Source organism: Ascidia mentula, chromosome 3 (genome assembly GCF_947561715.1).
Source record: "Ascidia mentula chromosome 3, kaAscMent1.1, whole genome shotgun sequence".
In the NCBI taxonomy this organism is placed as follows: domain Eukaryota; kingdom Metazoa; phylum Chordata; class Ascidiacea; order Phlebobranchia; family Ascidiidae; genus Ascidia; species Ascidia mentula.
In genome coordinates, this window is record NC_138568.1 from 7,675,581 (window position 1) to 7,744,689 (window position 69,109).

The 69,109-nt window shown below is 39.3% G+C and overlaps 8 protein-coding genes and 1 long non-coding RNA gene across 15 annotated transcripts; 6 read left to right on the plus strand and 3 right to left on the minus strand.

The window, feature by feature from the left end:
* Positions 1–790: 790 nt before the first annotated feature.
* LOC145895487 (CD63 antigen-like) lies at positions 791–3,541 on the plus strand. The gene is made up of 6 exons (XM_082984294.1): positions 791–1,056; positions 1,891–2,030; positions 2,170–2,300; positions 2,376–2,484; positions 2,727–2,868; positions 3,147–3,541. The coding sequence occupies exons 1-6, from the start codon at positions 791–793 to the stop codon at positions 3,403–3,405; spliced, it is 1,047 nt and encodes a 348-aa protein (XP_082840420.1). The 3' UTR covers positions 3,406–3,541.
* Positions 3,542–5,234: 1,693 nt separating this feature from the next.
* Positions 5,235–14,627, plus strand: LOC145894861 (uncharacterized). Its single transcript, XM_082983525.1, has 9 exons — positions 5,235–5,806; positions 6,325–6,474; positions 6,704–6,847; positions 7,340–7,859; positions 8,677–8,810; positions 10,059–10,139; positions 11,356–11,513; positions 13,401–13,542; positions 14,355–14,627. Exons 1-9 carry the CDS (start codon positions 5,297–5,299, stop codon positions 14,439–14,441), a joined length of 1,926 nt encoding a protein of 641 aa, XP_082839651.1. The 5' UTR covers positions 5,235–5,296; the 3' UTR covers positions 14,442–14,627.
* Positions 14,628–15,670: 1,043 nt separating this feature from the next.
* Positions 15,671–17,865, plus strand: LOC145894144 (small ribosomal subunit protein eS8-like). The gene is made up of 3 exons (XM_082982615.1): positions 15,671–16,048; positions 16,968–17,103; positions 17,675–17,865. Exons 1-3 carry the CDS (start codon positions 15,714–15,716, stop codon positions 17,828–17,830), a joined length of 627 nt encoding a protein of 208 aa, XP_082838741.1. The 5' UTR covers positions 15,671–15,713; the 3' UTR covers positions 17,831–17,865.
* A 498-nt stretch (positions 17,866–18,363) lies between these two features.
* LOC145895190 (uncharacterized) lies at positions 18,364–22,399 on the minus strand. Its single transcript, XM_082983956.1, has 9 exons — positions 22,188–22,399; positions 21,292–21,345; positions 20,946–20,990; positions 20,426–20,562; positions 20,074–20,142; positions 19,794–19,877; positions 19,608–19,680; positions 19,241–19,412; positions 18,364–18,678 (listed from the first exon to the last, which is right to left on the minus strand). The coding sequence occupies exons 1-9, from the start codon at positions 22,245–22,247 to the stop codon at positions 18,419–18,421; spliced, it is 954 nt and encodes a 317-aa protein (XP_082840082.1). The 5' UTR covers positions 22,248–22,399; the 3' UTR covers positions 18,364–18,418.
* A 534-nt stretch (positions 22,400–22,933) lies between these two features.
* LOC145893870 (KICSTOR complex protein kaptin-like) lies at positions 22,934–24,210 on the plus strand. The gene has a single exon (XM_082982243.1). The coding sequence runs from the start codon at positions 22,969–22,971 to the stop codon at positions 24,208–24,210; it is 1,242 nt and encodes a 413-aa protein (XP_082838369.1). The 5' UTR covers positions 22,934–22,968.
* Positions 24,189–27,124, minus strand: LOC145893869 (SET domain-containing protein 4-like). Of its 5 annotated transcripts, none has more exons than XM_082982239.1 (8): positions 27,007–27,124; positions 26,672–26,815; positions 26,511–26,612; positions 25,982–26,330; positions 25,380–25,569; positions 25,065–25,183; positions 24,743–24,980; positions 24,189–24,546 (listed from the first exon to the last, which is right to left on the minus strand). In XM_082982239.1, the coding sequence occupies exons 1-8, from the start codon at positions 27,122–27,124 to the stop codon at positions 24,316–24,318; spliced, it is 1,491 nt and encodes a 496-aa protein (XP_082838365.1). In that variant the 3' UTR covers positions 24,189–24,315. The 5 variants fall into 5 exon arrangements, 4 of the variants coding, with proteins under 4 accessions (XP_082838365.1, XP_082838368.1, XP_082838366.1 ...); XR_014401522.1 differs by having other exon boundaries at positions 24,414–24,546; positions 24,743–24,937; XM_082982242.1 differs by having other exon boundaries at positions 24,426–24,546; positions 24,829–24,937.
* Positions 27,125–27,133: 9 nt separating this feature from the next.
* On the minus strand, positions 27,134–28,010 carry LOC145893871 (succinate dehydrogenase cytochrome b560 subunit, mitochondrial-like). Its single transcript, XM_082982244.1, has 2 exons — positions 27,956–28,010; positions 27,134–27,822 (listed from the first exon to the last, which is right to left on the minus strand). The coding sequence occupies exon 2, from the start codon at positions 27,798–27,800 to the stop codon at positions 27,279–27,281; it is 522 nt and encodes a 173-aa protein (XP_082838370.1). The 5' UTR covers positions 27,801–27,822; positions 27,956–28,010; the 3' UTR covers positions 27,134–27,278.
* Positions 28,011–28,474: 464 nt separating this feature from the next.
* On the plus strand, positions 28,475–47,815 carry LOC145894189 (complement C3-like). Of its 3 annotated transcripts, none has more exons than XM_082982679.1 (39): positions 28,475–28,602; positions 29,311–29,433; positions 30,370–30,514; positions 30,780–31,017; positions 31,179–31,249; positions 31,932–32,074; positions 32,737–32,877; positions 33,340–33,493; positions 33,725–33,916; positions 34,290–34,403; positions 34,506–34,646; positions 34,842–34,952; positions 35,318–35,474; positions 35,632–35,750; positions 35,948–36,158; positions 36,518–36,646; positions 36,941–37,157; positions 38,338–38,475; positions 38,547–38,649; positions 38,883–39,032; positions 39,343–39,507; positions 39,906–40,130; positions 40,651–40,769; positions 40,873–41,009; positions 41,324–41,451; positions 41,661–41,815; positions 42,138–42,231; positions 42,311–42,420; positions 42,662–42,749; positions 42,891–43,052; positions 43,351–43,459; positions 43,631–43,779; positions 43,986–44,132; positions 44,560–44,704; positions 45,106–45,293; positions 45,597–45,759; positions 46,026–46,232; positions 46,572–46,791; positions 47,126–47,815. In XM_082982679.1, exons 2-39 carry the CDS (start codon positions 29,378–29,380, stop codon positions 47,265–47,267), a joined length of 5,583 nt encoding a protein of 1,860 aa, XP_082838805.1. In that variant the 5' UTR covers positions 28,475–28,602; positions 29,311–29,377; the 3' UTR covers positions 47,268–47,815. The 3 variants fall into 3 exon arrangements, with proteins under 3 accessions (XP_082838805.1, XP_082838806.1, XP_082838807.1); XM_082982680.1 differs by having other exon boundaries at positions 35,635–35,750; XM_082982681.1 differs by lacking the exon at positions 29,311–29,433 and having other exon boundaries at positions 28,476–28,602.
* A 5,697-nt stretch (positions 47,816–53,512) lies between these two features.
* LOC145895219 (uncharacterized) lies at positions 53,513–57,394 on the plus strand. Its single transcript, XR_014401603.1, has 2 exons — positions 53,513–53,800; positions 56,891–57,394. It is a non-coding gene; the product is annotated as an uncharacterized LOC145895219 (long non-coding RNA).
* The last annotated feature ends 11,715 nt before the right edge of the window (positions 57,395–69,109 follow it).

Sequence of the window (69,109 nt, forward strand, 5' to 3'; positions counted from 1 at the left end):
GCTAGCTGGTAGACTACTAGGCACACGGATTTCCACTTTGTGGTACCTTCGGGTCAATCGTCGATATGTTGGGTACCAAAAGTGTCAATAAACATAGACGAACCACGTGGAGCGTCTTGTGGCCAAACAACTGTTTTGGATCCAGCTAGCTGTCTGCAGCTGTCTCTATGGTGTTTACGTATTCTATGATTTAACATAAATTAGTGGCACATAATTAAACTGCACGTAATTAAACATCGATATAGTATAGTGACATGCCTAACATATAGTTTCTATCTTCTGAACTGTGTAAAAAGGTGTGAAGCGCCGAAACTGGTGACCCGTGTCAGTTATTATGTCATGGTTCACTAAACTTAAGGAATAACTTTTGCGTTTCGCCAAGAAAACTTTGTATGGGTTTAATTTTTATGTAGCTCAAGTCATAATGTAGTCATATGGTGTCAAAGTGGCAAAAGTAAAGATATGAAAAGTAGTTCAACTGTTTATTGTTTGAAGAATAACTTTCAGTAGTTGCTGAAAGAATGGTGATGTAATGATCCCTTTTCATGTTTAAATCCAGCTCTGTTTAACCAAAAAACTGTTTTCTTTACTTAAGCCCGGTGTTTACAGCAATTAAATGTGTATTAAACAGTCAATCATGGCCACTGTTACACACTAAAAATATGTGTAACTATTGTCAGAATATTTAATTACTCAAAACTCAATAGTAGAAAGGTTTAGGCTACACCACTTCATATAACTTGTTAATTTTCGAAGGTATTTACTATAGTTTTGAAGTGTTTGTGTAAAGATGGCCAGGAGTCTAGTAAAGTTGGTCCAGTCCTTAAACTCATCAGTGCTTGTGAAACGATCAAATTTTCCATCCTTCATCTCAACGAACATACATCGACATATTTCCACTACAGCATTGTTTAGTTCTGAAGAATCAAACAAAACATCATCACAAGGACCACCTCCGCCTGCTGCCCAGTCACCACCTGCTGTTGACCCAACAAAGTACAACACTCCAGAGTATTATGAACACTCAGAATTTTCCTATTATGATATTGCAGCACAGTGTGTCGAAAAACAATTACCACAACCAGATGCTGAATTAAAACCATAGGAAGTTTTTTTTATAGTTTGTAAAATATTTGAGCAATCAATTTGCTATTGGAACTGAAATAAAATTCTTTGACGCATAAAAGTGTTTGCATGTCTTAGAAATGATGCAACTAGAAAGCAAAGTATACATAACCTTACAGTATTGTGGTATATTTTGCTGTCAACCACCAACCTACATTGAAAGCAGGTGTAAAAATAGAAAATAATTTATTTTTTTGCTCCAGGAAGAGCATTTTAGGCAACCAATTATCATTTTTTTACTTTTTTCACCTTGCATGTGCTGGTGATGCACTCATCTCTTAAAAAAATGTCCCTTCCCTTGTATCCACAGGCCAGCTTCAAAATGAGATAAGACGATGCAATTAATTGCCTGTGAAATATTTAGGTTTGTCTGTTAGGATAAGGAGAAAGTAGTCACAGTATATCAAAAAGCTATATGACTTACTTCAACAAATTTTCTTAAGTTAAAATTCAAATCCTACCAAAGGTACCATTGCAACATTTCTTTTTGAAGTAGCGCTCAATTGCAATTATTTTTTAACCTCGTACGCATTAGTTTGAGGTATATTTTTTTGTCAATAAAAACTTTTTATTATTCGCTTTTTGATTTATGTCCACATTTCCAAAAATTAATACATATTTACGATTTTTGAAACAAAATTAATAAATTTGTGTGCGTATTATAACGTAACAATGGCGTTTCATTGCCGAGTTTGGCATTTTTCTTCGGTTTGTTTTATTTTTACTCGAGGTAAGCAAAAACGTGTTTGTTGGTTCATTTCGCAGTATGGGTTTCTGCGACGAGTTTGCAAAAAAGAGTTTGATTGGTTTGAACAGTATCGTTACCATCGCCGGTATAGCATGCATCACTGGAGGAGTGGTGGTAAAATACAATTTTGCTGACAGTTTGCAGTACTTGTCCTTTGGTAAGTAAAATTTCCTTCTATTTTGACACCCTAGTGCAAAATGATCTGTGCGTATTGTTTCCAACTTGTTTATAAATATAGATTGTTAGCAATTGGATAAATTCAATCTAGAAGTAGCTAAGGACAGTTTTTGCGCAAGGTGAAGTGAAAACTGCAGTTGATTTTCTGGGAACTGCACCATTGCTGTTTATCATTTTTGGCGCCGTTGTGGTCTTGATAGCCTTGTGCGGATGTTGTGGTGCATACCTTGAAAAGCCATGGCTGCTAAAGGTTTGTGTCACTGCAAATGTTCTCGTATACATAATATTTGTCCGCGTGGCAAACTCATATTGATTTTACTTTCAGATGTACGTTGCTTGTCTTTTGCTTATTTTAGCATCCATAGTAACAATTTCTGCGTTGACATTTACATACGGTGCATCTATTCAACTTGCACTTTCAGTTTCTGCAATAAGTAAGCCCAACGTTTTATTGTGGTGTTCTAGTTCTAATTCCAGTTTGTAAGTGGTACTCACTGTAGATAGAAACTGACCATTTTGGTAAAATACATTTAATTTTGTTCATTCGACGCTAAAAAAATGTAATATTGCTCCAAGATACAGCCCACATGAAAAAAACAGGTACGGCACGCGAAGACCTGATCGCAAATTGTTTTACCCGTAATCACTCAAAACTTTCAACGCTTAATGTGTATAGACTTGTTGCACACATACAACCAGACCGGAGAGGTGTTTGACTTGATTCAATCACATGTGTATTGCTGTGGTGTTGATTCCTACATGGATTGGGTGGACAGTGAAGCTTGGATGGACGAAGCACGCCAAAAGGCAGCGGAAGCGTACGTTTGCAAACAGTGATACGTGATACCGTAATGTTTCTATTCTGGAGTGCAAAGGCTTTTAACCATAAGTAAACAGCAAAATCTCCTAATTATCAATGTACTGGCCCATTATAGCAAAAGCGTTTTTTTCCTAACGACCATATGCCTGTGTCACTATTAAAACTGAAATGTATATTAAAAAGGAATAACCAAATTTACTTGATTAAAGTGCAACAAACCACAGAAGTTATTTGATCACAGTGTACATTGTATTTTGTCTGCTTGTGTTTGTGCAGGCATCAGCCGTTGAGTAGCTATCCCGTCCCAGACAGCTGCTGTGTGACACCTAGCGATGGATGTGGCCTGTTTACTGACGCAGTGGAGGGCACCATTTATCTTGACGGGTGCGCTGTCGTAACTTGGATGCTTCTGTCTACAAATGGAGAAGCGATTGCAGTAATTGGACTGATTTTGGCTGCTATAGTGGTTTTATGTATCGTATTTGCATGCTGTGTGATTAACTATTCCGAGCGGTTTGGTCGTTTTCGGGTATAACGGTGCCAATATTTTCACATATACTTCCAACTAATAAAGGTATTCGGGAAATAAATAGCTCATAAAACAGTACCCCTGCCCTGTAAAACATATGATTGGTTTTAACAATACCACATAATATGCGCGTTTTTGCCACATTGGAACTCTGTCACATTTGTGTTACTTGCGTCGACTGTTCGACGAAAAAACGGTTAAATATTAATACCTTTTTTATGTTGAAGTGACGTAGAAGACCGTTTGTAATGCTCAGGCGCATGGCAACCAATAATGCTTGTGGTCGAATATACATCTACTGTAATTTGCCCAACAGTGCAATGAAAGTCGGTCATGAGCATCGGACCGCCTTTCGACCCTTATTTACGGAGGTGGAAAGGAAATTAAAAGTTTCAATTTAGCGCCACAGAAATATTGTTTTGAACTCCCGGCCTGTTAGCGACCTTTTGACCTCCTACTCTGCAAGATTCTTTTCCTGTTTATTTCTATTCTGTACCTCTTCCGTTCTTTGTTAATTCGTTCCGCAGTTTCATTGTAACTAAATATATAACTGCAAAGATTTTGAGATTTTGAGAAAAAGTAACGGGAGGTTTGCGACCGACATATTGATTTGAAATTCTGAGGAAAGCGAACGTCGACCTTTTCGTCTTTGTATTAACGCGGCGAGTGCGTAGTTGCTGATGGAGGAATGATTGCGCCGGCGCCTGGCATTAAATATGCATGCCCCTTGACAAATAAGCACGCAAAAGTTGTGTTGAGTCGCCGTATCACGTTGACAAGCTATAGGTTTAATCGCGGGCTATATCGCCACGCTTGACTTAAAGTTCATAATGTTATATGCGCTTTAAAGGGATGCGGTTTCATTCCTGGATCTTATAGTTTTATTATCTGGGTTGACAGGAAGCCACTATTAGTGACTTGATCGGTTACTTTCATTCTTAAATTGACCGTTCCCCACACATTATCGATCGATTCCCACAAAGAAGAAGTTCACGACTGGTGTCTTTTTTGTTTATCCCCGCTTGCTCGCAAAAGCGACTGCATATTGATGAGCAAACATAAGGCAAAGGAGGAGAGGACGCATCGTTGGGTACGCTCCCTTTTGGTTATTTATCGCTTCAGTGATCGGTGCTTGAGTTGTTTCGATTTTTTGTAATTGAACCGGGTGCCACACACATTGTAGACATGTTTGCTTTGTTGTTGTTGTTACACAATGGATTGTGAAACCTGTTCAAAAATCGGTTTTGGCATTTACAGCCTGTCTTAATTGAAAAATGGCAGTCGGGAGCTTTGCGTTTGTCTGCCTATAAAGGAGCAATATTATGAAAGCATTGAAAATTTATGAGGCGTGAGTCAAGTGGAAGTTTGAATTAGGCCAAGGTCATTAATTTAGAATGTATGCAGCGGATTTTTTGTTTTCATCGCCATTAATTCAATGAGATGGTTGTTTGTATTAATAATTAGATCGTAACTGAATGATTCACCAAGCTTAGAAAACCTAACTATATACCATATACAAAAGACAACAACATTGCTTCAAAACATTACATGGATTACCATGACTCAGTGCCAAGATTGGAAAAACGGCAAAGCTCGTAAAAGTGAAAAGGATATATTTTTAAGCGTCAAGAAACGTCAGACATGCGTGGAAAATGCCTTCCAAAACTCTTTGCGGAATGAGACCGAACCTGACGTAACCGGGTTTTCCGCATTGGAAAGGCGATGCGAAGAAGGTGCGAACATCGTTTTTCTCGGAGCTGGAACTGCACCGGTCCCAAAATGTTCGAAAGAAGAAGGTTTCATTCGCCCGGCTGCAAATTATAGGCGGCCGCAGTCTTCACAAAGGCATGCCCGGTGCTTCGAAAGCGACCTGAAAGTGATCTTTCTTCCGCAAAATATGAGTGATCATCTCACTAATGTTCAAGAGAGAAACCTGTCCTCATTGTCTGCCAGGCCTTCCCTGTCAAAGGAAGCAATGAAAAAGAGGTCGGCTTGGACCGCAGCCACCAGTAACCGACAGCTACGTCTTAGTAACACATCGGAAGAAAGTGCAAGAACTTTGTCGTCAACAGAGTCAGGCTGCGTCCTTCGTCCCGCTCCTGGTACTTCTTTCGAGAGAGACGCAACGAGTGGACGTAGCCTTTCGCAAGACAAAGATTCCAACAATCTGTTGAAGGTGCCTTTGCCGTCCGGGAGTAAATCCCCATATTCCACATCTCCCTCAACCGACGAAGGAATTGTAACAGACGAGCATCACCCCGACGAAAAATTGTCGCCCTCAAAAACCGTCTTTGTGAGTCAGGAGATGGACTCCTCACGAACCTCCACTGTGCGCATTGTAAAAGCTCGCGAACTCCGTCCTGGGCGCAGACGTCTGCCCTCCACCAAAGATTTAAACGGCAATCAGGTAAAATGATTTACTTGCTCCAATACTTCCGACGTATAGAACGAGATTACATACAAAACTTCAGGTATATCATAGCCTCTAGGAAATCTGTCATGATGTTCGCCAAAATGTAAACAATGTACATAGATTGTTGGTGAATCTGGAATTCTATCATTGTCTTTTATACGGAAAGTTGAACATACAATTTAACAAAACAAGGGCCTGTAAGCTTCAATCTATAATACCCAGACATGCGCCGAGGTTTCATTTGGGTAAAACAGATTTTGGGTTTTCTATTACTTAAAAATAATACGCTCAATTTAACAAGTTTTTGTAAAACGTACTCCTGCAATACATGTAGCGTCATGAAACGCTCAAGAAACTTTAACAGAAAGCAAGTTACCGCTGATAGTGTTTATTTTTGTGCTGTTTGTTGACATGTATGACGTCACACAAGACATTTTGTAAGTTTAGAATGAATTTGTTTCTCCGGTTCTAATTTGTGACAAACATTATTTTTACGATCTCGATGCATGTAGCGCGAAGCTAGGAGGAGGGAAGCCGTTGGCGATGACTTCGATAGGAATAACAATTCGGGCAACAACAGTTTTGTGCCACTTCTGAAGAACTCAAGTCAGAGAGAAAACGATTTGCGGAAGGCTTTTTGTGGTCAACCGCACGACCAGCAGGTAAATGGTATCCTCAGCGGGCCGTATCATTGGCCTTTTCACGTAAACTCGACTGGAAACTAAGGGCTAATTAAAAAGCCTGCGGTATTCTTCCAGGCATTGCCTGTGACGTTAAATTGACCAAAATAGTGCCGCACATTCAATTACAACTCTCAAGCATTTTAAAACCAGGTTGTTGCGATTGCAGCTGCGCATTTGCGTTAGTAAAGGGGCGGTTTGTGGTTTTCAGGATTCCGTGACTGACAAGAGGTTAGCGTACGTTAAACGTGGTCCGAGTGTCAGTGATACAACTGGGCAGACTTCAAGAGCTGGAAGACACTTGCAAATGGGTGCCGCTCATGCTGGTTCAAGAATTCGACAACAACAACAACAAGTATGTGTATAGCTAAAAGTTTGGAAGTTGTGCGTCCTTTAGTTGTCTAGTAAACTGCCCCAAGATATATTCTGTCATATTGTACGCGAAAGCCAGTTTCTGTGGTCTCGACATTGTTTATTATATTTGGCGCTGGCTGTACCTTCAGGCAGGACTTGCCCTAAACGAAAAGTGGAGAGCCAACTTTGTAATGTGATACAAACTTGTTTACTTACAATTTGCGTGTGCATTTATGATAGAGTCTAGTGCCATAAAATTCATTGTGACACAAATATAGCATTTGGATTAGGATTATATGGAAGTTTTACTTGCAGTATAATTTTTGCCATAATAAATGTTATGCATCGTCTTGCATGGCAAAGGTTTTAACCCTAAAATAACCTCTCACAATGACAACAACGCCATTCAACAACATGCTTGGATAAACCTAAACTTTTCCCTGTAGTGGTATATGAAAGATGTGCTTCAACCTATTTCAAACATTTTTTCCAGCATCCAGTCCGCCAAGCCAGCGTCGGGTCTGCTCCAAAAAGAAAGGAAGTGCCCAACTCTTGGCGACGAACTCCTTCAACCTCATACGCCAGGTCAGGCAGCAGCGATGAAGACGACAACCCTGTGATCTTGTATTCTCGGCCCCCGGGCCATGCACGCCCTGTTGACAGTTGCACGTTCTCATTATTCGACCACAACGATCAGCCACAGCACAAAAGTGCTGTCAGTGAGAATGCAAAACGCCATGTCAAGGTAGAAACACCGTCTGAAGTCACCCACGAACAAACTCCGACACGACGTCCTCAGATTAAAGCAGGTGAATCCAGCGAGCAAGCAAAACCGACCACAGCAAGTCCGTTGAAGACCACGGCAGTTGGAGTAGAACGGCAAGTCAGTCTTACGCGCCAGATAAGCGAGCCTTCCCGCAGCGACAGCACACCTGGGATGCTTTCAAGCGGATCGGTGTCAAGAAAAGATGCCATATCACGTAGCGGATCGGTGAAGTCAGCGCTCGCAGATGGTAATATATACATATTGTCTATGTTGTGGGTATTAAAATACAAAAAGGAAAATACTGTGTGGATTTAACGAGGTCATCGGTTTCAAACCATGTCGTTACGCGTAATTCCTTTTCAGATGTGGTAAATCGAACTTCCTTTCATGACTCACAGATAACGCCTATTTATATATTATTCGTGTTCGGCGCGGGTCCTTTGGGAGTGCGTGGGTTTGTGAGATTGTGCACTCCCGCAGATTAAAAGTCATAATCTTGATCTAATTTTGGCGTTATTTATGACATGCTATCGATGCAAGCTTTTGTTTAAAAGTAGTTACAAAACTCTTTGTTGCATCGTTCAAGGATAGTTTTTAAAATTAAGTGGTTGATTCTGAACGGTGTATTTAGGCAAATAATTTATTAATAGGGACACCTTTTATGTCATAATTATATAGGTACGTTATGCCATTATGTCTAGAAATAACATAAACTGATAATTGTGTTTAGCCCAAGTTTATGTTTGTTAAGCATGAAAAGTTCAAGTGGATGTACACGATTTAAATGAAAACACATAAAGCTAAACCGATGAAACGCTTGATTTCGAAGGAAATTACATAACAAGAACATAATTTCAAAAAAATAGCGTTCCAATTACGAATACCCTGTTCTGTATTAGTTAAATTTTAGCGTTTTTCAGAAACTAACAGCATTGAACAGCACAATTTTTTGAAAAAGCGCATTTTTTATACGCTATTCTCAATATATCATTTTTCTGAACTCCGCTGTATAGTTACAGATATTATCACGACAATAAACCAAACACCGCTGTTTTTTATTTCAGCTGTATCCCACGTGGTCGGTGCCACCTCCTCGCGTAATCTTCTCCCCAGGAACAACATGACGCCCAAAGAGAAGCAACAGACTCTAAGCGAAAGGTTAATGACTGTCGGGCCCAGTGACCCACGCAGAGTGCAGGTAATCGAGTGGTTTCCTGCTGATTGCTTTTATGATCAATATCGTGGTTGACGGTTAAGGAGCATTTTTGTCACCTTCTACCCATTGACGATAAATAAGTTTGTCGGAGTGAAAAGATCTCGTAGCTTTAACGTTTGTTTTTCTTGTTGCATGTTGCAAAATATCAACTTAAAATGCCCCCAGCGCTCTTTCTACAGAAAGTATGTGAATAATTTGAATATGCTTGAGAATTGATTCTGGGAATCATTTCCCATTCTGTTGCAATTTGGCCCTGAAGATTTCCACCTTATTATATATATAACAACTGTCTAGGAAACTTTCGTTTCAGGTTAAAATCTTTCAGTCTTCTTTAATTAGACATATATATTTCGCTTCGTTAAAAGCATCATCAGTGTCTATAAAAGCAAATTAAGAATTAGGTTAAAATAAAATAAAGTAAAGGCTCTCCATTACCTCACAACACGCCCTTTACACAACTAAAAACCTGCCACATGCAACGGGTGGAAGCGTTGAGAAACCACGGAAAAGATAATATAATTTGAATATAGTTGAAACAATTCTGTTAATACATTACGTTGTTTATTATATTTTTACACACCTTATGTACAGTTTTTTGATGCCGGGGTAGCTTTGTTCAAGCATAGATCCAGCAGTATAGTTTCTATTAATCTTTTCATATGTAGTGTGAATAAAAACTCCGAAATTGTTATTTTGTTTAAATTAATTTTTTACTACGTGCCCAAACACAATTATAACCAAGCGCATCTTGCGAGAAAAAACAGTGGAAGATTTTGTGCCGAAACCCGGTTTTGGTATAAAACTTCTTAAGGGATTCAGTATCAACATGTTCGACCGACAGCATACCGTGGTTTTAGCCTGGTTCGAAAACCGCACCGTCAAAACCGCAGACTTCGATTAATACAGTCGGTAATTATTTGAGGGGAAACCCCCTCGCACTGTGGCGCGCGCGAGTTTCAAGACAAAGAGGACCGCGGAGGCCCCGCGGGAAAGCGGGTTCCATCGTTTCCCTAAATAATGAATGATAAGAAATATGGATCGCCGCTCTTCGTCCTTCCAAGTTTTGTTCGACACTAAGCGCCTTTTGGTGAGGATAAACGACCAAACGGAGAAATTCCAATTGTTGGGTTTTGTAGCAGCGTGAAACCATTTAAAATTACCTACTTCTATTTGGCGAGTGCTATAGATGTAGTATTTTTTCTATAGACGTAAATCAATGTATATTTTTAGAGCATCGTCGAGGACATTCTTTGCGAGATGGGAGAGGAACGCTTGGTGCAGTACAAGAACGCCTTCGCCAAGTTCGACAAAGTACGTTTCCGTCTAAAATGAACAGTGAGAGTTCATATAATCAAAATCTCCTGATAGCTTTATGGCCAACAGACTTGGTAGCACATAATTTTAACAGCTTTTTGTGAAACAAACCACTTAGGATTTATTACAGAAGTTGTAAAACGAGGAACACATTAGGTCCTTATTCGGACTGAAATGGAAACCCATTTTGCCCCATTAGCAATAACAACCAACCAACTCACTTTCCTTTGTCACAATTTTTCGATATAAAAGCGATGCTGGTCGTTACGAAGTGCGGGAATGTCTAATTATAGCGTGATCAACATAGAAAGCGGAGAAACAGTATATTTAATTGACTTAAATCAAGTTGTAGGATCGCGGGTGGTTGGAATTAAAAAGTGTTTAGTTTGCGAAAATCTGTAGAACGTCAATGCCTTTGTAGAAATAAATAATTAAATCGCCGCCGAAAATGACGTAAATAATTTGAATCATTGAAAAAAATCTGCATTTCTGAGGTTATTGTCAGCATATACAAACCGCATTGTTTCGGACATTTTATTGATCGAGCCCCTTATACACGAGTTCGTCCGATAACACGGAATCGCGGTCATTTTACCTCCGTCGACGCCACTTTGATTTTGCTGTCCGTCATTCAGTGCTTTTTTATGCAGCGCAAGTCACTTTCAGTTCCCAAATCAATGCATTTGGACACCTACAGGCGTTGAGTCACGTGAAAAATACCGGTTAAATGGTATAAGCAGGGTCGCGATACCGTGGTTATTTCTAAGAAAATGCAAATGTGTTTATTTCTGAGAGACGTCCAAAATATTCGATGGGCATGTTTTCTTTTAAACGTGCCTATATCATTAATTGTGGAATGCTGGTTCATGGCGCAGTGCGCGTTAGACATTTTAAGATGTATTTTGGAGCCCGCGTGCCCCAAGTCATTAATAATAGCTCTAAGGATCGGGCAATATGACTGAAACAAATCACAATTTTAATCATTTGCGTCATCAAATAGCTGCCCGTCTTTTTATCTGATGGGCTAATGGTGACCCTCAATATGACTGGTTCGGAGACTTTGCCCAAACTGTTGTTTACATTGCGTTTACACTGCATCTCCTAAAGTTTTTTAAAAAAAAACGCAACGCATATGAAGGCATTCAAAAACACAACACAAGCATGTCAAAAAACAAAAAAGTCTAGTTTTTTATTCGGCAATCCGTGTTTGCAGGATTCTAGCGGCATTATCAGCTCCAAACAATTGCGGCGTCTCCTGCGTACTTTGGGCCACAATCCGAGCGACATTGAACTGCGTGAACTCGTTAACCAGGTCGATATGGACGAAAACGGAAAAATCGATTTCAACGAGTTTATCATCATGATTGGATAGTAAGTTGTGACACGGCCGATGACGAGAGGTTTTCATTCTGTGTTAAGCAAACGGGGCGAACAACGTATGTAGTGGTAAACGTCACACTAAATGTACCGCAAATATGCCGGTACAAAGTGTTACTCTGGAGACCTATCACGAAATATTGTTTTCAGACAAAAATCTTTCGCGGTTATTATCGAAGGAAATGTTTGTTTTTATATTTTCCTATAGGTTTTTCATTTAGTTTTATTTTGAATATACCAATAATCATGACAGAAGTTATGAAATAGTGTCTACAAATTTAATACAAACTACAACAGGCATAATAAAGTTTTGGCTCGAAAAATGGGTAGATCACTTTTATTGCATGTTATAGTTCAGAAAGCCATTGCATCCTGTCATCCGAAATTCGTTTATTATTCCAATAAACTACAATTTTAGCATCGAATATTCGCAATAATCATATCAAAAAACAAATATTATTTGCTTGACAGAGGTGACAACGTGTCACAATAAATAAAACATAAATTTGCAATTGTTGTTTTGCTTAAACTTTAACTAAATTTACCTGTCGACTGTTCGATGTCATTAACTACTTTTTCATCACGTAAAAAGTCATTTTTGACGATTTTTTTTTGTTAATTTATTTTGGTATTAATTTAATCATAAAACAATATATATTTTTTTCTTTTATGCAATTATTCAAAGTATACGGTTGTAACTTCGAAATTTGGCGTAGAAAAAAGATTCGCAACGAATACGAACACTAGGCTAAATTTGTTTCGTTGGCTTTAAGAGCCCGTAAAATTAATTTTTTACAGCGCGTCGGCGGTTTCTGGTTACGAGATCTGTTTCGTATTCTTGGTTGACTATCCACGCAACCTACAGGAAATTGAAACCGATAAATAGACCAATGACGTCACATCGTGTGGCATCACTTTTTCTGGCCGCTCTATTGGCTTCAGAAAGTCTGTCGAACATACATATTACCACTAAATTTGTTAAGCAAGAACAAGGCGCCGTTGCGTGATATGAAGACTTATAAATGTGTGAATTAGTGACTAAACAGATATTGACCAGGGTCCATATGGCTTTAAATCGAAGCAAAATTGCTGCTGGGTAGACGGAAGCAAGTGACTCATATTTGGACCGACCCCAACCGCACGCTGTCACTTTGTGCATCGACAGTTATTATTGTATCAAATATTTATCAAGTTTGCGTCTTGAGCAGAGTGCCGGCCGTCAATAATTTAAAAGGTCTTTATTTGTTTGGCCCAAAAACTGATCAGCGGCAAAACGGTTTCAGCCGTGCTCCAGGTACTTGTCACGCCATTTTTACTCCGCGTGTTTGATAGAAATAGCTACTATCTGTGGTGTAATCTGCAAAACAAACGGCTTTTTAATCAAACGCGCCTTTGCAGCCAATTGCAGTCGTTTCGGTTTTAAGACATAGACTTGATGGGGAGCTTGGGATGCGTCTGCTGCATAAGCAAAACTTGTTAAGCATGCATGAGGCTGTTATGCACATTTGTAATTTTAAAGCTTGTGTTTGGTTTTGCTTATCAAAGCGCAGTTGCTTCATAACCCGAGTGGGGATTTCGACCCAAATGTGTTCTTATTAATTTGGTTTACACGATGTAGGTTATTATTTCTCAAGTGAAAGTAAAAGAATAATTAACCGACGTTAACAGAAAGTTTTTTGCCAACTCGTTAATAATTTATTAGGTCGGCATTTAATCTATATGTTGAAAAAATTTCGCCCCTTTATGGGAGAGAAAGGCGTGACCTATTCTGTGGCATTTTAATATAATTTTTTGTACAGCATCTGCAGATGGAAAAGTACAGCAAAGCATAATACAGTCGCCTTAAACACACAGGAACTCCACATTGCAATGTTTTTACAGCTTTGACAAAGCGAACAACGAGGATGAAGATTTGTGTGATATTTTTCGCGTGTTCGACCACGAAGAAAAAGGAAGTATAGACGTGAACGAACTGCGCAACATCTGGAATGATTTTCTCTCCGGGATGGCACCCATTGAGGAGGTAATTGTATTTCTTTTGGTAATTGTGTTGTGTAGGTTGCGTTTTTGTGAGAGTCTCTGTCTTTATATATATGACCAGTGTTTGTAAAAAAAGTTCCAAATTCACACTAACGTAGGGTCAAATACCGTATTCACATTTTCTCAATAGATATAGCACTCTTTTAGCGAAAGGAATTGAAATGAATGTGAAATTGCAAAGCAGCCCGCATTTGCAAAAAATTTTCAGAAACTGAATATTGAAGTGAACAGTTAAGAGTTTTAAGTATTTCCACGCAAAAATGTACTAGGCCAAACTAGACTACTTTCCACCGACGAAATATCTGTTAAACCGATATCGACATACCATATACGTGTGATAAATAAACTTTTATTTATCCGTGAGCTGCTTTAGCCTGCACAAACGATTAAACTTCTTCATAGAATCAAACGAACTCAGTGGCAATTTATGATCGGTCAAATCGTTATAATTCTGCACCTTGTTCTTCGGTTGATTGTTTTCCGGTGGTCAAAATCCGTTTTCAGTTTTCTAAACATAATGCGCCAAACAAGATTACCAATTTTCTGAATGGTAATTCCTGTAGAGTTGCCAAAATATTGCCGTGATGAATGAAAACATTTTTCCATTTCCAAAGTCAAAACTGCTTCTTGGCTATTGATTCAAAGCCAATTAAAACAGCATCAAATTCAATTCCATTCGAATGGTATCGATTTGATGGGGAAGGTTGTTTTTAATTGCGCCACATATATTCCGTGCGGCATTTTCAATCTCGCCGTCAGGTGATTTCTTTTTCTATTTTCTCATTTCCCGTGTAGTTCGAAGAAATGATCAACTTTATCGACAATGACGGCAACGGCGAGATCAACCGAGTGGAACTGCTTGAAATGCTCAGCATGAGGTAATTAACGCTCCTGGCAAAGGGCGTTGACGTCGTACAAGAAGCTGGTGACATCGGTTTTCGGAACGGGGCGGTTAGAAAACATACAGACAGTCTCGACGTTTTTTTCACTATTCGTTTCTACAACACTGCACTATTCTATATTTTTTGTTCAAATCAAAATGTTTTGTGATGCGTTGTTACTCTTACCACCGCTTTGCAGAATAAAATTGCATATACTGTGTAACACACAGCGTGTAGTAGGTATAGGGCTACCATAATGAGCACAATCCCTGACTAAAGTTATGTCAGTTACGCAAGGGTTGCCTAATGTTTTGGGTCACGGGTGCAACAGTAAAAAGAGAAAAATAAATAAAGCAACATCCTTAATTTATGATTGCAACAGCTCACGAAATGGTCAAGTTGGACTTTTTTGTCCTATCGTCACGGGACGGACTAACGTTTTCGTAACTACTTTATCGTCATCTAGCGGCTGAGGGTATTTCTATAATTTCTGAAAAGTATACGAAACGACACAGTAAATTAAAAAGTACACGTAACAACAGTAAAAAAACACAATTGAATCAAACACAATAAACATATAATGCTAGCATTGTCTTCACACAAAAACGGTGATTTGCTTTTGAAAATTTCCAAAATTACGTCGTCATACAGGTATACACATACGCTATAAATATTATTTGCAATAAGTGTGGAACGCGAGGTGATTATTCACTGCATACCAAGTGATTTTTCAAGTCATGTGGTTGGCTAAATATTTCATTTCCAAACTTTTAATGCCTGAACTTTCAAACCAATCACAAAAGATTTTTTTGCTGCAACTGGATTTAGACAAAATCGAGTTCTTAGACCTGTAGTCGGTAAAATTTTCTTTGGTTTACATGTCATTTTTGTGTATGAAAACTTTGCTGAAGGTGCTTGAAAACCAGTAAAAATACAAATAAATGATTTTTTTAAATTGTTTATTTGGTGTGATCAGTCAATGGATGGGAGATTGTTGATACAGTTTTGAGTGGAAATATAATGAAATGATGTAACATACGCAGTCAAGAATGTAAAATTTAGAAACGAAATGGACGTCTTGATTTAATGAATACCCTACAATATGTTGATTTACAAAGACAACTAAAGACAAATATCTCAACGAAAACCTGAAAAAAATATCCCAACAATCATAAAAAACACTATTCGTTATAGCGAAAAAAGTCGACTGGGTAAATGCGTGCTGCATCGAAATCCGTCTTTTCGATCTCGGTGTAAACGAGTTGTAGGCGAGATGGGTATTTCTCAGGATTCGTGGCATAAGCGACGAGCAACAGGCGGCAAAAGGCCCCAGCCCCGCAAGAAGCGAAAGTTTGAGTTGGGTAGACCAGCTGCTAACACCAAAATCGGTTCCAAGAGGATCCATTTAGTTCGAACCCGTGGCGGCAACACCAAGTTCAGAGGTCTGAGACTTGATCACGGAAATTTCTCTTGGGGTTCCGAAGCTATTTCGCGCAAAACCCGTATCATCGATGTGAATTATAATGCCAGCAACAACGAATTGCTCCGTACCAAAACCCTTGTGAAGAACTGCATCATACAAATCGACAGTACTCCCTTCAGACAGTGGTGAGGGCATTTTCCTTTTTTTTGGACCAGTGAGCGGTTTGTCCTATGCTTGTAAGACGGTATTAATTAATGTGTCTGAACTACAGAATCAGCAATTGTGCTTTTCACATAATCTGCCTAACTGAACTTAATATGTTGTTGTGAAGTATTATTTCGCTAAGGTTGTTATGTTTTTTTAACCTTTTTCACGAAATAATAATTCCAAATCTTGCTCCCACTCACTTTAGAAAATAAAACAAAAATAATGTAAAAAGTAAATTCTGCAAGATGCTATTCATGGATCAACATTGGGACTGATATCACAGCAACAATAGATATTGTCGAATAAGTACCAAGCACTAAAACTTAAAATTTATGTTTGTGTGAAGAAAATGGTCTCAAATTAACTGCAACCAACACATCTTTGCATTGATGTACACATTTGCTGTCTCCTTAGTGTTGAAAATCGAAATTATACACATGTTCTCCTTTTTCTAGGTCCATTTAGAAAAGATTTTAAAATTTAAAAATTTTTTCAAACTTACTTGTACACACCACCAGAAAACGTAACAGAGCTTTAGTCTTCATCTGCTGTCAGTTTTGATGCAATCAAGACTTTTCGCCCAGCAAAAATGAAAACAAAACCCAAGTTGCTAGTTGCCATTATTTCCAGACATTTTTCTTCGCCTAAGCGTAGAATTTCATATTTGGTGCTTGGTACTTATATTTGTCATCACTTTGTGATTTGCCTGAAGTAAAATTTTCCTTTTTTTTTAGGACTGCGCTACACACGTTTCAATAAAAATCTCCTTTCTAAACCAATGCATTTTCAGCCCATCTTTACCTGCAGCATTGTGACGTCAGGCCCATTGTTGACTCAAAGTTGGAACCATGAAAATCTTAAAGATGTCCATTATCTTTATGTTTTTTTTGTTGAAAGGTATGAAGCTCATTATGCCACCCCTCTTGGGCGCAAAAAGTCAGCCAAGCTTACAGAGGCAGAGGAAGAGGTCCTTAACAAAAAGCGTTCCAAAAAACTCCAAAGGAAGTATGATGAGCGCAAGAAGTTGCCAAAGGTATTGTTTAACTTTTTTGTATCTGCAACTTCTCTGAATTCCATAATATGGTTTTGCTAATATTGTAACATAAGGTTTCATAGCAAGAACATACATTATAGCAATGTTAGTTGATATATTTGCTATATTGAGAAATAGGCAGTGTACTAATCAAACTGTACTAGAGGTATATACAACAAAATAATTGTAGTTTAAAACTACCTGTTATTACATGTTTTGATTCATCAATCTGCTCCAATCTCCATGGCAACAATAGCACTGCCCTAATACTTTACTCATGGCCAGTTTGCTAATAATTTACGATTGGATCGGAAGGCCCGTCTAATGTTCCAGAGTGGTTGTTGCTCTCCACCAAACATGTTCCAGCTTAACTACCCATAGCCCAAAATAATTCAATGAGTGATGTGCTTTAACTAAATTTTGTGTATGAACTTTCTCAAGCGTCAAATTGTGTGTGAACTTTTCTCGAGCGTTTTTTCATATCTCTGTCCGGTCCAAGTTTTGGGGGGTTAAATGATATTATGTGGTTGTCCATCAGAGCATGATTCAATTTTACAAATTTCTTTTTCAGGTAGCACATGGGTTGGAAGAACAGTTTGTGCAGGGCCGCATCCTTGCCTGTCTTTCATCAAGACCTGGTCAAAGTGGCCGAGCCGATGGATACATTCTTGAGGGCAAAGAACTGGAGTTCTACCAGAAAAAGATCCGTGCGAGAAAGGGCAAATAAGTGTTGTGCACTTTCTCATGAATAAAAAATTGCAAAGAAAATTATTGTTTTTGTGCCAGCTGCCAGGTCAGGTGCAAAAATGCAAGGTCCAGTCCAGTTAGCATTTTACAATATTATTGCTGTGCAACAGTCACATACAGGTATAGAGAGATATGTTACTATGGCCATATTACTTGTAATGAAAACTTCTAACGGTGTCGACATGCTCGCTCTTAATGTTGCTATTGATTGTGTTTAGCATGTCGTCGCACTGTAGAACGAGTTCTCACACAAAAGTGGGTGATGCTTTCTGTGTTTCATAACAACATACTTAGTGAATAACAAGGGCACTGGGCATACTAAGCAAACATTTCAAACACACCTGTATTAAATGCTATGGTTTCTGAGCTTACCTACAACATCCATTTTTGGATAACACATTTGGTAGCAAGGTTACACAAGTGTAGGCCACCAACTAAGCCAGTTGTACAAAAATGATCTTTTTCTTGCTTCCTTTGCAATCCTATCAGGATGCAAAAAAATCAACAAACATTTGTCTTTTGTTTATTACTGAACCAATCCAATTTATCAAAATATAATTTAAATGAGTCAATCTGCTTCTCCTGGAGCGATAGATGACTGCACCAAACCAATTTGTTCAAGGACTTGTAGTTTTTCATCAAAATATGATCTAAACCAGTCAATGTGGTCATGTTTCTCCTGTAGTGACAGATGACCATTCAGCGACAGCGATAACACAACAGCGTTCATAAATAACCGCAATGGACCAGACTTTGGGCACCAGTCTTCCAGCTTTTCATCAAGGAAAACATGAGAGTAAAATGGGACTTCTTGCTCTTCTTCCATGCCTGTGAACAAATAGACTCAATTAAAATCAGTGGAGAATCCATTGGGTGGAAAATAGTAATGTTTATACATTAAGTCTTTACTTTATTATTACAAGCAGTGAGCAACAGCTTGTGAACACTATACAGAGCAATGTACCATGTACATTTTAATTGACCAGATTTTGTTTAAATTCGAACAGGGCTGGTTCTTGATACACCAAATTGGGTCAGGCACTCGAAAAGGTATGCCCAGAAGTTAAAGGGACACATTCCTGTTGTTTGATTTAGAAAATGGTGATGACGCTTTAGGTGAAGTACAGGTATTTACCAGTCCTGCATTTTTTAGAACCAGCTCTGGTTTAACGAAAAGCTGTCAAAATTTGGTAAGGTTTGTTTTTTCAGTTCATGTTGGTTTTAATGGGGTTTCCACATAAACAAATTGAAAAATAATGCATGAAAAGAAATACATTTCTTGAAGATAGCGGAGTTGTAAGATGTCCAGCCATTCAGATTAATCGGGTCTGACTCAATTTAACAAAAGTGTTGAAACAAAGAATGTTTTGAACACCGGATAAAACAATACCTTCTTCATTATTGATGGGAAAGGTAAACATTTTTCCTTGTTTTGTGAGCAATATTTGCTCTTGGAAGGAATTTGTTATAGTTTCTGTTCTCTTTACGTTGGCAAGTGTATCATTCTCATACTTGTTGTACCAATCTTGGGCAGTCCACTGAAGTTGATCTTCTGGTGGTGACTAATGAAACAAAATTATTTGAACATTTTCATGAAATCAACACACAATTAGTTGGCAAAGAAATTGTTTGGTTGCAGAAGAGTCAAGCAGCAAAGATAAACGAGATTTGCAGAAGATAAATTAAAAAATGCAATATTAATTCGCAAGTAACATTGCTTGATTTTTTATAAAATGTGAATTTATGAAATAACATACTTTGGGCTGAGGTATTTCATCCTTGTTGATGATGGGCAACACATTTAATCGTCCAGCATTTTCCAAGTCAAAACTGCATTGTAAAGGCATAGAAAATAATTCACATGTTAGAATTTAGCAAATATAAATTAGTGCTTGAAAAGTAATCGCTTTGGGAAACTATTTTCTAATTTACAATTAAATTACCAAAAATTGCCGGATTCCATTTCAATGTTGGAGTCAGCATATCTGCTGAAGAGATTTCTCGGAGGGGATTTTTGGTTACGCATTCTACAAACAAAAACAGAATTATGTTCCAGTAAGTTATGCTGCATTATGCTAGGAAACTGAAAATTTCCAGTACAAGTAAAACTGCAAGCTAGAACAGCATTACTTTTTAAACTGAAAAATAAGACCAAACAAACACACAAAGATGTCAAAGTGTTTTTCCTGACTGTTAATTTTTGCTTCTACTCAATCTATGTACCTTTCTGAAAATGGACGCTCGTACGTTTGCTTTTCCTGTGATTGTTTCGGGAGATCATCAAATATAGACCTAAGCAAAAAGTGGTTTATTCACACATTCCCTATTGCAAATATATTTGTTTGGGTCTTGAATTTTTATATCTTATATTCATAAACATAATCATTCAATTTTTCAACAAAAACTATTTGTTCTTTCTGTATACTGCTGTGAATTAATAACAATCTATGTAAGTCATGACTAGGTGTGGAACTCGACTGCATTTAAAAAACAAGTCATCATGCAGCAAAATCTATCATAAATTTGAACACAACTAAACAGTCTTCAGAACCAAACACAAGAGAAAAAGACTAACTCCATAAACTTTGTTTCATTTATGTCATTTCCTTGTTGATTGTCTTCCATTTTAAGAATTTGGTTCATTACTGTGGATTTCATTGTTTTCCTTTCAACAGATTGTTGCGTGCTCGGAAAAAATTCTTTGCTGACACCCTGTAGTTACAGACAGAACTTTTGTTACAACCTGAGCAAATTGTGGGTCATGACATAACAACTCGTGGATAATTTGCGCAAAATTGAGAAATGAAGACTACAGGTTTAAAAGGTCCTAAAAAATAAAAACTAAGTCCCAAATGCAGGTAAAATCCATCTTTGCATTATGAATTTCTTTGTATACAATGACCAAATTTAACTAATTTAACTATGTTTTTGCGAATTAGCTATTTAGCATTACCAATACTTCTATTTGAAACAGTTTCCCAGTTGCAACTAAATGTGACTTGGCTGGAAATGGGGGAAAGTTTTTGTTGTTATTATTTTGACATTTTCAGTCAAAAACAAACAATGGGTGTGTCAAGACAGTATTAACAACTTACATCAATCAATGTATCGAAGTCTTCAACTTTTTCTTTCACTTTTACCTAAAGAATATTATACCTTAATACGCCTGGTATATACATCATTAGGTTTACCGGCTTCGCAGCCCAGGCATTGCATCCTAGCTAGATCAGCTACTTTTTCCAAAGAAAAATCATGGATGAAACATTACTGTATGCCTAGTACATTCATAATTATGTATTATAAATAGTTCGTTTGGTTTATAGCAGCTAATAATATATATTTCAAATAAGGATTGCTTTAAAGGAAAAACTTCATCCAGAAGGAAATTAAATTCCTGTAAATTCCATTTACAAATGATAACAACGTTCAAAAAACTGTTACCTCAGTTTGAGCGATAGCTTTTTCATCATTTTTTTGATCTTGACTGGACTTTTTCTGTAAAACACACTCAAATGTTAATTTCACGATTTGACAATTTGATACATAACATTCTTTCAAGTAAACCAGACATGAAATTGATCAATGTATGAAGCCCGATCCTGTGACCTTGGGGAAGCCACACTCTTCAACTATATACCTTCTTTGGCCTCTGCATAGGGAAATTATGAATTTTCAGCAACTTGCTGTCATCAATTCATTACAAAGAAAAAACCTTTTCCTTTCTATTGCAAATGCTAGCTTGCCAAACATTTGATCAAGTACAAGCACTGCTAATTATTACACTAAATTTATATCATATAAAAAATTGCCAAAAGAAAGAATTACGAGTAGTCCTTCATAAGTCCTTGATTTGGGTGGTTTATGTTTATTTTAACAAATATATTACTTCAGTCACTATGAATGAATTTTATTTTAAACTAAACAAATTTGTTACATAAGCACACAAAGATTGTTGTGAAACGTTGTTAGAATTTGTCAGCATTTACTCAACAACATATTTTTTGACCAACTTGTTGATGTAAAAAATGTGCAGTACGCTTTTGGTGTGTAATAAGGAAGAGAAAGAATGTGCAAGTAGGGCAGACATGCAAAACTCTGTGCATTTAAAAACAAATCAACAGTGTTACCTAGATTTATGCTTCTAATAAAACCAAATATATAAAATATCGCCCAATTTAACCACTGTACGTTTCATTGTATTAGTTTACTGCAATTCCACTCTGCTTAAAAGATGTCCAAATCTAGTAAATTATGTATGTAGGCTACATAATACATCACTGTTATACACTAAAAGCAAAAATAAAACAAAAAGTACAACAAAGCAAAAATTTGCAAACCTTTAATAAATTTTTCTTTGTGGAAAGAGTAATTTCATCTTTAAGGTTAGGATGACTCATAGAAATACATCTTTGATTTGGTTGTTGTGTGAGTTTTCCATTTAAACATAATGGAATGCGATGTGATTGAGGTGTTGAAAGCTTTTGGCAGTAATTTTGCAAAACGATTCTAAAACTTAGACACCTATTGTGTATTTGGCTAAAAGAAGCCATATTCTATGAAGCAGACATGCATAAGTAAGTAATTTTGAATTGAAATAAATTTAACACTCAAAATATAGAGATGAGGCAAATTTGTGTATATGTAACTTAGAATCAACACAGTATACACGGGAAGAGTTAGATTTATTTTTTCCGCCCCAACCAAACAGTCTGTAAACTATTTTTTGTCCGAAATGCTGCTCGCACAAAAGCAAATTTGAGCATTTTTTTGCACAATTTATTTATTAATGCGCACACATGTCACATAAAGGGGTTCCGGTAGTTCTGTAAGAAATTATTTTATCTAGCATGTTGTCCTTGTTTTTCTCGGGGTACTTTCCCTAATGTGGTTGTGATTTATTTTTTTATTTTGTTTCATGCAGAAGAGAATTAACAAATCAACGTAAATGTTCATCGTTCTTTTTTTGGGACAAAAAGGCGAAATGGGCAAATAAATTAAAAAAGTAATTTACATCAATTTTGTTGATGTTTAGTATTTTTAAAAATAAAACATACATTGTTTCTTGTAGACATGTAATACGGTGACTGACATTTCAGATTTTGATTTGAAGGTAACATAATGAACGACGATTGCACAACTTTTAATGAAAGCAACTTCGATGTGTTGCCATCCCAGAGCAATATTTATGGTGTTACTTGCATAGAATGCCTTGATGATTCTTACAACACTGTTCTGGTGGCATTGATGAAGGGTAAGATATATTCTTGTGAATACCACAAAACAAGCAGTGTTCCTGACATACAAGGTATTTGTAAGGAAGTTTCATTTACGTACATTCCTGGAAAGTGCAGCTTGATTTCAATTGATAGTTTTTCCTGTGCTGCAAGAGGCCTCATCATTGGTGTGACTTTTACCAATGAAGAAGATGAACGTTTCTTAAACATTTACTGCAATTATGGAGATGACATTCCAACTGGTCAGGAGTGGAATCTTGACAATGTTGCACAAAATTGTAGAAGTTATGACCTAAACTTTACCCCCTACCAACTAACACATTGTAAGGTTATGTGTCCTGTGGACAAGCTTCAGCGAAGTGTCTTTATTTTAGCTGGTGGGGACCAAAAGTTTCATGTCTATGCTCAACGAAAAAATGAGGCTGTATTTTCCAAAGTTACCTCAAAAGACTATCTTGTCGAGTTGGATGAAACCCATGGCATTCCCACTTACCTAGAAACCAATGCTTTTGATCAAAACAGTCGCATAACTGTTGTGGGATACATGAATGGTGCATTGCAAGCATTTTTAGTAAACACACTAAATAATGTTATACAAGCATCGTGGTCAATCGAACATGATAGCCCTATTTCAGAACTGAAAATAGTGTGTTTGTCTCCTGTTGTGGACTCACTCGGTAGTGAGAAAACTGTCCAAGAAACCCCTGACATTCATTTGTGTGTTGCAAGTTCACGCGAGTCTGCTATGCTGTATCGTAATATTTTGAACTGTGGTTTTACAAGTCCCGTTACACTGGCACAAAGTTCTGCATATGATGTCGTAACCACCTGCTCATTTTTCAAAAATCACATTCTGGGACAAAATGAAATTTTAATTGGAACTTACGGACAAAAGCTGCTTGCATACAATATGGACCTGATAATTAACTCCAGCTGTGTTACTGTGTCACCCAGCTGGTCCCGCTGGCTTGCCCACCCTGTTCTAAAAATTAGGATGCTCGATATGACTGGAGATGGTATGAATGAAATGATGGTTCTAACTACAAATGGAGTTCACACATTTCAGTTCAACATGGATAATATACTCAAAATAATTAAATTTAATTGTAAAAGGACTGTTACATGATAAAATTATACAGAATGACTTACAGGACATGGTAAAGCAATAACACTTTATGAACATTTTTTTTGCAAAAATATGTAGTTTTAAATGTGAAAAAAATAACTTGAGTTATGATGTTCGAAAAAATTCAGAGAAATTGTTCAAGCAAGCAATAGAATCAATACAATTTTTTAACATTGTATCATATACATTCCACAATTCATGTACTGTGTGTAGTTGTCCAAAAACAGTAAGATTTTTCTCATAATTTTGTTTAGATTTTATAGTCTTCATTATCATCGCTTCCACCTTGTGTTTTTCTCTTGTGCAAACTTCAATCAGCATGATTTTTGCATTTTTCTAAAATAAAAAAAAATAATTAAAACCCAAAAACGTTCATGGGTCAAGAATTGTAAAAATGTGAACTTGGGGTTTATAGACAAATGCACATTAATTACTTAATGCAAATTTTCTCCTACAGTTTGAAAACTGAAACAGAAAATCTTAATCTTAAATAGTTTTTCAAAATAGAAAAAAATGCAGTGTGCATTCGTACTGTGGCTTGCAAACAAAATTCTGATGGGTCCAGATTTGAATGAAGAACATCTTGGAAATGTTTCTTCATCATTTTGTAATCTGTACCTTCACAATTAAGCCACAGCACAAGAAACAGAACTATTGCTTTAAGAGACCAAGAAACTCCGCTGTGACTAAAAGACAGGTCTTCATGTAGCTTGGTGGATTCAACAAGCTGCCAAAGGTTTGCATTGTAGAGTTTGTTCTTAAAAATGTTTCTGAATCAAAGTTGTAAAATATTAACTCATCCAAAAACAATAAATAGAATGTAAATAATTTTGATTAATGCTAAAGTAACTTACATTTTTATTTCATGTAACTCTACATTGGTTGTGTCATTTGGGTTTAATTCATTTGTGCACACAAATCCATATTCCGTTAACAGCACATCATTTCCATGCGCACTGTAGTTTATGAAAACCTTCAAACAAAAAACAAATTACTGTATCACTTGCTATTTCCATGACAAAAATTCAACAAACCGAGCACAATGAGGATAATTTTGTTTAAGTTTACAAATAAAATTCCAATTTTTGTGTTCTTCATATCTTTGCATACAAAAGGGGTGTCGCCATAGTAATTTTTGCAGTACATACAAATTAAAATATTGAAAATACCTGGCTGCACTTTTTAACTCTCGACATTGAAGTAATTTCAAAACATTGATTGGTTTTGTTGAAGCCAGTTTTTACTTGAACGTTGGGAGAATGATTGAGTAGATCCAAAAATGGTACAAGGTAATAACAATCTGAAGCACTTGGTTTAAGTTTGGTTTGATGTTTTGTATTGTGGTTGGAATATACACATCTTAAGAGAAACAAAGAGAATTTATGTAGCTAGAGATTAACAGTAGAAGTGTAATTAAGTGTTTAGGTGTGAGAAAACCTTAGTAGTTGTAAAAGTAAATTGACAGAGGTTGGTTGCAATTTTAGTGCTTGTAAAATCAGAACTTGGAATAGATTAGTAATATGCAAAATTGCTGTCATTGGTAACACAAACAGCAAAACAAGCATTTGTTAGCTAGAACTGTGTGTGGCATAAAAACAGAAGGTAAACCAATTGTTTGACATAAAAGATATTATTTTGCCCAAAACAGTCAAAAGAAATGTTAACATGCATGACGAAACATCAAATACAGTCATTGCACTTTGCTGAATTGTATTCAAACCCAACCCATCAGGATCAATCACCAGATATATTGTATTGCAACAATACTTACCTAGTATTAACACAGCACCATGCCCAGACATATTCATCCCATTTAACCTCCACAACTAAATCTCCATCTAGCTGAAGTTGCTGTTGCCTCACGAGTGTCATCAGTTTGTTAACTTGATTTAACTGTCGGCCAACATCCCTTTGAATATCCAACACTGCTTGGGAAACTTTTTCCGGCAGCAGGCTTACAGCAATGGGGTTCCAGTTTACAGGGTGATTGAACGTTCGTGGTAGGGACAATATGTAGGGGCCCCATTTACTCTGGTTCTTTGGAAATGAACGACATGCTATTCGCAACTCTTCAATTAAAAAGATACACAATGCTTCCACTCCTGATATTGACGATAAACCTAAAGGGTTAAATTTGATTAATCAGTATACTGTTTAAGACTATGGAAAAAACATCATTTATATACTGCTAGTAAAAAAAATGATACTGAAATTGTCTAAAAAAAATACAAAAATATTTTGCAAACATACCAGCTGTCCTGAACTAATAAACCAAACTATCTGTCCTTAAAAAAACTTACCAACAGAAAACCTGTCTTGCAAAGCTTTTAAAACAGTAGAATATGCTAATGCTTCTCTTGCCCCAACTAATGCACCTTTAGGGATGGAAACTATTACATCTCCTGAAACAAATAAAATAGGTCAAGAATGAAACACAAACCAATGAAACTACGGACTTCACCTTGTTTAATTGCTTTCTTGGCCAAAAGCCCTCTGCCAGTTTGTTGAAACTCAGCTGCACACAGGTTTTTGCACTGAAAGTTCCAAGATTTCTTCATCCATTTTAAAAGTTGTACTGGCTGGTCGTTTTTATACTGTGAATTTTCTAAAGGTAATAAGTTTACAAAAAGTTATTTTTCAAGTTTATGATATCAACTATTACTACAGTATCGTTTTTCACATGAAATAAATTGTAGTTCTCATAACTTATTTACATGGAAGTAACTGCAATAAATTTTAGATGTAAATTCTCCAAAACAAAAGCAGTGTTTTGGATAGATAACTGGTTATTCTTACTTTGCTGTTTATGGCATCTTTTTCTGCTGGTTCTTCCTTTTCTTGGCATATGCAAAAAATATAAACCTACTTCCTGAATAGGTATTGTTCTAGTTGGAAGTAAAAACGTACATGACATGTTTACCAATTGACAACAACAGCATATTTTGTATTTTTAACATTAGGCACTGAAGACCTTCAAATGAAACGAGAAAACGGATGTCGCACATGGAACAACACACAACTAGAATTTTAAGCGGTATGATTCAAACATATACAAATTACAAGAAAACTTAATACATCATAACCATAAGAGCTGCAAGAATTGTTGAGACACCAAGCACAGCCCAACCCGAAAGATAAACCTCTTTGATACCAAGTCCTTTTGCTTGATCCCAGGTAAGATGTCGTAGCCCATTTAGTGAATGAAACATAAGTGGCCACACCAGGGCCATTTTCACATCGAAGAGCAATGCGGAGCCAATCATGCTTCCATGCAAGGAGCTTGCCATAGAAACCAAGGCATCAATGGTAGTGGGTCCAAGCAACGTTGCAAAGGCAAAACCAGTCGTTGCTGCTGCCATTCCAATCCCTGTCGCCCTGTGTGTGATGGAGAGCATCGATGTAAGTTGTGGGCTGTATATGGTTAAATGTGGTGACATCGGACGGTTTCTTGCTTGATTCCGTGTGATGTAGTCGTCGATTTGCTGTTGCGCAGAACCTGTTGTCTTGCATGCTGCACACATCACGGCGGGAGCCTGGTGTTTGCCGACCATAGGCAACTGCTTGGCAGCAATACGAGCCAACAACGACATGTTCCTAATTGTATTGCAACTTCTGAACAATAGCAAAAGGCAAGTAATGGTTACGTTCGTATGGACACACAACAAAGGTCTTTACTTTACCAATGAGCACAACAAACGTGTTTACTTAAACGCTACACGGCTATCTTTTAAAACTTACTTATTACCTGTTACAAACAAGTCACCTTCCATTGGAACGTTGCGGTCGACTAGATATTTCACGCATGATTGAACCTGTCACCTCTCTTCAAGGTTTTGTTTCAAATAAAACAAATAAAGTACAGCGCAACATTAATTCGTGTTATTATTCAGGCAATGTTTCACTCGTTTAAATCCGTGTATCATAAACTTGGAGACACAAAAAAATTACCACAACGCTTTTATGGGACGAATTCATAAACCTTGATCAAGAACCCATCTTTTGGCAGAAGAAAATAAATTTTGCTATTTTTATCTCTTTGCATTTAAAGTAGTCTGTTACAATATCCATGGGTATAGCGTACTATGGTAAAATAAATTAGGGTTGCCATGTGCTCCGTACAAATATTTGTGCTTATTTTTCATTTCTGTATCAGCTTGCTTATTTTTGATCTAATGCGGATGGTTGGTTACAGGACACAGTCTGAGAGACGGTTCATATTATAACAAATCAGTTGTGAATTATCAATGATGAAATGCCTATTTGTGGTAACATTACACAAGGCAAGACTAATCCAGTTCTTGGTCGTAATGCAGGAAATGAAATCCCCGAAATTGACGTATTCGTGGGAGTAATGACGTCCAGTGCCACTCGGTACAGATAGCGACAACAAAGGTAAGGAAATTTTTTTTCGGTCCGTGACACTTTTATTGCTTTTTAATTGTAAAGTTTGCGGGAAAGAATTCGTTTAGATTCCCTCATTAGCTTACTGTTTTAAATAAAAAGTTACCCTCATTACAGCATAGTCTACTATGATCACATACGTTGGTAAAAAGCATTGGCCCAAAATAAATAGGTTTGAACGTCGCGTTCTTTGGAAATCGTTCCTATTCAGCATGGAGACGTACATAGGTGTACGGTGCATTCAGTTAAATTTGTTTTTCGAAGTTTTTTGAAAACAACATTCAGTTGCGTGTATTATGTCTATAAGGAGCGTGCTATTTTCCTGAACCCTACGTCTTGTACGTTAAATTCAATACATGGACCCATTCAACTGCCACGCAGTTGACGTGCGTTGCCCACTGAAAGAAATAAATTACGCAATTGACGCAAGGCGCACTTGCTCGCTCAAACTTTTTCCTTCGCACCTTGAACCGGTAACGTGCATTTGCATGACTGCATAAAAAGCACATTCGCTGTCGGTCGGACGTCAGTGGGCCATTGGCGCTGTGGTGTCCATTGATTGCGGGTAGTTTAGGTCGATTGGCGAAAATCAAAGGCGCAAAGTGTGTGCGCTTCCGTGCTAATTGCCTGCTGGAACCGGAGTTGTTTTGTTCCGAGTTTAATTGGCAAGGGTTTAAGAACATTTGTTTGTTTATGCAGTTGATTTGCGCAAGCAACGCGCTGAAGTGTTGAGTAGTTTTGACAAAATTTGCTTCAACTAAATACAATGAAAGGAAGGTTCCTCATCTGTGTGTTTTCAATTTTTCTTGCAACAGTCGAAAGGTAGGTTAAAGTAACATGTTGCACGTTATCAAATCTTTACGTTTCTAATTAAAGTCAACCCCTGTGCAAAGTAGTTTATTTCGTTCATAGCACTATATCGAAAACTAAAGTCAGGAAGTTGCTGCATTGCCTGTGGTTTGTCTTTGGCGCAATTGTAGAAAAGGAATTAGTGCATCAGATTCGGAAAGAGTAAACGTAATGTCCTGTCATGGATAATCCAATGGGTTGGACCGAAATTTTTGTTGCGTGTTTATTTCATGGGGAATATAGATATCGACATGTTTTTGTTGTGACGCCCGCGTCGAGATTGGCCGTCTCGCTCTCTGGGGTCCACTGACCACCTTTGTTTCAAATGCGACACAAAAACTATCGACTTTCATATGCTCGGTCGACCCGGGAAGCGATGTCAACAATTGCATGTCGACAGGACACCGTTCAATATTTGCTGCTAAAGTCAGGTAGTGAACGTGACTATACAATCCAATCCGACCTTTCGCTTCGGGCAAATTAAGCCGCAATCTTGCACAAACAAGCTCGAGACGTACAAGGACGTAGGTACATCCGCACTGCGATTATCGTCTTTCGCAAAGTTGCATTATTTATGCCGCAAAGATATAATCGCACCGCGCAAATGATGCGCAATGCCTTCGCAACGTATTGTTATATTTGTCATTTGTGTATGTTGTCAGGCAACTGCAGACATAAAGGTGCATAACGAACCAATATAATGCAGTTTAATCGATATGCTGCATCACTTTGACGTGCTTGGAGCCCCTTTTCGCTCCAACGCATTTCAGTAAGTGCGAAACCTGGAGTGAGCGGTTTCCACAACAACAAAAAAACTTTACAATTAAATGCGGAACCGTGAACAACAAAATTGCAAAACGAGAAGAAGTGGTGTTTTCCCGGCTTACGTGTTTGTATTTTTCTACACAGTTTAGACGTCGTCTTTGATCTTCCCGCCAAACTGCGGCATGGTACGAGACACAACGTGATACTCACAACCTTCGATGGTGTGCTGGGCGAACGCCTTTCAGTCACCGTTTCAATACGAACAGGAGCAGTGATTTACAGCCAGGAAGTAAGGAGTTCATTGATCGCTGAAGCTTGGCGGTGGTATCAGAGCTCTTGAAAGCCGAACTTAAAGTGTTTGTGCTTAGTCGCTGATGCAGGTTGCATATGCTAATCCACGCGTGGTTGTTTGAGCCGCATGTATACCATTCTTACAAACATGTTTAAAATGCGATGCCATGTGATGTTTAATCCCATTGTCGCTGAATGCTTTAGTTGTTTATGGTATGCTACTGCGTGTAGTTCCAGAATATACCACATAAATCCATGTACAGCATAGCGTATTGACCGGCGGAGTCGTGGACACGCACCATTTTCCTCTGATGGTGGAGCCAAGCGAAAACCAGTGCAGAGGAAGCACGGTTGTAGATGTTCTATGCAGCTGCACAGTCGAGGTGGCAGTTTCCTCATCACGTAGGAGCTGGTCCTCAACACGAACTATTCCTATCACAAGAAAGATGGCACACATCTTCATCGAAACTGACAGAACGGTGTACAGGGCGGGAGAAACAGGTGTTACATATAAACATCGTGAAATTGCAACATAGGAGTGAACTGTGTAAGAAATAAAAACAATATTCAAGTTTTATTATCAACTTTAGTTTTTTTTCAAAAATCTGAAAATCAGGTTCTTATAAATGGAAAGAGTTTCAACATTCTTCTTGTGCTTTTAGTGTATCTTCGTTTCGTACCAGTGGACGAAGGATTGAAGCCACTTCGATCATCTATGGCCATGTCTATAACAGTAAGTAACTTAACTTCCACAAGGCCTGTATATTCATTATACTTTCCTTGCTTTCTATTCACCATCGCAATCGTTCGACTTCTGGACAACAAAGTGCTTTTCGTGACGCACATTAAATATGCATGCAACTCATTTGGTTGCCATCAGCTATTTTACGATCGGAGCAAGCGACATTCGATTCAGTGCATTTCTCCATTGAAGTTTTACTACTACTACCCTAGGGGTGCACAGCTGGTCGACACAAACATTACCTTATTTGCCAGTTAGTGACCACTCGGTCGTACCTCGTATACTGTTAAACCCGCGGACGTGCGTCAATGCTGTCATATTAAATCATGAACAAAAATAACATCGTCTGTTTTTTGCCTGGTCATCGCCATTCGAATTCATGAGGTCCACCTTTCCAATTGAAGCGATTGAAATTATTGACATTACATATCAGCTGTATTTTTGTCAATCTAAGTTTTGATGTTAGTCAACATCACGACTTGTATTGGTCATCGCCGGTGTACGATGTAACCCACAGTGCCTGGTATTTACAAACAAGCGGCGAGTGTAGTGCAAAAGCAAACATGCATACATTGACTTAACGTTTGAAGAAGGCGTTTTGGGGTAGCTTGTCCCTTGTTTCAACTGACCCGTGCTTCTCCCGTTTGAAGCTTAGGTTTCCATGTTTATTCAGGCCCCGAATCCAACCCCTGGTGGAGAAGGCTTTCTGTCATGGAAGAAGAACAAAGCTGCAAGCAACGGCATCTTCTCTAGAAGTTTCAAATTGCCGGCAACAGCGCCACTGGGCGAATGGCATGTAAACGCACACTTTCAAAGGTAAGTTTAGAGACGAAGCATCTATTTCTATGACAAAAGTCTAATAATTGTATATTTCATTCATTAACGATTTCAAGGATGGGCCAACGGGGCCGTGGACCCTCCCAAATAATTTAGTTAAAGATTTGTTAGTTCGGGTTGTTTGAAAGTCCAATTTAAGGTTAAATTTTTAGGAAATAATTTTCCGTTATATAAGCCCAATCGTATTTTGCTTGTTTTTGTTTCTACAAACCATGAACTAATACATCCCCGGATCCATATAAATCTATGACATATACCAAAATTTGACAACGCCAGTGGACTCATTAAAACTCTTTGAATGGTTTGTTACATTAAGTGTAGAAGAAATATTAGGAGAATATTACCAACTAACTTGCTATTGGTGAAAACATCCTTCTCAGCGGTTTGGAGCACACTTTAAATTGCAGGAAGCCGACTAGCTTTTCCTGTAAGTTGGAAGTCAGGACTAGGAAAGCATTTACAGCTAGGAAGCCATTAAACAAGTTTTTAGCAACTAATAAGTACTTATGCCAAATAAAGCATAAAAATAAAACGGTAATTAACATGTGTCATCATTTTAACAATTAAACGCCGAATTAGTTTTTGATGGTAACGTCTGTGGCAATTTGTGACTTCTAGTTTTTTTTTTTTTTGCTCTTTAGCAATCAAATTGATCAAACCCAATTCGGGGCAACGTTTTTCGTCGAAGATTATTCTCTGCCCACATTCGAGATCGAAGCGATACCGAGCAGAATGTTCATCCTACTGCACGATACCAGATTCGTCATGCGCATTGCTGCCAGGTAAGCAATGTTTTATAAATGGAAGTTTGAAGTTACGTGATATGCGAGTCTACAAAAGAGGTAGAAACGATCCAATGTGCTTTAATAAAATTAGTTCATGTCACGCTGCGATATTAGCGTGAGCTTGTAAACAAGCGCTACTTTAAAGCTCAGTGCAAGAAATTTCTGGAAATAAATGTAAGTTATGTCCAATAAAATTAAACCTATCATTGATTAACATTGAAAAGTTTTTTAGTAATTAAACTTATTTGTTTGGTAACATGCAACGAATAACGGCGTGTTCATAATGCTTGATAGTTATTTCTCCTTGCTCAAAGCAGGAAGCCATATAATGAATTCATACCGTAGAAAGTGACCGTGTTCCACTGGGAAAAATCCCATTCCATGTTTTGACTCTATAAGGCACTATGAGTCAGCAATTTTCTTCCGCCTACAATGCTTACGCAAGCACAACTGTTGCAGGTACATCCACGGAGAGCCCCTGGAAGGAACAGCACACGTCCGTTTCGTGGTCCCAATCGGTGGAGATAACAGTGGTGAGACGAAAACAACGCATATCATTACCAGGAGTCGGTTTTCCAGGGAATTTACCCTCACCGAGGCGGTGGCTAACTTGGTGCGTGCAACCTTACATCAGGATTTGGTTTTGCACGAAAAAACACGTTAAGTTTTTTTGTGCGGCATATGCAGAAATGCTTAGTTTGTTAGATCAATTTTGTCAGTTCGTTTTGTTGGCACATAAACATTTACTCACTTTTGGAAGTTTTACTGAAATGCAGACAACTACACGCAATACACTACTTTTGACCTTCACTTAATATCTTAAAATACTTTTCTGCCTTTTCAGACCAAAGGCGTTTCGATTCGTGAGCTTGTAAGAACCCAATCTCATCTGACAGTACAAGTGTCGGTCACCGACAAGGCACAAGGCAATACACGTACCAAGAACGTCCGGGTCGCCTTTACAGATGCTCCGTTGGTTTTGGGCTTTGGCTACACTCCAGGATTCTACAAACCGGGTCTGACGTTCAGTTTGCAGGTGCGACTGAAAAACCGCTCTGTGTGGTTATTTAACTTTACACATACACTATATCGGTGGTACAACTGTAGGTGATTATACACGGCCATTGTAAAGCGCAATTACTTTGAGCTTTTAAAGCTTTAGGTGAATATTATATTGCAATGCTAATTTCTGGCACTTTCCTGCATCAAAGTCGGTAACTTATAATTTTTCGTCACAATACCTGACTCATGATATAGTTTGGTGTACTATTGTTTAGCCCTGCGCAAAATCCAGACTATAGTGTTTTGCAAGCAGTGAATGTTTCACATTTTTTCAAAATTAGTCTTATGACATCAGCAATATCATAGTGGCGTAGCTAATACACATGCATGATGATCGTTCTGGTCAGGTCACAGCCAAATACATCGATGGCAGAGCGGCAGAAAATGTCCGGATCAACCTGGAGGTAACTGCTCAACGCAACGACGGGGTAACAATCCGAGTCCACCAAGAAAACCAATTGGTAGGTTTTGACTGCAAATTTACGAGTTTCCTGTACAACAGAGTTTCCTGTACAAAGATTTTAACTAAAATTACAGTCTATAACTATAGTTATGTATTTTAGACATGTACTGGAGACGGGTCCCTGCTGACGCATTTCGATGGCCCGCTCAACTCTGGGACAATGGTGGTGAGAGCTGTAACGGAATATTCGGAAAACGGCCACACCTACCCGATCACTGCCGAAAGATTTTTAAGCTCCCAGGTAATGGTTTGGGGGAAATTGTAACTTTAATGTTCATTAAATACGGCCATTATAGATACTTTTCATGTTCATTTTTCACGTGTAGTGTTTCTTTGGTGTGGTACCGGATTAAATGAACCTAATTTTGCCTTTTGTTTCACACTTTTGTGCTAATTTGGATCAAATTCAAATGGAAAAGCGACATTTTTTGTTAAGACGTCACTATACGACGAACACATGCAAATCGTCTTGCCGAAATCCGATCTTGCTGTGGATGCTTCGGCTGCAGTTGAGGTTTATCTCACTCCGTTGCCTCGTGAACGAACGGTAAGTTGCCGCGACCTTCCAAAACCCAATTCGTTGCTGTATTTAAGTGTTTGACAGTTATTTTGTTTTTTTAGCTGTTATACCTTATTTGTCTGGTAAACTAGATGCGGAAAACAAAAAGTTCACTAATGCGCAGCAGCAACCGTATCTTTAGTTGCTATAAGGGCAATAGCTGGCGATGTGACGTCATCAGTTCAGCGTGACGTCACTGAAATGTGCTCCATAGTTCAGTGTTATCTTCCGCCCTGTATCAATGCTGCGGTTTTGACATTGATTTTTTCGCCCAGATAAAGATGACTCACTTCATAACTTAATTACCTAGGATATTTTGGTGATGGTCTGATTTAACCCCGATTTTTGTGCAGATTGTGTACACGGTGTATGGAAAGGACATGGTTCTTGCTGAAGGGACACGTGTTGTCCCTGCTAATGCGAAACAAGCTGTGATATCACTCCAAGTAACAAGACAGATGTCTCCGCTGTCTCACATAACCGCATATTATGTTTCTGCCGCAACCTCCGGTACTTATATGAACTGGGACTAAATTGTTGTTTCAACGGTTTCGCAAACTTTGCAACATCCACTTTTATAATAATATTTAAATGTTAAAAATCTGGGCATATCTTATTTCTTTTTTCCATGCAATTTACATCATCGAAACACTCAAGTTCTTAACAGTAGGTTCCTACATCACTGCCGACTCCGCTGTCCTGCGAGTGACTGAGATATGTAGAGGAACAACTCCACAACTGCAAGTCAATTTTCCACGTGATGCACTGCCCTATCCTGGCCAAGCAGTGAGTTTACATCATGATGGGTTTAGAACTTACAATGCATTACTTGTGAAACTAAATTGGAAGCCCACAAATTGTCGGGTTATATGTCTTCTGTGGCACTGAATTCAGCATAAGCTTCAGTTTTGTGAAACAACTTGATTTTCAACTATGTGAGTTTAAACCTAAAAAACAACAGAGTTGTTATTGTACGATTGCAGCTTGAAATCGAAATAAGCGGACATCCGTCGGCGTATGTTGGGCTAATGGGAGTAGATGTTGCCGCCAAATCGTTGAGGGACGATTACTTGGGTGACAACGTGAGCTCGTCATCGAATTCCATGTTAAACAGCTTCAACGTTTTGCGTTCGTTCTCTCCCGGTTGTAAATCCCTTGCTATGCCATCGCCGGAATACGCGTTTACTGCTGTGGGTAAGCAACTGAACCCCATGATTTAGAAGTCTATAGTAAGGTGTAGACAATGCACACTGTTTCAACATATGGTTTCATCAGTGCAACTAATGACTGAGCATAGCCTTGCAACGTATGTCGCAATTGGTAGCATTTAGGTTAGGAATAGAGTATTTTATCTTGGTAAAATATAAGATCGTTAAGTATAAGATCGGCCAAGTAAAGGTATTTTTTACTTAGTGGTACTTTGCAGTAAACAAACGACGCACGTTTGGGTGTTAAAGTATGGGTGCATAATACAAGATACGAAGCACTGTAGGATAGTGTTGTCGAATCAATGTCATCTGAATCATGTTATAATGCTGCTTGCTTTCTTTCAGGACGAACGCTCGCCTCCTCGGTCTCCAATGCACTTACAGACACGAGCAGCTCTACTTGCGATGACGTCGGGGCAAAACGTCGCAAAAAGCGGGATTTATTCGTGAATTCGGCGTACATGGTTCAGAAAGGTATACGATGGCAATACAATTAACCTTGAATTCAGGTTAAAGTGAAAAAGGATCGATCGATCAATAACAGTAGTTTTGGTGCGACCTGGTGTCAAGATCCAAATTCTTTAATGTATAAACTTGATAAATTATCACGTTTTCGTTGCTTTATTTAATTTTAATTTTTATTATTTTAAAGCACAACCGCGCTTAAAACAGACCTTAACGCACACGTGAGCATTAATGACAAGATTGATTCATCGTCGAAATTAACGCATAAAATTGTTTTGTAATGTTCGTATTACCTTCCGACAGCTAGCAAATACTACGGCAGTACTTACAAGTGCTGTGAGATCGGTGCCTGGGACATCTCGAGTGTGGTAAACATTCCCGACGACAACTACTGCCAGGAGAGAAATAATACCCTTGCCGGTACACTGGACGGAGAATGTCGTAAAGCGTTTATGGCGTGCTGTGCAGAAGCCCACTGCCTCAGACAGAATCCACGAAATGTGGAAAGCTGTGCATCAACGTAAGATATTTTTTGAAAACAAGCTGTTTTTTTAGAAAAACTGCCCTTCCGACATTAAAATTAATGTAGATTTTGTACCGACATTTCGTCTGGTATCCGACGAAGTGGTATTATTTTGCACAAAAAATTTAGCCAGAATGATCAGTGAGCTGCAGGCAATGTGCACTGTTTCTACCTGCTGTAGCACCGATCATTGCAACTGATGACAAGCTCATAGTCTTGTCGGTTAGCTCCAGTAACTTTCGACAAAATGCTTTAATGTTAACAAAAAGGCAAACTGCACGAGACAACGTGTGTCTAAGTTTTAAAATCAGACAGGTTTTATTTTCCCACAAACATAAGTAATTTCCATCACGGCATTTCCACCTGCTCTGATGTCTTACTGGAAAATATTTAATTTTTACGCGAATCAACATTTCCTATGTGGGTTTCTGCACCGTTGTTGGTTTAGCCCAGCGGTGCACAACCTGCGGCCGCATGCGGCCGCGCGACGCCATTTTTTGCGGCCGTGCTCATTTATATCAAAATATATGCATTGGCGGCCGTCGTTGCTTCGGAAACTTGTTTTTCCAGCGGTCTCAAGAGTTAAGCTTTTAATTAGGCCCATTTCCATACACATTCGTTCGCTGTAGCGAGTAGTAACTAACTTTTAAAAAACAGGCGAGACAAAGCGCAACAATACGGATGGTGACGTCATAAAACATTAATAGCATATCGCTAAATTGTCATGTACGCATGTTCAGTTGTCAAAAAGCTAAACAGTGGAATCACTCAGTCATGTCGCTGAAACGCAAAAGGCTGTTAAAACAAGAGAAAAGGGCGTTTAATCCCAAATGGGAAGTGGATTATTTTATGATGGAGACGTGAACCTAGCGTGCAAGAACAAGGCAACCATTAAATACTTTTCGACTCTTCATTACATTGTAATATACGTAATTTGGCAAATGTAAATAATAAATAGTGCACATTTTTCATGTATTGAATCATTTTCATTGTTTTCTAATATTGCTCACGTCAACTTGTCGTAATTATAAGGAGTATATCGTTGGTAAAGCAGTATATTAAGTATCGGCCGTTAGCACACAGTGGTGTGTGTGATGCGGCCGGCAACAGTAAAAAGGTTGTGCACCCCTGGTTTAGCCACTTACTCACGTTTTCACATAATTTTTGGTTTTTAAAGTGTTCAAGCAAGGCGAGTGAACGTTGGCTTTGGAATAGACAGGGTTGGATCACAAAATCCCAGCGTTGTTGACCGCACTGAGCGTCGAGTTCGCAGCAAATTCGATGAGACTTGGTTTACAGCAGATTTTCGCTTTGGGTACGACTTCCATTACGTAGCTTAGTATTTCAACTAAGGAGGAGTATTTCAAAAAATTTATGTGATCACAGACCTGTAGGAAGAGCCATTCTAAACAACTCATCCTCTCCAAGAATACCACCTCTGCCCCATAGCATCACCTCGTGGTCGGTTGGGATGTTTACAATTTCGCCGGTAAGTGGCGCAAGACCAAGAAAAAAGCTAATCGGGATTCGTTCCCAGGACACCTGGGTTCAAATCCCGGTGTGGTCAAATAAAAAAATACAGGTCTTGGCCTGTAATTCGAGCAAAAGTTTAATCACATTCTGTTTCACTGATTTAAAGCCTTTTTAAAACAGGGGCGGAGTGATATCAATATATGGTGCATGACATAATTAGCGTGAAATATACTTAGTTCATCTGTGCAGGAGAACGGCATGTGTGTGCTGGATCCGTTCGTTTTCCCGGTAGAGCATTCGCTTTTCATGGAGGTAACAATACCAACTTATCCAGTCGTCAGAGGGACACCAATTTATGTGGAGGCCACGATCTTCAGCTACTTTCAAACTAGGGTCGATGTAAGTTAATTTACGATGTAGTTTATAAACAATTTTGTGCAACCTTATGAACATATTACTGCCGTCTTACGCTTGTAAATGTGCGAACAGGTAATAGACATCTTGCTACTATTTATTTTTTTGACATGCTATTTTATAAACATTTTTCTAATATTTCAATATGGCCTAGGTCTGCTTTGTACTGACATTGAATGTTTGGCAAGGCGGAGCTAAGATAATTCGGATTCGTGATTTGTGCATCAAAAAGAACAAAATTTGACAAAATATTCTAAAAATAATACGAGTTCACGACATATTTATGCACCCACAGGCAACAGTCGACATGGAGGAAACCGAGGGTTTATGCGGAAGTAACATTCGTGGCAACTCGGCAGAGATTGTGAGCATGAATCCCGCTTCATCCACTGGAATCGCTTCAACCGAGTTCGTCCGCTTTACTCTGATACCAACAAAAATAGGACATTTTAAAGTCAAGGTCAGCGAGCATGATATTTTCTGTAGATTTTTTTGTTGTCTCCAAATGTGTATGCTGTACATTTAAAAGAGCTGTTTTAGAATTTCCAACGACAAATTTGTTGTATGCGAAACGTTGGTTTCAATAAAGTCTTCATGCACTTTTGACAGGAGGGCAACAATTATAAATTACAATATACACCCATACCCATTCAGACACCCATAGTAGCAACATGTATTTTGTATTGGGTTGGCTGTAAATGGTTCGATAACGCACATCGACTGTAATCAAGAACAAGCTCTTACAAGTTTTTCCTACTTTAGCGTACAGTTGGAAGATTCTTCCTTTTAGCGACGTAAATTTTAAGCCAGAAAATCTACACCTTAAAACTTACTCTTTTATTAAACTTCGGATCTCAGGTAGTTTTGAAAAGCAGACTGAATGGAAACGCGCAACCTTCGTTTGTGGACAAAGTTGTCAAAGTTCTCCACGTGATTCCTGAGGGCGAAAGACAACGGAAGGTTGAATGGAAGTTGGTGGACGCCCGGTCAACCAGAAGACGAAGACAGAGACCTTCACAGTTGAGAACAAGCAAGACACTAAAACTTTCGTTTCCACCCAACGCCATACCAGGAACAGAAAAGGTAGTAACCAATTTCATTAGCTTTTATTTATTCGTTTAGTGGAAAACTGAATCGATATTTTTACCGCCAAAAAAGTCGCTATTGAGACAAAGATATTTCATAAGCATATGCATCTATTGTCGAAAACTGCAAAACAGTGGTACCTTTGTTGAAACACAAGCTTCTTCTTTTATAACAAGCTTCTTTTGAGAGCTGCAGACAGGGTGTATACACGCACTATTTCGACCTGTAAGGTCTCATCAGTGCAGCTGTTGATGTGGCACTGTGCTAGCTGGTAGACTAGCAGGCACACAGATTTCCACTTTGTGGTACCTTTCGGTCAATCGTCGATATGTTGGGTACCAAACTAGGTACCAATCAACACAGACGAACCACGTATACACCCTGTCTGCAGCTCTCATTGATTATTATGGCTCTTTTGCGCATATAATATGATTTGGGTGAAAGCTTCTTTTGTTGTCTAACTGTGTTTAAAACATTAGGTTATGCTACAATGTTATGAGTACATTTTTTACAACAGGCGACTCTACACCTGCACGGCGTTTCGTCTGCTGCTACTAAGAGCCCGAAATCATCTGATGACAGCACTGACTCCACTATTGCCCCGTATCTGTATACGCTGCAGTCTATATCAGTCAAGTATGCCGTGTTTTCCTGCTAGGTTTCTGTACGTTATGTCATGTTTGTCTTTGCCTTATGTAATACCTTTGTAATCCCCAACCAATGATTAACTTCTATTTAGGCTTGAATATCTTCGGAGAAACGGATTGCTCCGCGGTCGAGATGATCAGATAACAGCCCTCACCGAAGAAGCGCAGAGAGCCTATGACGGAGTGCTCTCCTTTATTCATGATTTCAATGCCGATAAACCGACTACAGGTAAAATCACCACTACAAAAATAGCAGATAATGAAGCAATTTATATGTTACTACAACAACTTTGTGTCAACGTTTCTAGTTTTCGCTTTTTTATTGTACATTTGCTGGTTAGGTGGATTTCATGAAGTAAAAACATTTCATTGCTACATAATGAAGCAGTTAGTTTATCTATGAACAAATAATTTAAATTTGGTTTTTACTTAAAAAATGATGCACTAAATAATCATATATTTGCAAAATATTTTCCACTTGACTCAATGTAACGATAATAAGGGCTGGTAGAAAAAAACGATTTCATTAAAAAATATTAATAGCTGAAGGTCGACAGCCGCTGTACGGGTTCTCATTTGCACCAACTTCCAACTCGAAACCCGATCTTTGGCTCACCAGCGTCACCTTGCGGCTGTTGACTGAATCCGCTCAACTGATAAACCCCGACCCTGTGAGTGAAAAGAAGTATTTAGTTAATTCATATATTATTGCAGTCACTTGAATGCACATGTTTATTGACTTTCGTGTTACTCTTAGCCAGTCATAAGGTTGGTGTGGATGTGACGCCAGCGTTAACATTAATACTTTTTTTAATACTTTAACCGCGAAATACAAACAATTTAAAGGGTGCTTTGACATCATTATTTCTTGTTTTAAAAGAAAATTTTAACTGGGACCTTCAACTACATCCGTTCACATCAAGTCAACCAGTTTCGCATTGGCGGGAATCGATACGCAATTTATTACGCAAACAAGCCTGTGACTCCACTCGCATCATCGAGAAGCCGTAGATCATCTTTATGTCGTGGCCTCAAGTAAATATCTGTATTTTAATACAGATATGCTAACTTTTGCTGCTTTAAGTGTCTCTGTGTTGGACCGACTTAACTTAGCTTTAAGGTATTGCAAGTTGCCATGTTGCGCCAAATAGGAATTATATTAAACGTCAGACGCATGCCAAGTTAATCCTTTTTTCCATAGCCTTTTAATAAGGTACAGACTATACGTGTATATTACAGACTATATAAGTGGAAAAAAGTTCCATAAAAACGATCAAATAAAAATTATGGCCCTTCTTATTATTGCAATTAGGCGTAATGCCATGCGAATCACCAATTTCAACTTGTCGTTATTCAGGAATCGATTGTTGAAAAAACGTTGTCAGAAAAAGAGGTCGATCACGAAGAGAAATCTGCAATTTCCAATGCTCACTGACAACCTCGATAGAAAGGTACAACACGTTAAAAATAATTCAAAATTACAGTCGTGCAGCTGATGGTTTTGCACTAATTCACATGGATATCGTTCAGATTTATCGAACTTCGGTCATAACCTCGGAGCTGGATGCGGTCAGGAAAGCTTATGCGGAGTGGAGAAGAGGGACCAGGAGGGCGGTTCTTCCTAACAATGAAATTGACAGGTTTTTTAAAACTTCCTAACTGTTTCGCCCTGCAAAAGGCCATTTGCTCAATATTTAGTTCTACATTTAAAAAAGAAACTGATGATGCCTGTGTGGGCGATACTTTTCGAGCTTACATTAATCCAATGCATTTTGCCTCATACAATTAAATATTTGGGTTTATTTATTTCGCAGCCAAAGAAGTTATGTTGGAGGACTAAATGGGATTACATCTTGTAACACGAAAATTGTTTTTTCGCAGAGAGCAGCGCATTCAACAACTCGACGACGCGACTATAAGAAACAGTCTGGCTTCAGCTTACCCTTACATAGGATCTAAAATACGAAGGGTACGTTCCTTTACATCGTGGCTTTTTATACATAACTCATACTCTCAACAAAATACTACAGCATAGTCACACTGAGATATGAACAGTATTTTTATTTTCAGTTAGAGTTTAGTTGTATTTTATTTTATCGTTCTTTTGCAGGTTTTTCAAACCACAGCCAGTCCCATCACCCTCACGTCGGCTGCTCTGGCTCTGTTTCGTGCTGCCGGGGCACGGGCGCGAATTCTGCCGAAGATCGAGACTGCAATTTTGACCTTCCGTCGCGCAGATATGCAGGACTCCGACGAAACTTGGTTTATCAACGTAAGAAAACAATGCTTTTAGCAATTGTTGAATAAAACGCTAACGAGCACTTTGTTGCTAATGTAACCGCACTACAAACAACGCACGAAAAAAATAGGTTTTTTAACCAAATCTAATTCATACAAACGCAAATATAGAAATAAGGATTATTGATACGATGCATTACAATGTAAAATCTTCCTCTCGTCGAACAAACCAACAAGCAATTCTACTTCTTTTAGTGTTTTACATTTCATTTAATCCGAATGTCTGCAAAGAAAATTAGAACATATAATTGCATAAGATTAAAAATTTTCAGTCCAATCGTTATGCGTCACGAGGAAGCTTAAATGCAAAACAACAATTACAAGTCAAAGCAGCCACTGTGGAGGCCACAGCGTATCAACTTCACCGGGCTGTGTTAAGAGGTGGGAGCGTAAATTAGTGAATAAAACATTAAGTAACTTTTTTGTAATCACGGCACGCAATGTTTTTTTGTCTATAAAATGGCCAATTTTTGTACTGCCACTGTAATATTGCTTTTGCAATTCAAAAACAACTACTCAGGTTGACCTTACGCATTGTTAATTTCACTCTAGGCCAGCCAGCCGAGAAATACGCGAACTGGCTTCTGAAGCAGCGGCAAGCGGACGGCCACTGGGTGTCGCTGCGGGATAGTCTTGCCGCCATGCACGCCCTCGGAGCTTACGTTGCACAAAATTCCATCACCAGTCCTATACGGGTAGAGGTATGGATTGGATATAATGTTGCTGTTACTGCCAGGCATTTTATATTTTAATAATCTGTTCCTCTGGCACATCAAAACGTAACTTGTATTCGCCTGCAGACTATTAAAATAGAAAGTATGGATTGGAGTTGCTGGCTTTTGCGAAAAATGTTTTTGGTTGTATAGTGATCACTAAGTTGAATGTAAAACATTTTGATGCCTTTTAGATTACCAACGCTATGAGTACTACACCATTGGTGGTAAACCCTGAGGTGGTTGAACGCCAAGGGGAGACAGTGAGTCGCGTTGCCCTACCGGTCACCAACAACGTGGTTTCTTTGACAACCGTAGGTCGCGGTCAAGCTTGGTTAGAGGTAAGAAAACACCACAACATGCTGTTAACATTAAACTTTATTTCTCCTATTTTAAACTTCATTATCATGAGCACAAAATATGATATTTTGACATGTTTTGTACTTTTCCGTTACTGAGTCTCTGTCAGCCGTATAAGGGACTATACACAAGGGTTTCAAAGAAATCCAACTCTCATATTCATAAAAATGAGTTACGATCTTGCCGCAAATTTTAATAAAAACATACGGATCCTGTTTGCTAATAAATGAATGTGCAGCCAAAGTGAGTGTTTCAAATAGAGTATTATATCGTTATATTGTTGCAGTAATAAATTGGTAAATTACGTAAAATGCACTGCTGTTGGATATATTACAACCGATAAGATTGTTTAATAAATATATACGGTTGTGAGTGGATTCGGTCTGAAAAACACTCTTGTCTTGACAGATCGAAACGGAATACAACGTGGCAAGCACAAATACGAGATCGCCGTCGCGCGTTGCTCGTTCGATAACTTCGGGTCAACGCGATTTAGCGGATTGTCCCTACCAGTTGTCTGTTAGCAGCAAAATCGCAAACCCGGCTAAAGAAAGTAAGTTCCACAGGCGCTGTTTTTATTTGATCTGTGCAACTTTTGTGGAATGTAGTTAATTGAGCTACTAATATGTTAAAATTAGCAAAACGGTCTACAGAAAGCTCGTAAAACATCCACATATAAGCATATCGATACGGTGAGCGATCGACAGTCCGCCAGGGGGCCTTTTGTTTAAATGATTCATTTTTTATCATTCCGTAATCACATCAGTTAATTGAGTGTTGTCATACCTGATACCTGAGATTGACGCTCTAGTGATGATCATTTTTTGGTTTATTTTCAAATCAATCAAAAATTATATGTGTTAAAACTGACCAGCCCACCTGTTAGTTATGTACATTTGGCTAAAGTCAGTGCGTGCTTATTTCTAAAGTTGGTCCTTATTTATGACTCGGCAGGAAATGTTGCGGCGATATCGAGCTTTCTTCGCTCCGCTGACACGCGTATAAGCAAAAGCAAGTACTTGATCAACGTAAACGTGACGTACAACGATGCGGCTGCTAGCGAATATGACGGAACGAAAAGCTACGTGATAGATGTTGGAATTGGATCTGACCTTTCACCTGTTGCGGATGACCTTGTGAAGGTAAAAAATGAAAAAAATACGTTCAACCAAGGCGTTAACTGCTGCCACTTGCGAACCTTTTTAAACGTGTATTATGATATTGTGCACTTAAAAAGCTTAACATTTACAATCAACAGCGGTGAAATACATGTAACAATATATTATTTTATAACTTATGAAACGGTCGACTATTTTCTTAAAAGTGAGTTGAAATAAGATTCTGCAATGCGAACCTTTATGTTTTTTTAACAGGCAACCCTAAAGCACTTGCAATTACCTTTTCGTAACACAAGTACACACTTAGACATCAACCTTTTTTTCCAGTTATCGAATTCAGTGGAGAAACTGGTGGATCGATACACTCTCACAGATCGGGCTTTACTGCTTTACGTGACTGGAGGTCGAAGTATCTTCCTTGGTATGACAGCACCGATAGATCGAAACTTTCCAGACTTCCCGGTCACCGTTTATCCGGAGGCTTTCCCAGGTTCGACATTAAAATTGTTTTTTTTGAGATGTATCGCCTCTCGTGTTGAAATTTAGTGCTGTTGGAAGGAACTAGCAATTGTTTCAAAACGGATTTGAAGTTAGCACAATTAAAAGGTTGTTTTTTTCTGTATCAACACACCAAGCAAGAATTTAATCAGTTTGTTGGTCGAAGGTGAAACGGAACATCACAAAAAATATCTCTTAACTTCCTCCGGTTGAAGTTTTGTATTAGAAATTTCATCAAATTATACTGAACCTTTTCAGAGCAACGCTGCACAACATTCTTTTCGCTGCGAGAATCCCCTATTAAACTGCTTTGCTCCAACGATGAGGGAAGCAGTAGAACTTCCAGTGATGTTTGCGCATGCGCAGCAGGCAACGCATGTCCCAAATTTATCAACAAAGCATCGTCTTCGACCACGAGCGGCCTCGACCGAAAGCGAATAACATGCGTTGCTTCCACTATATACGGTAGGACAAAGATTCAAGTTAGTGTCTAAGTATTTTGGAATCATTTTTGAGTGTTCCATTATTATTTCTACGCTTAAGACGGTCAAAATGCAGCTGGTTAGACTTTGCTTTGGTTACAGCTGTAGCAAAAGTCGGGTAAATGTAATATTTTCCACGTTTTGTATATTGGACTGATTTGCAAGCTAAAATCTGTGAAAACGATTGGATCAAAGATAAATGATACAAAGTCTCAGCATTTTACCCAAACTATCTCCAACAATTGCCTATGCCACCTTCATATTTATCAAATGAAACTATACCCCCTGCATTCACTAAATTCACATCATCGAAATCTTCCAGACTATAGAATTCGTGTCGTTACGGATCCGGTTGACCTCGACAACTTTGCAACGTTCACGGCGAACGTACGGACGGTTTACAAGAGTTCGGGCATCGACGAGGTGTTAGGAAATCGCAACCAGACTTTCTGGATCAAGAACGATTGCGAAGAGGTTGACAAGATTCGCAGAAACCGCGAATATCACGTGACTGGGGAAACGGTGGTTCAGGGAAATGACGGGTGGGTGGCAGGTTTTTCTGCTTCGAAGTTGGATCGGTTATAACTTGCTTGAAGTTGAAGTAACTTAACGTTACGCACTTTAACGTGGTGATGAACCTTTTTCGTGGACTTTTTAACAAACGGTTTGGTAGTAACCGACTTGCTGTCCGTGTTTAATTTTCGGAGAATATGTTATTTATTTTTTGTTTCTCTTTTCTCTGTTTTCATTAAAATAACTTTGCAAATATTGCAAATTCAGTTGAATAAATTCAAAACTGTCTTACTTAAACAAAAATTGTATGATATAATTTACCCTTTTTCCCCTGTTAAATAACATCTACAAATGCATTGGTAGCATTTACAAACATCTTCTGGACGACCATTCGAGGGTTGAGTGGTGGCCTAAAGGAAACAACTGCCAGCGTTACACTGGGACCACGAAAAAAATATGCACGGCTTTGAACTTTTACGACCACTTGATGACGCAACCGTGCTAGCTTCGAATGACGAGACATTACATGAAAAATATGTTGCTCTTGGGTGAAGTTGCACTGCTACAGTTTTTACTGGTCAAGTGACTGACTTGATTTTGTTGTTTTGCGTACACTTTATTTAGATATGCTCTTTTGATGCTTGTTTTGCCGCTTTAATTAACCTATGCTTGTTCAAATTATTCCGTTTTTCGTCTGATGTTTGGTTACCGTATGAAGTCATAACCAAAACAACTTTTTGCTTTGTCGCGTTAATTTTGTTTTAGTTTCAAAACATTAATCCGCGTGATTCATTTATCATCAGATCGGTAAACACGTGTTTTCACGACGAGGATTTTTATCTAGCAATTTATACTCAACTTGAAATCAAGTTTAGTAGTTTGATTCTTGCTATAGCCGTCGTGTTTTTACGATTTGTTCAGCACAAATATACATACAAATCACGCAGTGCCACTTAAACTTTACCGGTGGCTCCTTTTTCAAAAGAGTGTACCTTTGCTGACGTAAAAAAGGGGAAGCATCTTCTTCCTTCTAATATTATTGCATGATAGCAACAAGGCGACATGCTCAAATCTTCTGGTCGCAACGTCGGCGCAATTAAATGATTTTCCATGTAGTTCGCGTACACTTTTTGCCTTTCCTATCGGCCAGATGCGTGAATCATCCGAAGCTTATCTTTCTTAATTACAGTTTAATGTCGCTACATTAAAGGAATTCAGGCCACACGCAGAAAGATCTTCGCATCCGCTTAGAACTACGTGACTCCTACCAAGAAATATATAAAGAGATTGAAAACTTTCCACGTAGTAGCACAGAATTTAAATTTACCTCGGTTGTGTTTTATTTCAAGAATAGTAGAAGGACAAACTGAGCTAATCCAAACAAACTTCTTGTTAAGTTTATTGCAACGAAAATAATTACAAACAAAAGTTACAAATTTATTTGCATGTCCTTCGAAATACATTAAAGCAGATAGCTGTTGCGTAAAGTTAACGATATTTTTTTAATAAAAGTATTGTTTTGCGGTTTCCACCTTCAGAAGTGGACTTGTAATGAAAGCAGGGCCTGTGCGTTCGTATCAACACTTCAGACTCGTCTGCGAAAGTTTGCTTCAAAGATTATGTTACTAAAGAGTCTAACCGGGCGTCTCGGTGGCTAGAGAAACAACCCGTGCACGCCCACAAACCACTCAGCGTCTGTCGATCACAGAACAACGTTTGCTTCAAACACGTCATGCAACCCAAAAAAACTTAACTAACGTCACTTATCGTTATGCTAATGGCAGTGGTTTTCTTTGACTTCTATCCCGAAATATATGATGTCATGCGAGGTTAGCAGTAGTAGTAATGAGTAGTATTTATTGGAGGTCAAACATGTTGGAATATCGATCAAATGCCGGACATTGTATCAAGTACATTCTGTTTGCCTTCTGTTTAATTTTGGGAGCAAGAAAGTCTTCTTTTCCACATGCCGCAATCAAATACTGCCAATATATCTCCAAACTAATCGCAAGTATTGTTTATTCTTCAAAACAAGGGTCACATTGTGCAGCACATATCACCTCTAATGCGTTTTCATAGGTAATCGCGGTATCAGCTTGATGAAACCGAATCTTATTTACATTTTGACGATAGCATCACCGCTGATGGATAACATTACGCTTGATCAAACACAGCCAACGCCGCAACCTTGAAAATTCCGTCGCCTTCATAACCCGTCCGCTTTGTGGCTTACTCGATTTGTGGTCACGTGATCACGAAAGAGTTGGTCGACATGGAGTACGTGCAGCCGCAAGGGACTCGAGCATATCAAGAACACGGAGCTCGTCAAGCTTTGGCATATTGTGGCTACGAACATCGGCGCCAGCTCCCGGGCATAACTGAGAAATGATAAGCAGAGCAGGGAGGTATTCTCAAAGAGTTACGTCAACATTCGGCGTTCAGTTGGCGTAATTGGCACCAAATTTCATCTCGAAAGTTCTATTATCTGAGTATTCAAATAAGAGGTGGAGCCATCAAAATTGGTGCAAAACATTTACTTTTCTCGTCATTGTTTTATCTCCCCAGTGCGAAGTGTTATAACCTTTTTCTGTTATAAGGCACAAAACTGCCATACTAAAAGATATTTGCCCATCAACATAAAAAAACTTTGCGACAGAGAATATTTTGTGGTTACAAATTCCAAAATTCATATTCGATTCGATGCTAAAGACCCTCAACATGGCTTGCTAGATTCGCATACTGACGTCCAGTGAAACTGTTGGCTGGATGTCCATGCTACGCATCTTTTTGCTTTGAGGAATAACTTATGACTTTTAAATTGCATTTATTCTCATTTTTTGGGCATTTAATTTTTCTGTTCTTCCGTTTGCCCCAAAACATGTTCGATACATTTGAACTCCCATAACGTATCGATAATGACACACGTCGGTTGTGTATATGCACTGCGGTAAACAATGTGTTTCATAAACCTCTTTACACACTCAGGCAATTGACGTAACGATTCAAGGGGATTTGATGGATGTTGATCTGTTTGGTTTGCGCAATGCCTGAGCGCTTTGGTTGCGGGGCGGACCGCTGTGACGACGTTAACGAAGTGTCCTTTGCCACCTTTTGCCAAAATGATGAATAGCCTGGATTTTCTGAGTTAAACGCTGGAAAATCGGCAAACGATTTTTGACCACCTCTGAACTAGCCTTGTTTTTCGATAAATACTCTTTGCCCGTTAGCAGCCTTCAAAATATTTTTTGTAACGAAATATGGGCAGGACCACAAGTGAGTGTATTATTGCACGCAGCGCGTTAGGCTAATATTTAATTATAACTTACATATCTATATCTATAGCTTTTTCGTTACCATTTCTCAGCAGTAGTCGTTATAACCCCACGTACATTGGTACTTAAATATACATTTTTTGTCAACGTCAGTGCAGGTCAGCAAATATTGGCACTTGTATGATAGTGGAGTTTACACTCTTCGTGATGCTGGGAACATCGGTGACGGAATACGCAGGCACGTCACGTCACACGTTGAGCATACGTGACTATGAGCTCGTATTGCGAAGTTTAATCGCTCGCAGTAAAAGCAAAATCAACACGTAATCCAACACGAACGATATCAGATTTGCCTTGAACTGGGAAATCTGGTTGGTGCCGAACTCGCGAATACCCAGAAGCTGACAACGGGATAATCATTCATTTATCGCCGGCAGATTCCTCCGCAAAGCCGGCTATTTCTGGCGCCTTAAACCCGTCCGAGTAATTGTAATAAATTACTGGATTTAGGAAATCCCTGGGGGTCTCCTTTGTGCCTTCGCAAGCCCCACTCGAAGAAAAATAAGGCTTATTCCAACCATGGGTTCACGGGGAAAGGTTTTGTGGCTATTACGGGGGCTTGGCGGCAACCTCTTCTAACATCCACCGGATTTTGTGTCGAGGGAAATTATTAACTTGTGAAACTCGATACTATCCGGGACGTGTGTATAGACCGTGGCGGTACGTGGTACCACATTCACCAGGATTTGCATAGGTCGCATTTTTTAACAGTTTTCTTGACAGTGGAAATTGGTCAATTAGTGTTTTCGTATTCTGGATGTAAGTTCTTAAATAAGTTCTTAAATTGCTAACTTTAACTGTAAGTTCTTTAATTTCTAACTTTAAGTTTGTCATAACTATTTGGGAAACTCCAGCCAAATTCTTACCGGAACAGCGTTCCGTACCGTTCCGACTTATATTCGGTACTAGAAATACTTTGGTTACTTAGCGGCATGTGCGCACTTTTTTCGTGCATGTTTCTTTCTTATACTTATTGACGTATAAGCAGAATAACATCTTAATATTTTAGGGATGAGTACGTCACATTCATCACTAAAATAATTTTTATTCTATTTTGCAATTTTCATCCGATTATAACTCGTTGCTTCTACAGGCGTAATTTTAACATATATTATACTTGTGGCGTCATATTTTTCGAAAAATCGTAAGCCGAAACTTGCAAGTGAAAGTGCCACGAAATTCTCGCAAGATACATGGAACATCAACAGAAGTGTTTCGTCTTCGCCGTTCGAAAATGAGCTAAAAATTACCGTAGAAAGTGTTTGCGGTTACAAGTAAGGACGTGACACACTCCGATTCACCTGCAAAAATTTCGAAATGGTCATTTTGCGGTGTGTGACGTCACGCCGAGTGATAAAGGGTGTGCACGTGGACGAAACTCTTTCGACTTTTTCAAGAATTCGGTTTCCCGTTGCGGTGGAAATCCGGAGGTGTTAAAAGAAGCAGAACATCCCAAAGCGACCAAACGCGTCGATGCTGTGTCGACTGATCTTTGAAATCGCGATAAAACGAAATGATTTGCATGTGGTAGTTGGATGGGCCTTGGATCAGATTGGCATTTCAAAGTAGGTTTCGAGGAGTTCAAGAGCGGCTCGCCTGTGTCAGCGATTGCCAGTTGACTTGCGCTGTTGAAATCACACGATTGGTGTTGATTGTGTTTATAATTTCTATTAGCCACCTACGACATAAGCTCGGTGTCTCGTAATTGGGTAACTGTCGCCGATTGGGACCTGTCGCAGACGCTCAAAGCTACATGGCCGTATATGGGCGTGATGCGCGATTCATGACGATTTTTGACATTTAGATTTTTGCAAGTTTAGTATTATATTAGCAAATTACTACAGAAAAAAGAAATATAGGTGACCTGCCAAACTTACAAAACTGCTACTTTTATCATTAAGCTACAGCCTCCCTGCTGAAAAGTAAGAAACGACGCAAATAAAACGCTTAGGTAACTAAATCCGGGGTTCAACGACGTTTAAGTTGACAAAGTTAAACCCTCCCAAAAGACAACAAGTCTCAACCAAAAAGCTTCCAGGTGGCTTCGGCGACCACCAGACCACTTCTAGGAGTTTTTGCAGGAAGTCTCTTTGATTTCGCAACCCCTTTGCCCTCCGCACGTGTTGGTACAGCATCAGGTATATATACGAATCGGCGTCAACGAAAGTGAGTTTTCTTGGCGATTAAAAACGCGGGACTATCCGTGCGATTGCCGACGAATTCTTGAGGTGCGCGCAAGCTTGATAACCAGGAATTACCGTGTGAAGAGCCTGTCAGTCGCCGACCGAACGCAATAGAGGAATGGCACTCGCCGGCGACAGAACATAGCCGACCGTCAGGTGTGAATCACTTCGCGCGCGACAGAAGAGAAGAACTTACTAGGTACAAGTTTCATTTGAGTCAGGGTCTGCGTGCTTTCAGTGTTACCTGCCTGTTTAGCGCGTCGGCGGTTTCGCTGTGACTATTTTAGTTGTACTGATAAAAAATGCTCAACGGCTTTTGTGTTTGTTGTAATCGTAGGCATTTGCGCATTTATCTTTTACCAAACACGCAAGGTCCTTCCTCCTACAACAAGGCTTTTTGTGTGGACTAGTAAGTTAGCCGTAATGGTGATTTTACGGCGAGGAGGGCATTGTGGTTGAAGCATAAATTCCGAAAGGGAGTAGTCATAAATGTTCGACTACGCATAGGTCAAGGCAGCCTTCGGAAGGATGACATATTTAGAGCGCTGGGTTACGTATACTTTCTCTGGCGGAAAAAGTACGAAATATCAGCAGTTACGATCAACCGCACCTTGACCTGTAATGTTATCTCCGTTAGGTTTTGTTGGCATAAGTTTTGCCAAATCTTTTACGCTTCGTCGCACAGCCGGTAGAAGGGTTGTTTATCAAGCGAGGGGTATACGCTGTTCGGATGCTCGGGGTTTTGTATTTTCAAACAGCACAGGGAAGTTAGTTGCACGTTTACAACCTGACAATGTATTGGCAAAGGGTATGTGTGTGGTGAATCGAAATGAAAAACAGGTCGTTGTTGCCTTAGTAAATAATCTTAGAGGCAAAACTGTTGAGAAAATAATGAAAAATGGTGCAACAGATTGTGTTTGTAATTATTTTTTTTATTGGTTTATGTTTGCAGTTCAAGATAGTGCAAAAGTACCTTTATTTGTTAGAAGAAGAATGCCCGCATACATGATACGGGCCCACATCAGCTTATTTCGCGCTAACCTATCATTTTGGTACTCTAGCAAGACGCAGATTTTACATACCACGTCTTGTAACGTTTTTAATGCACAAGTCTAGAACAAAACTGCTTATTGTTTATCATAAGTTGCGTGAGGACGAACGCCGTGACATTTTGGTCGAGTTGTTAAGAGTTGTGTTTAGAGCGATGGGTCGGCAAGCCGCATCAGTCGCTCGTGTTTACCGTGCAGTTATATTGTTTGCAGAAGCCGATAGGGTGTGTATTCTACCACGGTCACTCGATTCGTCCCTGTTGACTTTGCCGAAAGCCTGAAGTCGCCTACTGAAAACAATCCGTTGCCCTCGACGCCACAAAATGAATACAAAGTATCTGGTGCTTCTGTTGGCCGTCGTGCTGCTCACCGCTGATTTGTTCTCCAACGACTTTGGAGCGGAAGCCAGGCGAAATCGCTTCCACCATTGCAAGTTCTGCGGAAAATGTCGGTACACACGTTTTAAGAGAGACGGTGAGTGAACATGGCCTTTTTAACTGTTTAATTCGTTTTCGCAAACCGCACTTCGTCGCGCAATGCTGCTGCGACAGAATTAACGTCAAAGGCAGCACATAGAGTGGTAATTTCGACCGCAAGAGCTAAAGGCGCTGCGAAAATATGTGTAGGATTTCCAACTCCTGGCCAATGAGTGCTGGATATTTGGACTGCGTTCAAATTGAACAACAATGAGCAGTTTGAAAAACACCAAAACGCAAATCAAATCAAATAATAAAATGAATGGTTTATTTTCCTCTCGCGAATTGATTTTTTTGATTGTTTTTACCAGCATTGAACTATGAAAGTATGTCTCGGTAAAAGTTAAGTTTTCCTTTGATTGGAATTCAATGAAAAAGTTGTTATATTTATCTAAAAAAATGCAGACGTTCGTCTGTGCCAACGAATTTCCTTCATCCATTCATCAATGTGCATCACTGAGGGCAAATTTTCGGGCACGCTAAAATAACAAAATGTACCGCTAATACTCATAGGGCAGGGGCTAATTAAACGCTTTCATGCGGGATTAGTTTGTCGGCGAAAGGGAAGGCTTTTAAGGGTGTTTTCTTCTGCCCCATTTTGTGTGGTCTTCACGTTCAGTCCGGTATCCTTCAACGTCCAACGTCGACACGAACGGAAAGCCTTAATTTTTTGAGCGGCTATTTTTGTAAATCGGAGACTACCGCAAAAATGCACTTATGAGTTGTTTGCGCAATCATGTCGACGGTTCATGCGGCTCTTGCAAAACATCCTGTTTTTGGTGGTGTCTCAAAATGTAAAATCTTAATTTGCACGACAGCGTTTTCTTGTACTTGTAAAGCTTACTTACGAAACCAAATTTAACTGAGTTTCTTGTGAAATGGTTGGTAATAATGTAACTCAGTGTATAACGCCAAACTAATTTGTGTTTTTGAGATTAAGAGAAAATAACTTGGCCAAAGCAGGCCTCGGCATATCACGACGTTCAACTGGTCCCTGAAGTGTGGTAATAATTTCTTCGTACGCATCAACCATCCGTATCACAAACCCTCGTTTATTGAGCACGCAATCCTTCTGAAAACGTTCGTGTAACAAGCCTAATAAAGCACAAGCGCTCACCCCAAACAGCAACAAACACGAACACACGTACATTGGTGACACGGGGGCGCAAGAAGGGATCCATAATATTTGTCCTTTTACAGTGTTCCTCATCACTGTGCACATCGTTGTCAGGTCGCCATCAGCGAATTCTTATTAACTTTGCGGTCAACGTGGGTTGCACGGCAGCCACAAGCAAATATTGCTTCCAGCCACATCCCGATTGACGGATGGGTTCCATCATCCTTGTGCAAACGCCACAGCTGTAAACATGTTAAAAGGCTTATGACGTTATAATTTGCGCAAATATTTTCAATTTGTCTTTGTGAACCCCGCTGGCTCGAAAACCACATCCGTGACACATACAACTTTAAAATGAAGCGCGATTAATGGAATCAACAATATAGTCATATATTACTTGCTGGTGCACTAATTTGATAAGAGACTGACTGTTAAACAACCTTAATCGCACGAGCTTTCGCGAGCTTGATCTCGCTTCATTAGGTGCTGCAAATGGCGTGACAAATAAAATGGAAGAAGGAAAAAACGCACTAAGAGGTGATCTCTGTTGGTCACGGCGCATTGAAGAAATTGAACAATATAATTGCTATTCCCTGCAGAACAATGTATTTTTTTCTTGTAGTAACATGTATTTGCAATAACTAATAACACAATACAATTACATTTCCTACAAAGAAAACTGCGGGCAAAAGTAGTTGACACCCTAAATATTTGTCTTCTTCTGGTGCAAAATATTAGTTATAGTCAGTGGTTGCATTGGAGAATTTGTACGATATTGGAATCTTTGTTGAATCTTTTTTGTAAGTCAGGATGATTACACTATTATAGAAACGCTGATGTACAACGATATAATTACAATATGGCTTATGAAAATAAGCACATGGGACCCTGGTTGTACTGGTTCCATATTTTTCTGTCGGAACGGTTTTATATCATTTTCATGGCACAACTGGTTGTTGATTCGATTGCCTGCAACATGTATATAAATTTGTAATGCGCTCTGGCGTTGAAAACACAAGGTCGGTTTTGTTGCTTTTTCTATTGTTAGTTAAGCGAGCTTTTAATACACTTTGCGCGCCGCGGGCTGCAGAGTTGGTAACACAGAACGCCATCGGCGGTGTTTGAAACACAAACATACGGCTTCATTACCTGCCAATATTGCTGGTTCACCTTTGCTTTAAAAGACGCAGGAACGAAAAAGTCAGCATGTCAAATAGGTTGTACATGCAATGGAGCTGACTCGCGAAAAAATGGAAACGGTATAAGGCACTTACTGTAAGCCCTCGTGACCTATCGAGTGGGGTGATTGACTTCTATTGAAGACATTCATTATCGCATCACGGCCGACGTGTAGGAAATGATCACACATACTTCACAGGGCAATTTTTATGAATCCTTATGCACGTTAACTGGGTGATAATTATCCTTTGCTAGGAAGGCCGGTTGGTAACCATGTGCGGTTTGTTGGTATTTCGAATGCCGGTAAAACGGAAATTAACCTTCGTTGTCGGGTGTAATTTGCAGCAGAATTCATAAACTAGGGTAATAATTTTTTTGCTACAACCGACAATCGGATTTTTAGCAAAAGGCAAAGTACATCTGTGAGGAATTCTTTTTGCGTTCACACGGAAATAATCATTTTCTCACAAGCGTCGGTTGAACGTTTTGTGCATAACAATGTTAAAGCATAACAATGAAGTGGGTGTGACGACCAAGGAATTATAAATATACATGATTATTCAAATCTACATGATACCACATCCACCGCTTGCAAGTGGTGAAGAAAAATTATAGCTGGTACTCTAAGCAAACAGACTGCGCAGTGAAATTTCTTGATAAGAACATTGCTCTGCTTGCTACATATTGAATATTGTCCGAAATTGCCACCAGATTTAAATGTCAAAAGATACGCATCATTTGCGCCGAGACATTTTGAAAATCGAAATTTACTTAACTTTTTTTGTTTTACAGCTCGCGAATTGCTTCTGGCTCGAATCTGTCGCCACTGCAAGAACTACTGCACCAAGTCGTCGTGGTCCTTTTTTCTCTCCTAATCCCATAAACTTTGATAATCTTTTATTTCACGATTATATTTTGTTGCACTGGTAAACCGAAGATTAACGATACTGGTCATATTACACAAGGTGTCATTCATAAAATCTGATTCCGTTTCACGACATACGCGACTTCTTTCAAAAACGTTGTAAAGAATGTAAATATATTTGCCAGTGCGTGTGCTTCATTAATTGAACGTAAAGATAACGCTTATTCGTGCAAGTGTACTTATGTCATTTTTATCAACACCCCTGTAACGCTGGTTCGTTCATGTCAGCAACTGTTAAAACAGCACAAATCTCCTTTCCTGACCTTAACTTTGTTCTCTTTATGTATGGAGTTAGTGTCCTCAACAGCAAAGCACTGTTGGGAAAATTTGCTTGCAAGTTACATCACATGTCAATAAACGCGTCTTTGCATCGCCGGGTTAAGTGTCCCTACAAGGTCGGTGATAAAAATGCATTGAGTTTCAAGTAGATGCGGTTCCTTGGCCGGTGGTCCAAATAACATTTAGACGAGGCGCCGTGCTTATCAGAGTCATCAGCGGTAAAAGAAGCTCGAGCAAGCATGCTGAAAGTCTGCTCTTAAACCAACTTGTCTCGCGTTTGTATGATATGCAGCGTATATCGCATGACCTGCGGTTGTATGACCCACGCTCGTAATGCATAACTGAGGTCAATATACGGCGGACTCCAAATATAGCCAAAATCTTCGACGTCATATTGTTCTGACTCGGTTTCGTTGCATCAGTTCTGCCGATCACCACATTTTTTGATCACACTGGGCTTTGAACCCAGGTCATCCTGGCCACTAATCCAGACCAGATTTTCTTCTTGGTAAATGGGTTTCTTTTTACCACAACGGGATTAGAACCCGGGATGTCCTGGTCACGAATCCCGATCAGGTTTTCTTCTTGGTAAATGGGTCGGTATTTTATTTTTTTTACCACAACGGGATTTGAACCCGGGATGTCCTGGCCACGAATTCCGATCAGGTTTTCTATTGCTATGTGGGTTGAGCGCTTGACCGATGTTGCCAATCACGCACCCATGGGTTGATATTTCGAACGCTTAATACTCTTCTCGAAGACTCTATACTGACACCTTGAGACCTTTTTTATTTAATTTTCTTCCAGAGAAACTTAGTTCTTTTAAACGCAAAAAAGGGCCAACATGATAACTTCATTCCAATTTTAAATTTTTTTTAAATCCTGTATGTAAACGTTAGACTGTAAAGTAGGGTAAGTTACAAATAAACATGTATCATTAATGTTTGGTGCCTTGCAGTCACGAAGCTTCTCTAACCCACAGAGCAAGTCTGTGACCATCTGTAACAATCTGTCAATATGATTCTTTCTTTGAGTTTTGAAATAGCTTGCTTTAATCTCCAATTCCACATGATTTCTGCCTTTTATAAATAAGACCTATTGTCACACTTAATGCAAATCGGTTCAAACGGTTGACTGCAGCATAAGTGTCATCGAAAAAGACCAGGAGATTCATAAAATCTAAGCTAAAACACATTGAAAGAAACATATAAAAAAGGAACATCTAGTAAGGTACAAATATGCATACGCACCAGAAGAAATCCATTTAATGTTGAAATAATATATATGGGAACAAAAATCAACCCGGTCTGGTTGGAACTTTGTATTCATTTAATTCTGTTAAACAACTATTTTGTCAAATAAAACATGATGATCTGGATCAGAACTCTGAAACCTGGGTTTCGAAGAACCCTAGTGTTCCGGGAAGCACTCTCCGGGGTTCCGTCAACATTGAAGGTTCCATGCAAGTCATTCAATCATGACATTGACAACATTAAATCCTGCGTTGCACTGAGATACTCTGTTAATGTACGGAGAGGGCGTTAGTGCAAAATGTATGTTTGTCTTTCTATGTGGAAAAATTGGTTTCCGCAATAGTTACTGAAGGGTTCCATGGCGCCACAAACGTTGAGGAGCACTGATTTGAAATGATCTCTAGCTCCGTGACGCTGATGTTATTAACAATCACCTCTAGCTCCACCACATCGAAGTTATTTATCACAGCAGTAATATTTCATGCAAGGGCATGCAAGCTCCTGTAGCTCAGTTGGTATAGAGCGTTGGGCCTGGTTAGCCCAGGGTCGTGAGTTCAAACCTCACCGGGAGCTTGATTTTTCAAATCTTGCTCCGACTTGTCAGGAAAAAGTGGCTGATCCAGTTAGGCTGCAATGCCTGGGCTGTCAAGCCTGCAAACCTAATGCTTATTTTTACAGTCCTTTAGCTCCACCACATGGATGTTATTTTAAGTGTAAATAATTAGACAATCTTATTGTGAAATAGAACCACTGCTATAGATATAGGTTAGTAGAATGTAACATACTGCTACCATCACCTTTCTTGTCTCACCGGTAACACAAGCAGATTTGAGGCATAAAGCGAGCATGGCGTTAATTCCCAAAACACCGGAAAATAATACAAACAAATTTCGACAAATCGGCACCTGTTGAGGTGGCGTCGTTTATGTTTCCACTAAACAAGATTAAAGATCCCTCTCCAGGCGGCGTGAAATTAAGCGGGTTTTCATCGAGGTCCTGATACTTTGTTCAGGCCTCGCTTGATGTGATTTTGAAATATAACAGGATAGTGGCTTTTGACAAACCGTGTTTTGTATATAGTTGTAACACATCACGCATAACGAGGCAAAGAAAGTTGACCAAGTGATAACACTTGAAACAGTTGTGAATTGCATAGTGTATATTGCCACAGCAAAAGGTAAAAATACTGCGTTGGAAAATATATTTCCTTTTGTTTACCAACTATCGAAGTTTGGCAGCGTGACCCGTTTGAAGGATGAGCACTCAAGATTAAAACGTCTGAAAACCTACAAAAATTCTTGACGCTGACAATTCTATGCCAGGTTCGTTTTAAATTTTAAACACCACAGTGCAAAAAAATTTTCACAAGAGCATGTTGTTTGTACGGGATACCTAGAAAACGTTGCATCTGTACAATGAGACCACACGAGGGCGTTGTTGCACTGTTTGTTGCAACATGCACAAGACGCCCAACACATATACCAAGAAGAAAACCTGATCGGTATTCGTGGCCAGGGTTCAAATCCCGGTGTGGTCACAAATGAAAAAAAATAAAATAAAGCAAAACGTTTTTAGAAACATAACCAACCTGCGAAAATAAAAAAAAATAATGGAATTTAAACAATCAGGATATGTGGAACGCAATGTAACAAACAATGCAAAAAATTATGAATATTCTTTCTGGCATTTTAATGAGGTATTTGGCCGACTTGATATTGAGGATTGGTATTTATTTTTCTGCATGGTAAATTCAGTTTCCTGAACGTGGGTACCAATGACAAATACAACCTATTTTTTGTAACAGTGCATGTTAAGTTGGAGAAACTGATGATGCCTTTTTTGGACGCAATATATTTTCCTCAATAAACATCCACCATCTGAGCTGTCCACAGATCGCTTTGTGGAATTTAACATATAATCATATCGATGCGGTGCGCGATCAACAGCCTGCCATGGGACTTTGGTTTAAATTAATCCGGTTTTTCATTCTTTATTCACATTGCATGGTTTTATTACCGAAACGTTTTTATTGTCAACTACACACATTTGCATTATCTACACGATACCAAAAACTAAAACGTATTCTTTATTTGTTCCAATCGGGCTTTATTGGTCAAGTGTAACAATCGTCGCTTTTCTTCCGCGTGCCACAATGCTTTTCTACCATGGGTTACAGTACAACAATGCGGACCGATTCGACTGGATCGTTTGACAAAATCAGTGGCAAAGCGGAACACAAACAATTTTGCCCATCAGCACCACAATGTAAACACGGGTAGGGAAAATTGAATCACACAGCTGCGAGTGAGAGAGGCCCGAATACCAACCAGCCCTTTTTAAGCCATGCCGCGCGTCGTGTTTGCGTCGAAGTGAAATTGTTGGTGCAATCTGGCGGGATTTTTCGACTTCCGGATTCTCAACGTTCCCTAACAGGAGCGGTGTCAATTGTCGCGTGCTGTTGAGGTCATTTTCATTGCTGTTGTTTGCTGTCGCGCCAACTGCATTACACCCAAAATTTTCGAAACGTAACACTTGCGGTAGACAAACTAAATGAGCTGGAATTTTGTTCGCATGCACGATGACGTAAGCGGGGAGCAACGTGGGTTTCAGTTTTCGATCCAACAGATTTTGGCGCGATTTAAAGAACGGGGAAGTAACGCGCGATGGTTCGAACAACAACAAACAGAGGCCCTTGAGCGCTGGTCGATTCACAATAGAAACAACTGCGATAAGATTGAATCAATGGCAAGGCAGCGCTTTGGGCAACGGGGGACGGCGCTGCTCTGCTGTTGCAATGGGAAATACCTCGCACAAAGGGACGCTGAACAGTGAAGGGGGGTGGTCATCTGCTGTGACCGTTGACGGTTTAATTTCACCCTCCCGCCACTTTTCTGAGGTAATGTTACAAGTGCTTTGCACGCAAATGCATGCGATCCATCTCCCCGGCTCCGTGGGTCGGAAATGAAATGGAAACTTGGTATACAGAGAACAAATGGCCTGGCCGTTATCTCGCTGCGCATCTGAGGGCCCGGGACGAATCTAAGACCCAAAATCGCGTCATTGAGTCATTCAGGCTACGCCTTAACCCAAAGTTAATTACCCGGCGCAGTTCGGCTCAGATCGCCCACCTGCGATCGCATTCGTCGTGCTGTGTTAGTGTGGCGATATTCCATGTTGGCCAATACTCAGCAATTGCCATCCACGCACTTCACCTTCGACCAACGCACTCTGACGTGTTGAAGGTGACACCGATGTTGAAAATTTTAGGGACAAAGTTTCATTTGGACAGGTGCGGAAACTGCTAGACAAAAAGCATGGCTATGTTTTGTAGTTACATTATGTAGGATATTTGGTGATGAAACAACTTTGATGCATAAAAAACACGCAAATGTTTTTTCAGGTGCGCAAACCTTATGTTTTGTAAATCCGATTCCATTTGTCATGATTTAGTATTTAACATTTCATAAACCAGAGTCCATGTTATATTTGACATAGTTGTCTTTAGTATTATAACGTTTAGTTTGACATAATTGTTTCAAGACATAAATGAGTGGGGTTTCAATAGATAACCTGCATAATATGCTTACAACTCAACTGGGTTAGCATTTGGTCTTATTCGTAAAACATGCCTGAACTTAGTACAATTGCAGTCATCTACGATCCGTCACCATATGTTTGAGAGGCATGCGCGCCGCTTGCACAGACCACAAATCGTTGGATGGAATCGGCGTCGGGGAAAGACATCAGCGAGACTTTGATGGGCAAGATAATGGCGAGATAGAAGAAAAACATGTAAATTTCGACGAAAGGAGTCGGCTTGCGGAGAAGTAAAAAAAATAAGAATTACTTTCCTGGAAAAAGCTCTGATAGTTAGATGAGAGACTGCGGGTTGCTATGAATGCTCATGGAGACAGTCTTGTCACTTCTATATCCTAACGGGTGTCCACAATGGCCGAGCGTGCGTATTGCCTGCAGATGCAGGAAGCGATTAATCATAGAAAATCTAAAGTAGCGGTTTTGCGTTATTGGATCATATTCCCTGCACGTTACAGCCGCAACAACCACCAAGAACAGTAGACGAACAGTCGCTCCGTGAAACAATTGTGTGCACACTCATTCCCAAAGCGAATGCAAAAAACTCTATTCACATTGGCTTTTTTTGCACATATATTACATTGGTGTTTTTTGCCTTTTGCACTATCGGTTACCAAGCAGTTCCGTTTGGCCATAGTGCGCTCCACAATGGTTCGTCGTCTCTGTTGTTCGGTACCTAGTATAGGGTACCCTGCAGATCGACGTTGACCGAAAGGTACCACAAAGTGGAGACTAGTGTGCCTGCTAGTGTGAAAGCTAGCACAGTGCCACTCAACAGCTGCACTGATGAGACCTTACAGGTCGAAACAGTGCGTGTACACACCCTGTCTGCAGCTTTGCAATATTATGGCTTTTTTTTGCACATCTATTCACATTCTTTTAAAAAAATTATCCACTACCTGTAGCATTTTGTTTATCAAAAACAGTAAAACAGTAGTTTCCAACCATATGCGAGCGGCATAAGCATAGCCGGTTCACATTTGAGTGATTTCATTAAATCGGGTACCGCGCTTGACCAAATCAGCAGGTGTTTCCAAAGCGGGCCTGGCATTTCTACAACCGGCCTTGGGTACAAATTTCATCCAAAGTTATAACAGAAGTTGTTGAATCCAACAATTAAAAAAAGAAAGCTTAACCCTGGACGCAATACTTAACCACGTCACCGACGAAGTTGGTTTGTCACATAAAGCCTGCAAATCCAATGTTCATTTGTTTTTTAAATATAACAAAACAGGACATGTTATCCAAAGTAAGTGCATTTGCTTTCTTTCGCTGGCAAGTTCATTGTTATAAACAATATTAATGTATCATGTGGCCAGTGCGAGCGTTCATATACGTGTATTAGTTCGTCAATTAGTTGCTAATTATTCACCAAACATTAAGAGGCATCAACAGAATGTCGCAAACTGCCGCAGAGTGTTTGTGATATCAACACTCAACCATGGCTATCTTTCGCTTAATGAGCAGGTTATACAAGTTACTTTCGTTCAACAGCCAGGTGTTTTAACGGATGTGTTGTGATGAATTAACCGTATTGTGGACCTCAGGAGACGCTGTGCAATATCCACTTAAACACAGTTATCAACCTCGTTATCGCAAAATGTTTGTTGTACTTCCGCAGTTGATAAGATAAGATGCAAGTGGGGTGTTTAGTAACTTGTCGAAAGTGCTGCCTATTCGATGCATTTCTGTCCCATTCCCATGCATTAACATTGCAAGGCCGCACTTTTCCAATACACGAGGTTGTTAAAGTTGTAACTGTTAATACTAGGAATGTATATATTATGTATGTTACACACAGTTCGTATGATTCAATGTCAATACATGATCAGTATAGTGTTGTGGAAAGTAAGTAAAAATCTATGTGGACAACTTTATTTCTACGATTCAAACGTGGTCACATGATTTTTATGTTAAAAATTTGTATTTAAATCAAACAAAAGCACAACGTTCCAGTACGTCTCAACATTTCCACATTGGCCGGATAAAAAATGACAGACAAATTAGAGGTAATCTAATTTCACGCATTGCTTTTAAAACAACAACACAAGCACTTGAAAAAATCAGTTTACTATTTCGCAACAGGAATTTCATTATGTGTCGAAGCACCTGCGTTCGAATCACGTTTCATGAGTTTGACCCCTGAAGCCCCTCTTCGAACTGACAGCATGTAAAACAAACGCAAAGAGAAAGAACACCACTGCTACGAAATCAGCATAGATTTGTTTGCTGAAAATATCTGCATGTTGTGGTTTCGTAACCTTGTACAATAATACACCATCACAACCCGGTTGCTACTATTCGCTGATAATGAGTGGAGACAATTAGATTAATATTGGACAGGTTGGAGATCGCACGCCAAGCGTACACTCTTGTAAAGGATATCCCATCATCTACAGCCATCCCCAACTGCCTGTTTGTGTTGCTCAAGACCGAGTCATCGAAATTGTATAAACTCATATCTGGTCATACGTTTTAAAGTGACAACATTTCTGGTCGAAATTTAGTGATAAAATGCAGCTTGCAAATATCTAGTGTTGCACCTGAAATCAGTCAACCATGAGACCGGGCTATGATTACGCACCACCTCGTTAAACGTCAACCGGCGATTGACCACATCGTCCAAGGCGCCCCACACGTGGACTATGTTATTGCATTTGACCTTGTCCCTGTCGTGCAAATGTTTTGTAAGTCAAAGGTTCCTGTACGCGTTATATGTCAGGGAAAGTGATGCAGAAATTACATATGTTCCGATGCAAATTAACAAGACGGACTTAATTTATTACAAGATATGAGCTTTTATTACTATTTCCAGAAACTCGTACTCGCTAATGTACATTGAATTCACAGAGCTTAGGTTCTTTTTCGTTAAAATTCAATTTGTTTTCTTTAATTTCTTTATGTCTTGTTCAATTACGAAGAAGAGTATCACGCAAAATGCAACGTCTCGGTTAAATTAAGTGAGCTATATATATATAGACATACGTCGCGTGCCACATATTCATTATATTAGGGTGGTAACACACACCTGTCAACACATCAATGTGTATTTATAAATATATAAACGCGCACTTTTATCACACATTGGCGCACGCAGCGTAATCGTCAAGAACGTCGAAACGTGATAAACCTGTCGGCAAAGTGAAAGGTTGATTCCTACAGAACGTGCAAAATCACCAAACAAGAGGATACCTGCTGGGCCCATTTCCGCCAACTGACCAACAATCGACTAAATGACGGACATTTCTGGCTTGTAAAAAGTGCAACCCAAGCACGGCGGCAGCATAAGTTGCGGTAAAGGTGTAATCCCCGATGACATGTTTGTGGCCAAGTGACGTGCCAGCCGACTGCTGATCTGTCAACAGTGACACCGTTTTACCGAGCGACGATGTGTGAGGTGTCATTTCACAGAAAGAGAACTTCACAGGCCGGCGTGGAACTCATACGGCACTACAAGATACTATCGATGAAAGCTGTTTCGTTCAATAGGTTTGTAATGTGATCGTTAGTTGAACAAACAAACCTTCAGACGCTTTGACGCTATGCGCTTTTTCTAAATGTTTAAAGCGAAAGCATTCACAACGGTAATTGTCTGTTAATAGCTCATCATAAAAAGATATATTTCTTGTCCATAAATTAATCATTTAATACCAGGCCAGACAAACCACGGTCGTACTATGCAGCTTTTTGGTTCTGGAAGGGCCCATGAAAGGGGTGTGGTTGGTGCGACACATCTGGGCCCATGAGTCTATAGGCCCAAAGAGTGCTTTGAAACAGAGGAATTTCTACCACAAAAGTTTGGCCCCTACAATCCGTTATGATCTCAAGAAAAAGTCGTCGCACCGGCTTATGTATTCCCGTTCAATGACCCTGGCTGTAATAATCACCTAAAACGCTACCGATGACTCAAACGATTCAATTGCAACTGTTACTCCTCGCAAACGTGATCCAACAAGCACCCGAGAGTGGTTTGGTGTGACAGAAATATTCTATGACGTTCAGTTGTAATTCAGGGTTGCAAACTGGGCTGATTGAATTTAGCCACTAGTTTCATGTTCACAAAAACAAGCATTGCCATTCCATCATGGGTTTTTCTTACGTATGGTGAAAATGCCTTCGCATGTAGTTTCCAACATGTCGTCGCGCAGTTGTTTCGTCTTTTTGTTCGGGGTATTTCCCTCTAAAATGCCCAACCGTTTCTCCTGTAGTCTGCTTGAAGGGAACATGGGACAACGGAATTTTGCAACTTCTGCAAAATTTGGCCACAATGAAATGATTTGTTAAAGTCCATTCTATTTTGGAGGGGGGAAATAAATTTTTGTCTCATGTCGTCTTCTGAAAAAAGAAAACGAAAAAAATTAACCCGGTGCACAGACATACAAAAGAAGGGCAGGATCGGGAAAAATACCGACACAATTTTACCAAATCTTAAAGTGGGAACCGTCACCAGAAGCAATTGACATATGTCAGTACACCAGCGTTCGATGACTCATAACATCGCTAACAACAACATGCACCCTGGGAACATGAAACCAGCAGCGTGGGCTGCAGACGTTCAGGTGGAACAGTTACATATCCGGGGGTGAATCAGGACCCAGAACGGAAACACGATGCAATGGGAACTTTTCATAGACATTCATTTGCCTCCCACACATACACCCGCCCTATGTGGCCCCACATGTGATTCCTGGTCTACGGAAGTATCGTGACTCTTAAAGAAAATAATAAAGTTTATTTGTTTGTTGATGGGGTAGGGGTCTAATACTTTTCATCAACGCTACGGTATGATATTTTGAAAATTGCGTTTTGTTTCTTCAGAACTACTGAACATGAACTCTTAATTTCATTTTTATTTCAATCTTATTTGTGTTTTTTTGGAATTCAGTCGCATGTAAAGTTTCACTGAATTAAAGGGAAAAGGTTGTGTTACCATGGCCAGGTCGTTCGAGGTTCGACAGGTGAAGATTCTTATTGTGTTCGAGAGGCGGGGAAACCACTCGCCGCGATTTTGATCAATTTACATACAGGCATTTGCCAATAAGAAGTGAAAAATCGTAATTCCTTTTCTGGAGGACTTCCGGTTATTTGATTCCTCGCATCAGTGCTGGAATGTTCATCCATCAAGTGTACTACTGTGCACTTGTTATTGGCCGATTGGAGTCAGGCTATTGTTAGAAGCACTTACCAAGATACCTGTAAAATCGATAGCATTGTGCATCTGCAAAGCGACCACAGGTTTCCACCACAACCCGCTGGAGTCAGTTTACGCATCTTTGCAAGTAGGCTCAATAATTCGGAAGCGAAAAGCGACACCAGACCACAAATAGACGGGGCGCTTTCGGGGCAACTGTCGAGCACCCCGTGATTGGGTGTTAAGTAAAGGCCGTGCTGGCAACTCTTCTTTCAAACCACACAGGAGAGAGGTTTAGTAACAAAAAGCGGCAACATGTGTTCTGCGGTAAAAGGTCCACGGAAACTCACCGCAAATAAGCTCATTTGATTCGTTTGTAGTCATCTATACCTTTTGTTATCAGCTCCCACGCGACAGGCATCGGGTAACGATATTTTTTCAAATATCTGACCCGAGATCTTACATTGTGAAAAGTAACTTGTTGTATACGTCAAACGAAATTCATCATATTTGTTGTGCCATCACGTTCTTATTTTGCTGCCTTCAAACTGTATGCTGAAACATCTCCGAATGCGCTTTCAGTCAAGTGGTTGCGTTCACCAATTGCGCTCCTGGCTTACACAATCAAATTTGTGACTAGCTTTAAAAACATTACCTGCAAAGTTTGTTGTCTATTTTCAAATATTGGTGTGTTTTACAAATGTATATGTGAAATATTATTGTGTAAGCTGCATACAGATGGACACTGTTTAGACCTATAAGGTCAAGTGTGAAAAAGCAAAGTGAAATATTATGTTTATTGATATGGGACCATTCCAGCATTTTCTCAGTTTTGTGATAAATTTGGTTAATAAATGTACGGACGTAAATTCGCTGTATATCAGTGATCTGTCTTTGGGGTGGGCGGGTGTGTTTTGCCTGCTTTGACATGCCTAACCCATACACAGCCAATTTCTCTTCCCTGACAAGACACAGCGAAGGAGGGTGTTGAAAAATACGCCGGGTATTATAGCTTGTTGAGCCGCCACAGAAGCAAAGCTGGGCGCACTGGAAAGTTATTTTTGTTTCCACGTCACTCGTTTCCTGCCCGGTGCTCCCGGATAACTTTTCACACCGCGTACAAACAAACAGGCCTCCATACCCGGCTGTGCTGGCGAAAGAGCGACGGCCACTGCTTGTGTTTTGTTTGTTTTGGATTATTTCGCGTTGTGTGATTGCTGGAAGCTTCTTCCCTTGAAGAAAATAGGCACAGTAAGCTAAAATTGTGGCAATTGAAATTTTGCTACGAGAACATTCAACTTAAGCATTATTCCAACTAAAACGCACAACAAAGTTTGTAAGTTTCTTTTGAGAGGAAATATATTAGGTGAACGAATGTGGGGGTATTTGATAAGCGGGGTGACAGACCTGATTTTTTCCGCGGTTTCTGGACTCTCGGCTGATTGAATTCCGTTTCCTAAGTTTCGTCTAACGCACAACAATCACAAACTACCTTTAAAAATCCTCTAGTGGGGCATGTAAGAGCATCACGGGATTGGCTACGTCAATAACAACCGTCGCGTGTGAATGACAGCATGTGTACTGAACCGAGTCTGGATTGGGGTTTGGAAAGAAGCATCACCCGATACAGGGACACTTGTAACGTTCCCGTACCCACAGGCTGCTGTGAGCGATTAGGGAAACGCGCGTTGCCAATTTGCGCGTGACCAGCGAAGGTTTCAAATAACTGATGAAAAATAACACGCAGGTGTCCCGAAGCGCAGACGGCGGGTGGAATATGGGTCATGGGGGCACTTTCGCACGCCGTGAGTCAGGCGCTGTGCCTCGTC

Bases quoted from the DNA above. Each gene is read 5' to 3' on its own strand.
- LOC145894189 (XM_082982679.1), top strand. From the start codon at position 29,378: ATGAAAGGAAGGTTCCTCATCTGTGTGTTTTCAATTTTTCTTGCAACA. The intron at 29,434-30,369 runs GTAGGTTAAAGT...TTTTCTACACAG, and splicing joins TTTCTTGCAACAGTCGAAAG to TTTAGACGTCGTCTTTGATC. The intron at 36,159-36,517 runs GTAAGCAACTGA...GCTTTCTTTCAG, and splicing joins ATACGCGTTTACTGCTGTGG to GACGAACGCTCGCCTCCTCG.
- LOC145894144 (XM_082982615.1), top strand. From the start codon at position 15,714: ATGGGTATTTCTCAGGATTCGTGGCATAAGCGACGAGCAACAGGCGGC. The intron at 16,049-16,967 runs GTGAGGGCATTT...TTTTGTTGAAAG, and splicing joins AGTACTCCCTTCAGACAGTG to GTATGAAGCTCATTATGCCA. The intron at 17,104-17,674 runs GTATTGTTTAAC...TTTCTTTTTCAG, and splicing joins AGCGCAAGAAGTTGCCAAAG to GTAGCACATGGGTTGGAAGA.
- LOC145894861 (XM_082983525.1), top strand. From the start codon at position 5,297: ATGAGTGATCATCTCACTAATGTTCAAGAGAGAAACCTGTCCTCATTG. The intron at 7,860-8,676 runs GTAATATATACA...TTTTTATTTCAG, and splicing joins GAAGTCAGCGCTCGCAGATG to CTGTATCCCACGTGGTCGGT. The intron at 11,514-13,400 runs GTAAGTTGTGAC...ATGTTTTTACAG, and splicing joins TTTATCATCATGATTGGATA to CTTTGACAAAGCGAACAACG.
- LOC145893871 (XM_082982244.1), bottom strand. From the start codon at position 27,800: ATGTCGTTGTTGGCTCGTATTGCTGCCAAGCAGTTGCCTATGGTCGGC.
- LOC145895487 (XM_082984294.1), top strand. From the start codon at position 791: ATGGCCAGGAGTCTAGTAAAGTTGGTCCAGTCCTTAAACTCATCAGTG. The intron at 2,485-2,726 runs GTAAGCCCAACG...TAATGTGTATAG, and splicing joins ACTTTCAGTTTCTGCAATAA to ACTTGTTGCACACATACAAC. The intron at 2,869-3,146 runs GTACGTTTGCAA...GTGTTTGTGCAG, and splicing joins CGCCAAAAGGCAGCGGAAGC to GCATCAGCCGTTGAGTAGCT.
- LOC145895190 (XM_082983956.1), bottom strand. From the start codon at position 22,247: ATGAGTCATCCTAACCTTAAAGATGAAATTACTCTTTCCACAAAGAAA. The intron at 19,878-20,073 runs GTACATAGATTG...TTTTGTTTGTAG, and splicing joins GAGCGTCCATTTTCAGAAAG to AATGCGTAACCAAAAATCCC. The intron at 19,681-19,793 runs GTAATTTAATTG...TTTACAATGCAG, and splicing joins ATGGAATCCGGCAATTTTTG to TTTTGACTTGGAAAATGCTG.
- LOC145893869 (XM_082982239.1), bottom strand. From the start codon at position 27,124: ATGTCATGTACGTTTTTACTTCCAACTAGAACAATACCTATTCAGGAA. The intron at 26,816-27,006 runs GTAAGAATAACC...TATTACCTTTAG, and splicing joins AAGATGCCATAAACAGCAAA to AAAATTCACAGTATAAAAAC. The intron at 24,981-25,064 runs GTAAGTTACTTT...ACTTTGATTCAG, and splicing joins GAGTTACATGAAATAAAAAT to AAACATTTTTAAGAACAAAC.
- LOC145893870 (XM_082982243.1), top strand. From the start codon at position 22,969: ATGAACGACGATTGCACAACTTTTAATGAAAGCAACTTCGATGTGTTG.